This window comes from Muntiacus reevesi, chromosome 1 (assembly GCF_963930625.1).
Source record: "Muntiacus reevesi chromosome 1, mMunRee1.1, whole genome shotgun sequence".
In the NCBI taxonomy this organism is placed as follows: Eukaryota; Metazoa; Chordata; class Mammalia; order Artiodactyla; family Cervidae; genus Muntiacus; species Muntiacus reevesi.
In genome coordinates this window covers 95,769,941-95,840,625 of record NC_089249.1, presented here as the reverse complement: position 1 = coordinate 95,840,625, position 70,685 = coordinate 95,769,941, and the positions used below count along the sequence as shown (strand labels likewise).

Here is a 70,685-nt window from a genome sequence, read left to right as displayed (position 1 = left end):
TCCCAGGTACCCCCAGCCCCTGTGCCCTCCTTGCATCCCTGGACCCTGATGGCTCGGCCACGCTGACCCCTCCTTCCCTCCCACCAGGAGCTGTTCAGCCGCTCCCTGGCTGAGAGTGAGCTCCGCAGCGCCCCTTACGAGTTCCCCGAGGAGAGCCCCATCGAGCAGCTGGAGGAGCGGAGGCAGCGCCTGGAGCGGCAGATCAGCCAGGATGTCAAGTAAGTCCCCAGCTGCAGAGCCAGGCGGCCACGGGGTGGGGGCTCGGCCAGGCCGCTGCAGGTGCGGGGGCACAGCCAGGCGGCAGCTAAAGGGTAGTGGGGAGTAGCAGTCTGCCCAGCATCCCTCTGTTTCCATCTGGACGCTTTCAGAGCCCCATCGTTGTTCTCTTCCAACCAGTCCTCCCTCTGGGCCACCCCCAGAGGTGGCGCAGAGTAGTGGTGTACCGAAGCCTAGGCTTTGGCGTCAGGCTGCTGGGCTCTGTCTGGTTCAGCCTTCTGCCCGCCAGCGTGTCCTGGAACATGTGGCTTAACTTCTGGGTGTGTTTTCTCATCTCTGATGTGGGGCGAGAGCAGCCCGTGTGGCCCAGGGTTCCTCAGCCCTGTGAGGGCCACACGTGACAACATGCGCACGGCACCTCGGACAGTGCAGGGGCCTGGCTAGGAGCACGGGCCTCATCGTGTGCCTGCCCTCTCCTCTCGCCTCCAGGCTGGAGCCGGACATCCTGCTTCGGGCCAAGCAAGATTTCCTGAAGACTGACAGTGACTCGGACTTCCAGTGAGGAGGGCGGAGGGACACGGGGGCTGCGGGGCTGGGGCCTGTCCCTCTGCTGCTTCCAGCCCCTCCCTTGTCCTCCCCACTCGCAGGCTCTACAAGGAGCAGGGTGAGGGGCAGGGTGACCGGGGCCTGTGGGAGCGCGACGTGGTGCTGGAGCGGGAGTTTCAGCGGGTGACCATCTCCGGCGAGGAGAAGTGTGGGGTGAGTGTCCCTGTCCTTGCAACCTGCTGGGCTCCCCCAGTCTGGGGCTATGGGGATAGAGGCTAGAGGGGCTGTTTCTCTTTCTGATAGCTGGAGAGGCAGAGGCTCTGATTGGGAGCTTGTCATCTTGTTGAGCATAGAATGGTCGAGTGTTTCTGGGGTGCAGGCCTCAGGAAGGAGGTGAGAGCGGGCTGGGTCTGGGACCGAGGAGAGCGAGTCCACATCTCTGTCTCTAGGTGCCCTTCACAGACCTGCTGGATGCGGCCAAGAGTGTGGTGCGGGCGCTGTTCATCCGGGAGAAGTACATGGCCCTGTCGCTGCAGAGCTTCTGCCCCACCACCCGCCGGTACCTGCAGCAGCTGGCCGAGAAGCCCCTGGAGACACGCACCTACGAGCAGGGCCCCGACACCCCCGTGTCCGCTGGTGGGACCCCCCATCCCTGTCCTGCTCCGTGTACCCTGGCATCCCACCACCCTGAGCTGGATGCCCAGGAACCTCAGCCTGCCTCCTTCTTCCCAGCCTCCTGGCGTGCAGGGCAGGGAGGCAGGGGCAGGAGCTGTCCTGCTGGGGCCTCTGGGCTGGGCAGCAGGTGTCCTGGAAGAGCCCTGGCCCTGACTCCATCCTCCTCACCCTTGCAGATGCCCCGGTGCACCCACCAGTGCTGGAGCAGCACCCCTATGAGCACTGTGAGCCGAGCACCATGCCAGGGGACCTGGGCTTGGGTCTGCGCATGGTGCGGGGCGTGGTTCACGTGTACACCCACAGGGAACCTGATGATCAGTAAGAGGGGGGTAGGGTGTGCTGGGGGCCGTGGAGGGGCAGAAACTAAGGGGGCTGGCTGTCATTGGCTCAGGAGGGCCCGCAGGGCCTCCAGGCTTGCTCTCCTCACTCAAGCTCCCCTCACACACCAGCTGCTCAGAGGTGGAGCTGCCGTATCCCGACCTGCAGGAATTTGTGGCAGACGTCAATGTGCTGATGGCTCTGATCATCAACGGCCCCATGTGAGTCCGCACCTGACCCAGACACTCGGCTCCTCTCCCAGCTCGGATTTTTCCAGTCTGGCCCCAGACACCTGTCACCCAGTCTCACCCTTTCACAGTCCCTGAGTCCTGGACTTCCCCCGTCTTCGGCTGCTGTCCCCTTGGCAACCCCATTCCCGCACCTCCGGCTCCCTCCCTTGGCTCTGCCGCCTAGGCCCTCCAGGGTGCCTCCCCGCATGCCTGAGCCCCTGCCTGGTTCTCCTTCTGCCCAGAAAGTCATTCTGTTACCGTCGGCTCCAGTATCTGAGCTCCAAGTTCCAGATGCACGTGCTGCTCAACGAAATGAAGGAGCTGGCCGCGCAGAAGAAGGTGCCACACCGAGATTTCTACAACATCCGCAAGGTGGGCCTTCCCCACGCAACTGACCCAGCACCCCTGCCCAACCTCCCCCTCCACGGCCTGCCCGCCTCCCCAGCATCCAGTTTGGAGAGTCCTCTCCCGTCCCACTGCCCTGGTCCCAGCAGTGCCCGTTCCACCACAGGTGGACACGCACATCCATGCCTCATCCTGCATGAACCAGAAGCATCTGCTGCGCTTCATCAAACGGGCGATGAAGCGGCACCTGGAGGAGATCGTGCACGTGGAGCAGGGTCGTGAGCAGACGCTACGGGAGGTCTTCGAGAGCATGAACCTCACGGCCTACGACCTGAGTGTGGACACGCTCGACGTGCACGCAGTCAGTCACGGTGTGGGGGCTGAGGGGCTGGGCTGGTGTGCGGGCTGGGGTTCAGCGGTGACCTGGGCTGGCCTTTCTCTCCCAGGACAGAAACACCTTCCATCGCTTTGACAAGTTCAATGCCAAATACAACCCTATTGGGGAGTCTGTCCTCCGAGAGATCTTCATCAAGACAGACAACAGGGTTTCTGGGAAGTACTTTGCTCACATCATCAAGGTGAGGAGGAGGGCAGCCCTCCCTGACTGAGTGAGAGACTGGGTGGCTGGGGGCTTGCGGGGTGGGTGAGAGGCATGAAGAGGTCTGATGGAGCGTGCCTCGTGTGCACGGGGACAGGGATGGGGAAGAAGCCTGAGGGTGACAGTTGCCCACTCATGCTGCTCAGGAGGTGATGTCTGACCTGGAGGAGAGCAAATACCAGAACGCAGAGCTGCGGCTTTCCATCTACGGGCGCTCAAGGGACGAGTGGGACAAGCTAGCGCGCTGGGCCGTCATGCACCGTGTACACTCCCCCAACGTGCGCTGGCTTGTGCAGGTGCCCCGCCTCTTGTGAGTGTCCCTGGGCGTGGGAGGGAACGTGGCGGGCAGAGGTCATGGGGCCGGGGCTGGCCTCCTGCCCTCTGGGGTGGCTGACCCTCCTCCATCCCAGCCGAGCCCTCGGAACAGGAGGGAGCCCTGGCTCCACTCACGGTCTCTCCAGCCCCTCTCACTCAGTATGGCTCAGAAGTGCTTCTGTGGTTCTGCCCTGACCCGCGCGCGCCCGTGTACCTACATCTCGCCCGCAGCGATGTGTACCGTACCAAGGGCCAGCTGGCCAACTTCCAGGAGATGCTGGAGAACATTTTCCTGCCCTTGTTCGAGGCCACCATCCACCCTGCCAGCCACCCGGAGCTGCATCTCTTCCTGGAGCATGTGAGGGGTGGCCCGGGTCTGGGTGTGGGGAGGGCACTGCCTCAGGCCCCGCTGTAGCCCTGGGCCTGACCCAGCGTCCTGGGCCAGGTGGACGGCTTTGACAGTGTGGATGATGAGTCCAAGCCCGAGAACCACGTCTTCAACCTGGAGAGCCCGCTCCCTGAGGCTTGGGTGGAGGAGGACAACCCGCCCTACGCCTACTACCTGTACTACACCTTCGCCAACATGGCCATGCTGAACCACCTCCGCAGGTGCCTGCCCTGGGCTCCGCAGGGGCCGCGTCTCTACCCGCCTGGCTGGCTCTCAGTCAGCAGGCCTTGCTCCGGGCCTGCCCTGGGGCCTGCTGGGGCCACCTGACCCACCTCTTACCCCCAGTCTTGGATCTGACGGTTGTTTCTCTGCCTCCGGGGCTCTGTAGTTCAACCCTCACAGCCAAGAACCTACCCCTGACCCCTGGTCCTCAGCCCACAGAGTCACTGGGTGGGGCTCAGGAGCCTGGGCGCACCAGGCTTGGGACCCAACGCTGTCTTCTGGCCCCCCAGACAGAGGGGCTTCCATACGTTCGTGCTGAGGCCACACTGCGGGGAGGCGGGGCCCATCCACCACCTGGTGTCGGCCTTCATGCTGGCTGAGAACATCTCACACGGGCTGCTTCTGCGCAAGGTCAGGCTCTGCTCTCCTGCCTCCCCCATCCCAGAGGCTCCCCTCCTCCCTGCCCGTCAGGCCTCTTCAGCAGCTGCTCCTCCTCCTCACGCACCCCCAGCTGGGACCCCAGCCTCCACACCGAGGCCCCAATTCAGAACCTGGCTGTAACCGACCCTCCGCAACTCCTGCCCAGCCTGGACTGCCCCCCAAGCTGCACTGTGGCCTGTACCCCCAGAACCAGGTGTCCTCCCCAACCTGACAGGCCCACTCTCCCTGTCGCCCACCCAGGCCCCGGTCCTGCAGTACCTGTATTACCTGGCCCAGGTTGGCATCGCCATGTCCCCGCTCAGCAACAACAGCCTCTTCCTCAGCTACCACCGGAACCCGCTGCCTGAGTACCTGTCCCGTGGCCTCATGGTCTCGCTGTCCACGGACGATCCCCTGCAGTTCCATTTCACCAAGGTCAGCGCCGGCAGGCAGCCAGGCAGGCGGGTGTCCTGGGGCACAAAGGCCCCCTGGGCTGCGGGGCCTCGGTGCTGGTGCTGGCCTCTGCTGGTGGAGTGCAGCGTGCCTTGTGGTCAGCCCCCAGGAGGGGGTGGGCAGCAGGCCCCGTGCACCTGCCTGAGGGAACCTGGCCCCTGCAGGAGCCGCTGATGGAGGAGTATAGCATCGCCACCCAGGTGTGGAAGCTCAGCTCCTGTGACATGTGCGAGCTGGCACGCAACAGCGTGCTCATGAGTGGCTTCTCCCACAAGGTACTGCGCCCCCTCCCCATTCCCTCTCCTCCCCTGCTCTGCATTTGGGAAGGCCCCGGGGGTGCCGGGCTTCCCCAGTGGCTCGGAGGTGGAGAATCTGCCTGTAATGTAGGAGACTCGGGTTCACTCCCTGGGTTGGGAAGATTACCTGGAGGAGCAAATGGCAACCCACTCCAGTATTCTTGCTTGGGAAATCCCATGGACAGAAGAGCCTGGTGAGCTCCAGTCCATGGGGTCACAAAGTCGGACATGTGACTAACACACACAGACACACAGGGCGGCTGGCCCCTGAGAGCGGGCCGCAGCCCTGCACCTTGCCCCTCCAGGTGAAGAGCCACTGGCTGGGACCCAACTATACGAAGGAGGGCCCCGAGGGCAACGACATCCGCCGTACCAACGTGCCGGACATCCGCGTGGGCTACCGCCACGAGACCCTGTGCCAGGAGCTGGCGCTCATCACGCAGGCCGTGCAGAGCGAGACGCTGGAGACCATCCCAGAGGAGGCGGGCATCACCATGAGCCCCGGGCCTCAGTGAGCCCGGCACCTTGCCCGAGTCCTGTCTGCTCACCCCTCCCGGCCTGTTACGGTCTCTGCATGTGTTGTTCCTTGTTCTGTCCTGCATGTTTCTACCTGTGTCTGTTCGTGCGCCGCCCCGGGGCGAGTGGGGCCGGTTTGCCCTCATCTTGGCTCACGTGGCATCTGAGGGCCCAGGCTCGAGGTCTGCCCCACCGGAAGCCCTGTCCCAGGATCCTCTGAAGCCTGACTGGTCCTTCAGACATCTGAGAGCTCGGGATGGTTGTGGGGGGCTGGCCCCTCTAGCCCTTGGGGTCCTGCTTGGGTAAATTCAAGCTTTGACTGGGGCTTGAATTTAGTGGCCGGGGAGGCAGTCAGGTGTGGCCTGTACACGTATGTTGTTGTGGGCATGGGCTGCCTGGGATCTGTGAGCTCCAGCGGCTCTGCGGCAGGTAGGGTCGGCTGAGTCCCAGCCTTGGCTGCCTGGACTCGGGCCCTGGAGGTGCTGGACCACCGCCTCTGCCAAGTCACTGCCCAGCAGTTTCCTCCGTCCTTTCTCTGGTCCGTGTGTTTCTCTGGTGTCAGCTTCCTGTGCTTCTGTGGGAGGGGGCAGCCGCCCTGTGCCGTGTCTGGGGCCCTTGTAGCGGGAGGGTCCTGGATCTGCCACCAGCCCTGAGGGTAGTAACCCCACTGTGGTCCCCAGAGTTTTGACCACACCTGGATCTCCCCTGGTCCCCTGTGTTGTGATCTGGACTGAGGCTTTTGCTGTGAAATGCAGTGTTTCATACAATCCCATCTTTCCTAGTGCATGAGAAATAAAGATTATTTAAGTAATGAGGCAGGTGGAGTCTCTGTTGGGAGAGGGAGAGCCTTGGTGGACGGTGGCTGAGGTCGGATCCAGGAGCATTGTGGATGGAGGGACAGCAAGTTCTGAGGGGAACGAATGGACTTGACTGTTTATGCATGTGGAAACTGACAGAGGAAGCGGGGTGGGAGGAGAGGCCCGCCAGGGACCCGACTGCTGCCCCTAGGCCCTCCCCCTCTAAAGTGGACACTTGGCTCCAGGTCTGGGGCACATCCATATCACATCATTTTGGGGAGTAGCATCCCCTTTCCACTTTCTCCATCCTCCTCCCTCCCAGCCTCCTGTAGATGTGGGGATATGCGCTTGCATGCAACCCTGAGGCCAGTGGTTCTGCAATCCCAGGAGCATCATGCTCTTCTGGGGAGCTTGTTTAAAATGCCATTTCCAGGTCCCGCCCTCAGAGACTCTGAGTCAGTAGGTGGGAGGCATAGTGCAGAAACCTGCATGTTCCCAGCAGATTCTCTTGCAAAGGATTGGAGCAAGCCTGTGCTTTTTGAATGCAGACTTAAGCAACTTGGCTTCAGTCCCATGGTTAACGCATGGTTTTTGGGAGCACCTCCTTGGGCACAGAGGTTGCTGGAATCTGTTGCTCATGTAAGGAGGAGAGTGGAATGTGCCCTGTGCTGTGCAGGTCTTGGATTGGTGATAGAGAAGCTGTTTCCTGCTGTTGCTGCTGAGTGGGGAGAAAGACGCGCTGTTCATTCTGTTCTGACTCAATTAGCCTTGGAACAGCATGAGCCTGTGTGACTGAGGGCCTGGTGAGGGAGCAGGAGGCTGGCTTCCTCTCCATCAGCCTGCCCTTCTCCAGCCCCAGCTCTCTTCCTGCGTCTGCACCTCTGGTCAGAGGCTCCCTGATGCCGCTGCCTCCTGAGGGCTATGGGCTCGCTCCTGGCCAAGACCCAGGGTTCTGTCTTCAGAAGGCATCTCTAGCCAATTCGTTCTAGCCGTTTATATAGTGGAGAGCAGTGTGTTAGAGCTGGATGATAAGCAAGAGATTGTAAAAGTCTGGCTGATTTCTGTTGGGGATGGAGTGGGCTCAGGAGATGGAATGGGCCAGTGGCCAAGTCTGGGTTGGCCCTGGCCCATGCTGGGCCTGAATCTGCCCACAGGAGGATCTTCAACAGGCTGATGGGACTTACTTTTCAAGTAAGTGACTGTATTTAATAACATGCTGTGTCTTCATTTGTAAGATGAAGGATTTCTAGAAGCGTTCCTTAAAGGCAAGAGCTGCCTTAGGACAGCAAAGACTCCTTATTTACTCATTGTAATGAGTAATGAGTAAATGAACTTGTCATAGAATCCTTCATTGTTTTTTCGTCTCTTGTACACTTTTCTCAGTGTTCTGAGGCCTTGCTGTAAGCATATTACCAGTTTAAAAAGTTTCTTAGCAACTCCCCCCCCCCACTATTTTTTTTAAAAACAACTTACTTGTGGAGTTTTTGTTTCTCAGAAATTTCTCTCTTAAATACTTGCTGAGAGCAAATAATTTTAAACCAGCCCTTAATACTTTTTCCTAACTGAAAACAATAATTTTCATGAAAGAAATTTGGAAAATATAGAAGTAAGAAGAAGAAAAAAGTCCACTCGCAATCCTCCAGTTTCACAGATATTTGGTCAACTATTGAGGTACATTTATATGTTTAAAATATATTTTATATATTTTATATTACATACTTTTTAGCTCTTTTTAAAAAGACATTTAAAATTGTTTATTTTTTTTTAATTGGAGGATAATTGCTTTACAATACTGTGTTGGCTTCTGCCCTACATCAATGTGAGATCATACGTACATTATTTTGTATTTTAAAAATATTTTAAATGTCTTTCCACATTTCATTAATATTTTCATATTCTTTATAAATTTTAATTACACTGTCCCATGGTGAGCCTCACCATAATTGACCGTAAGGGCTCTTTGTTAGGAATCACTGTGGCCTAATGTCATGGCCACCACTGTCTGCCATGGTGCCAGACCACAGGGGTTTGAACTTTGGCTCCACTGCTTCCTGGCTATGTGACCTTGGACAAGTTACTTCTCTCTGTGCCTCCATGTCTTCACTGATTTCATAGGAATAATAGCAATAATAATAGCAACCAATAATAATAATCCTCACAGGTTGACTCTGGATTTCATTGAGTCTCTGGATATAAAGCACTAAGTGCTCAGTAAGTGTTAGATATTATTATCTCTGCATATAAGGCTTTGGGCTTCCCAGGTGGCTCTTGTAAAAAACCCGCCTGCCAATCCCAGAGATGCAGGATACCCAGGTTTGATCCCTGGGTCAAGAAGATCCCCTGAACAAGGACGTGGCAACCCACTCCAGTATCCTTGCCTGAAAAGTCCTATGGACAGAGGAGCCTGGTGGGCTACAGCCCATAGGTGGGAAAGAGTTGGCCATGACTGAAGCGACTTAGCATGCAAATAAGGCTTTACAGAATATTCCGAATCTCAATGCCCATGAGACCAGGTCCAAGGTATCTATCGTCTACCTGTCTTACTGCTTCTTGATAGAATGAATCAAAGCGTGTAAACCGCAGTTAAAATTCTTTCCCGCCCTCTACCTCGCCCTCGCCTCCTGTGCAGTCCTGCTTCCTTCCCTTTCATGGGATCATGTTGAGCCCCTCCCCATGACCTGCTGGGGAGGCATGCATGGAAAGCTTTGTGAAGAGGCTGCATCTTCCCTCCTTAGGGCTTCTGCCTCTTGCATGGAGAAGGGAGTGGAGTGATGGTGGATGGCAGAAGGAATTAAAAAATCTAGTCTGCTCTGAAAGGCCCCAGACACAATAAAATAGGCAAGTCAGCTTGCCTTGGCCAGTCTACCTTGAATGGGGCCAGCCCTGAATAAAGTCTGCGCCAGGGGACTGTCCCTTGTCAGTCACAAAACACTGTGGTTAGGTGGATTGTGCCAGGACACATCAGACCCTGGCCTGCCCTGCTTTACCTTCCCGTGCCCTATCCTGCGGGACTTGAGGGGACGAGGGGGGCCACTGGCTGAGCCCCTAGATGGGAGGGGCTGGTAAGACTTGGTTAGGATGACAGTGATCCTAATTTCCAAACCTTTTATAAGAACGTTCACTCCATCAAAGCATTGGCTTATTCGTAAATGTATTTATATGGAATTCCAATAAAGATTTAAACATTAAATCACATTTAACCCAACATTTGGCAAATCATTCTGCTTTCAAAATGAGAATAATCTATGAAGAAAGTGTTACTCAGTTGTGTCTGACTCTTTGTGACCCTGTGGACTGTAGCCTGCCAGGCTCCTCTGTCCATGGAATTCTCCAGGCAAGAATACTGGAGTGAGTAGCCATTCCCTTCTCCAGAAGATCTTCCCAACCCAGGGATCGAACTCAGGTTTCCTGCATTGCAGGCAGATTCTTTACCGTCTGAGCCACCAGGGAAGCCCAAGTTGCCCAAATTAGGATGCCCTGGACCATTTTGGGTGGGTGATCTTGCAGTTGGACCTGCTGGGGCAGCCTGTGTGTCTGGAGATGGGGAGGAGCCAAGTGTCCTGGCTTTATGAGCAACCCTAGGGCTTCCCAGGTGGTGCTAGTGGTAAAGAGCCTGCCTGCCAATGCAGGAGACGAAACATGGGTTTCACCCCTTGGTCGGAAAGATCCCCTGGAGGAGGGGCACGACTACCCACTCCAGTATTCTTGCCTGGAGAATCCTGTGGACAGAGGAGCCTGGCAGGTTACAGTCCATAGGGTCACAAAGAGTCGGACATGACTGAAGTGACTTAGCATGCACCCTCCTCTTTAGGGGCCAGGGTGGACTTCTAAAGGCCCAGGAATGTTGGAGATTTGAAAGAAAATCTTTGGGGGCTGCAAACTATGAAAAAGACAATGTCAAAATTGCTGAATGTTTAGCAACATGCCTTGAGAAAGTAACATCAACTTTAATATTTAAGTTTGGTATCCATACACATGTCAGTATGTTTAGAAACAATTTGTAAGTTGGATTTTTGGCAACAGTTCCAGACTGTGCGGGATGATTGAAGAGAAATCATAGCCAATAGTAAATTGATTGGGTTACTCGGAGGCAAGTCATTTCAAAAGGAAATCCATGAAAATCCTCTCACATTTCAAGCAAAGAGGGTTCTATTTAATGAAGGATGTGTGTGCAATTTTAATATTTGTTTCAATGAGGGCGGGGCCTCCAAGAATCAGATGCAGCATCTGGAAGGGACTGAAAGTGCCCGCCCCTCCCTGAGCGTTTCACCTGGATCAATCTATATACCGTCAGGGAGGTAGTTAACTTTGTGACCCCTGCTTAAATTCACTGTTTCGTGGTATACAGCTCTTTCACTTTATTGCTGAGATCTTAGGCAAATTGTATGAACTCTGAGCTTCAGTTCTCTTACCTGTAAGATGAAAATACCAAGGTCTCCTGCACTGGTTACCCTGGACATTAAATAAAACTCTCAGCTGGGTGATCAGCACACACAAAAGCCAGAGTGTTCGTGTGAAATTTATGAAACCTTAATGCTTCCTGTCTCTCTCTCTCTACCCACCTGTCCTTCTCCCCAGCAGACTGTAGAGTCCGATTCCTGCTGATGCTTTTTGCTCACATCCCAGAGTCAGCAAAGACATTTGCTGGGCGAGAGGCATGTACTGGGGCAGAGGTGGCGGAGAGGGGAGCAAGAGGGAGGGAGTGCTTGCTGGAGGCCTCGGTGGGTGAACATCTTGGCAGAGGTCAAGATGGAGACGGTAGTGTGGTAGTCAAAAGGCTGCTGGAGGAGGTGACCCTGCAGGCCAGATCCTCGATCTGTCACGATGTCTGGAGATGACTGTAGCACAGAAACCGACTCCCCCTGACCCAGCTCACGGGAGGCCTGCCGCAGACCAGGCAAACTGCTCACCAACTTATCACGGGAATCAAAACACCAGCAGAGGGTTTTCTCAAAAGTCCACCTGCAATGGCTTGCTGAGTAGTGAGGTGGAGCCAGGATTTTGAACAGCCTCCGTTGGCCCTGGACCCCCCTCTCCTCTGCAGCCGTGTGTCCCCGGTCAGAGCCGTGCTAGCTCATGGAGTGCCTTTGTGTAATTAGAAAAAGATGCTCCTTCTTTGACGAGACAGGCCTCATGCTGGGGAGCACAGCTTGGTGAGCAGACAGTAGGCTGGCTTTTGGTCCCTGATCACCCAGGAACTCTTGTCAGTGGATACCCTGTTGGATGGAGGGGGTAGACTGACGCTGGCCCCTGGGCACCTGCAAACTGAGGGTGTGTGTGCAGCCACATTGCACGGATGCCGCTGGCTCTTGCATCTGCCCTTGGAAGATGTCACCCAGCCAGATCTGGGAGTTCCTGGCAGCATCCTACTTGAGCTTATAAGTCAGATGAGGCTGCAGTCACCTCTGATCCATCCCTGTCTTGTAGTTGAACAAAACTCAGTGCCCACAGCACCGCTTGGGTGCCTCGGTGCGGCTGTGGGGATACAGAGACTCATGTCACAGTGCCCTTAGGGCAGGCTGCCTTGGGTGCTGGAGCCCCTGCTGTGAAGAATCGGGTGACTCTCTTCCTGCCCCTCTGCCACATACTGTCGCTGTGTGGCAGAGGCCTTGCTGGGCTGCTTGAACACTGGGTCACACACAAACCCAGGGCTGATGTTCACCCACGTGTCACCTTTGTGGGAGATAGGAAAACATGGGCCCTTTGGGCAAGTGTCACCCTGATAGCGTTGTGGGCTAGAGAAGAGTTTTTGCCCCACTCCCGCCTCTCCTCGGCCCGCTCGCCGGCCCAGGCAGCCGTACCAGGGCACGTTCCTTGGTGAGCAGAGTGTAGACTGAATTTCAGCTTCCACTTGCCCCACTATCTGGTAGCCCTATGCAGTTTCAAACAGGTCCACATGGTGGCGGTAGTGAGATCCTTGCGAGATGTGCAAGGGCTTCAGCTCCTGGCTCTGAGGCTGGGCTGGGCCACCCTCTCCGGGCACCCATATCACTGTCTCATGAAGCTGGCACCTATGGGGCCCCATCCCACTAGCCCAGTGGGCAGGCTGGCTCACATATGAATCCTCCCATTGAGATGTGGCTTAGGCTAAGCCAGGACTCCCCCAGGAGGAAAGCTGCCTGGGGTGAGCTGGTGTGGACGCTGTCTCCCGTACGAGGATTTGAATCCTTTTGCTCTGCTGCTCCAGACCCCGTTCCACCCCTCTTCCTTCGTCACGACATTTTTCTTTCAGGTTTATGGGCCAGATGCAGTCAGGCCCCCTGTCCTGTTACATTCAGCAGATCCTGACTGGCTTTCCCGGCTGCCCAGGCTCCTCACCTGGAACACCTCTTAGTTTTAAGATGATTTCTACAGGAGTTCAGGCTTCCCAGTGGCTCACCTGCAATGCAGGAGACGTAGGAAATGTGGGTTTGATTCCTGGGTCAGAAAGATCCCCTAAAGGAGGAAATGGCTGCCCACTCCAGTATTCTTCCTTGGGAAATCCTCGGGACAGAGGAGCCTGGCGGGTTCACAAAGAGGCAGACTGACCACTGAGCACTGCAGGACTTCATTTCATTTCATCTCCTCTGAGTGGATTTTCCTGTCATCTTCAGAGCTTGAGGAAGGCTTATGTGCCTGAGACAAAGCTCTTGCTAGGAGTGCTGGCAGAGGCGGGTGTGGGCTGTGGTGGTCAGCAAGGAGGAAGCTCTGGGCTCCAAGGAGGAGGTGGGCTTTGACTGGGCTCTGCAAGGATGGGGAAAACCTGTATGGAGGAGGGAGAGGGAGGAAGGCATCCTGGGGCTGGCTGGGGGGCATCTCCCCTTCATCCTCTGGTGTGGGGGCAGTGTCCTGAAGGCCACACGGGCAATGCCTCCCTGGGGTGGGGCCTGGAGGGGTCTCCTTGGCTCTTGGAGACAGGGGCTGAGTCAGCTGGAATGGGAGGCATTCTCAATGGGTGCTTGTTCTCAATGGGTGCTTCCCATGGGTGCTCAGCATATAGCTCTGGCAGGGAGTTTGGGGTCCTGAATTCAGTTGTCCAGGATAATGATAACAATGGCTAACATTTACTGAACACTTTCCATATGTCGCTGTTTTAGGAATTTTATATGCATGATTTCATTTATCTTCAAACTGGCCCTGTGAAGTAGGCATTATTATTATTGCCATTTACAGAGGGAAAAAGCACAGAGTAGTTAAGTAACTTTCCCAAGGTCACACAGCTAGGAAGTGGTGGGCCCAGGATGCCAACCCAGGATATCTGGCTCTATCTGTTGTGTCTGCTACCTTCTTCCTTTGGCTTCTGTGGATGAGGTGGCCGAGGAGCCCATTATGGCTAAGGTGGGGGCAGGTCCCTTAGACTGTAAGAGCAGGGTGGCCATGACAGGCCCCCAGAATGAATTTTCAATATAGGATGTGGTTGCCTCCCTGGACCTGAGCAAAAACCTCTGCCCTCTGAGATGGCAATTTTGGGGTTGCCCTGTCTCTGTAACCCAAAGTTAGAGTCAACTGTTTATCCCCATTTTCTGTCACATACCTACCAAGCCAAAGCTCCATCCCCTGGACTCCCTGTGAATGTTCCACCTATGTACTTCTTCTGGTCCCTAGGGTCTTTGATTTCCTTACTGCCTCCTGGCTCCTGGGGAGAATTTTTTTTCTCTTAGGGACTACTTACCATTTGTATGGCTATGACAGATACAGTCCTAAGTCAACCCTTATCCAAAACCTGGAGAAAACAAAATGCCTTCCTCTTGCTCCTGTGAATCAAAGAGAAACCACTGTTATTACTTACTTGAAAACTGGAGGTCAGGAAAGGATGGCTTTTTCAATAATTGGATATGCATAAAGAAACAAGGCCAACTCCACCCTCACGCTATGTACAGAAGTCAATTCTACATGTCTTGAAGATCTGCTTTTATATGAAAATATAGAGGAACATCTTGATGACTCCAGAGTGCAAAGATGCCTTAAACAGGAGACTAAAAGCACTAATCATGAAGGAAAAAATGATAAATGAAATTTATATTAAGAAATTCTATTTATCAAAAGCCACAGGATGAGAACAGAAATAAAGGGCTTGTATCTAGAAAAAAGAACTCCTAAAAAGCAATAATAAAAAGGTAACAATAGAAAATAAACAGAGGTCTTAGGCATTTCACAGAAGAGAACATCTAAATGACCAATAAACACATGAAGTGTTCATCTTCATTTGCCATCAGGGAAATCTAAACTAAGACCTCAGATTGCTACTACTGGACACCTTCCAAGTTGGCCCCAAAGGAAAAAGCTTGGTGGCGTGCCAAGTGTTGGTGAGGGTGTGGAGCCGTTGGAACTGTCCTGTGTTATTGGGGGGAGTGTCAATGGGTGTGGATACAGAAAGCTGTTTGGCGGTATCTGGCAAAGCAGGACAGGCACGCCCCGTGACCAGGAACCCCACCCCTTGGCAGACTGTCACAGCAGCACCATCCATGGAGCTCAGCAAGGAGTCCGCTCAGTGCGGGTCAACTGCAGAAGAAAGAAATGGATGTGGCTGAGTCACACAAAGGGATGCCAGACGGTAAGGGAAACGAGCGAACCACAGCCACACACAAACACAGAGGAACACCATGCAGGCAGTGCTGCTGAAGAAACCAGGCACGCATGCTAAGTGGCTCCGTTTATGAAAACCTCAAACCGGGCCAGACCACTCTATGGTCTTAAAGATCAGGCTAGTGGTAACCCTTGGAGGGGTCAGTCAGTCAGTTCAGTCACTCAGTCGTGTCCGACTCTTTGCGACCCCATGAACTGCAGCACGCCAGGCCTCCCTGTCCATCACCAACTCCTAGAGTTCACCCAAACCCATGTCCATTGTGTCAGTGATGCCATCCAACCATCTCATCCTCTGTCGTCCCCTTCTCCTCCTGCCCTCAATCTTTCCCAGCATCAGGGTTTTTTCAAATGAGTCAGCTCTTAACATCAGGTGGCCCATGTATTGGAGTTTCAGCTTCAACATCAGTCCTTCCAGTGAACACCCAGGACTGATCTCCTTTAGGATGGACTGGTTGGACCTCCTTGCAGTCCAAGGGACTCTCAAGAGTCTTCTTCTACACCACAGATCAAAAGCATCAATTCTTTGGCCCTCAGCTTTCTTTATAGTCCAACTCTCACATCCATACATGACTACTGGAAAAACCATAGCCTTGACTAGATGGACCTTTGTTGGCAAAGTAATGTCTCTGCTTTTTAATATGCTGTCTAGGTTGGTCATAACTTCCCTTCCAAGGAGCAAGCATCTTGTAATTTCATGGTTGCAATTACCACAGTGATTTTGGAGCCCAGAAAAATAAAGTCAGCCACTGTTTTCCACTGTTTCCCCATCTATTTGCCATGAAGTGATGGGACTGGATGCCATGATCTTAGTTTTCTGAATGTTGAGCTTTAAGCCAACTTTTTCACTCTCCTCTTTCACTTTCATCAAGAGGCTCTTTAGTTCTTCTTCACTTTCTGCCATAAGGCTGGTGTCATCTGCATATCTGAGGTTATTGATATTTCTCCCGGCAATCTTGATTCCAGCTTGTGCTTCTTCCAGTCCAGTGTTTCTCATGATGTACTCTGCATATAAGTTAAATAAGCAGGGTGACAATATACAGCCTTGACGTACTCCTTTTCCTATTTGGAACCAGTCTGTTGTTCCATGTCCAGTTCTAACTGTTGCTTCCTGATCTGCATACAGGTAGTACAGACTTTTAGGGCTGTTTGGGGGTGTAAGTGATGTCCTATTTTTTTCTCGATGCTGTTATCCAGAGTCTGGATTTTGTGAAAATACATCGAACTGTATACTTGTGTACTTTTCCTACACATATTTAATACATATAGGAAATAAGAATAAGAAGTTAAAAACCAAAATCATGGGGAAGGGTGGGACTAACCCACAGACTTGCCCTGGGAAGCCCTGTGATCCGAGTCAGGGCGTTCTCATGCACAGGACCAGGTAGAGCCTGCAAAGAAGACTTGGTCTCTGTGGTCAGGTCCCTGGTATTAAGGTGGGAGACACAGTGATGGCCCTTCTACCCAGAGGAGATTTACCTCAACCTGGGGCTGACCTCGATGCAGGGACAGAGGGGATTCGGAGGCTTCTTGCAGAGTCAGGGTGGGGTTTGGCTTTGGGGGTGCTACAGGGGAGGCAGTGTGAGCCAGTGGAATTACAAACCGGCTAAAAATCTGTTTCCTGCCTCCAGGCTGCAGGCTTTGTGTTTGCCAGCCTCACCTACCCTGTCCACAAACAGCCAGGCTATTCTTTTCTTAAAATTGATTTAAAATTAAGTCACGTAAAAAACCCAAAAACGATCTCAGGACTTCACTAGCATTCCAGTGGTTAAGAGTCTGCGCTTCCCATGCAGGGGCACAGCTTTGATCCCTGCTTGGGGAATCCCATATGCTATGCAGGAGGGAAGAAGTTAACATTGTATTTGATGAAAATAAAAAAATAATAATAATTAAAAAAATCAGTCTCAGCAGTAACTTCACAACCACAAGGATAGCTATAATTAGAAGGAAGAAATAGAAGACAAGTGGAGAGGTTGAAACCCTCATACATTGCTGGTGGGAATATAAAATGGTGCAGCCGCTGTGGAAAACAATTTGGTGGTTTCCCAAAAAGTGAGTCATAGGATTACCATCAGACCCAGCAATTGCAGTCCTACATACATATTCGAAAGAATTGAAAAGTGGCATTTAAATAAATACATGAACATTTATGTTCATAGCAGCACTGGTCATGATAACCTAAAAGTAAAAATAGCCCAACGGTCCATCAACAGAAGAAGGGATAAACAACAGTGGTATATCCATGCAATGGAATATTATCCAGCCATAAAAATAAGTACCCATCCTCCAAAATAAAATAATAAAGACATTTAAAAAAGAAATGGGGTACTGAACCATGTGACAACATGGATGACCCTTGAAAACACTGCGCTAAGTGAGAGAAGAGAGATACAACAGGTCACATACTGCATGACTCCATTTATATGAAATAGCCAGAACAGGTGAATCCATAGAGACAGAAAGCATACTGGTTGTTGCCTGGGGCTGAGGAAGAGGGACATTAGGAAGCAGCTGCATAAGAGGTAAGGGGCTTGCTTTTAGGGTGATAAAAACCTTGGAACTAGATAGCGGTGGCAGTTTCACAATATTTTAAATGTACTAATTGCCATTGAGCTGCTCACCTTAAAACGTTACATTTTATGTTAGGTGAATTTCACCTCCATATAAAACAAATGTGAGAAGAAATAACCAGCCGCAGTTTTCTTACTGGCAAAAAGAGGCTAAAATACTACTTACTTCTTGGGAGGTGGTAAGGAATAAAGCAGTGCGTACAAAGCGGCTCCTGTTCAACTCTTCAATAAAAGGTGCCTGTTGTTCTCCGAATGCCACTTCCTAAGTAAGGTTGCATGGGAGCTGTGGCTTACCTCCCTGGGCAAAAATCCCGAAGAGCTCTGGCCGTGAGATGGCGCCTAAAGGGCTACTGTTCTCATGTGGATGAAGATATGCCCCTTGCAAGAGTAGTGGAGCTACTGGGGAGCAAGCGAGTGTTCTGTGGGACGTCTGGAGGGGCTGAAGCTGGGCATTCCCAGGGCAAGAAGTGAGGCGTGGCTTTTCCCCTGCCCGGGACCTGCGAATCTGACCACCAGGAGATGGACCAAATATCAATGTATATATCCATATACCTGGGCTTCCCTGATGGCTCAGTGGTGCAAGAATCCACCTGCAATTCAGGAGATGTGGGTTCGATCCCTGGGGCAGGAAGTTCCCCTGGAGGAGGGCACGACAACCCACTCCAGTGTTCTTGCCTGGAGAATCCCCACGGACAGATGATCCTGGTGGGCTACAGTCCATGGGGTCGCAAAAAAAGTCAGACAAGACTGTGGTGACTGAGCACTCTCGTGTCCATATACCTAATCTTGCCTTGCTGTCTTTGAAATTCTTCATACTTATGTGGATTGCCTATGTGCACATAATAAACTTGGTTTTCTCCTGTTGATTTGCCTTATGCCTGCTGGAAGAACTGAGAGGGGAAAGAGGGGAAAACCCTCCTCCCCCATGGTCAGGCAATCCCTCTAGGCACCTCTCCTCTCCTGCATACACCCTGAATAGAATAGAGGTTGCTGTCTGTTTGGCAGGGAGGGAGGTGGGTTTGGAGTGGAGGTCAGGCCCTGCCCAGGCCCACCCCTCCATCCACCCCATCCAGCTACTGCACTTTTGGCCTTGCCCCTGACTCCAGGGCCTGGCCAGTGCTGAGGCAGGACCAGTGTGGGAAATCTCAGAACCAGGAACTGGTGGGTTGGAGTTGGTCTCATTGCTGGAGGTTCAGGGATCTGGGGATTCGAGGGATGTCTGACCCCCCTGTGTCCTGAAGCCGCAGCTTTTCCTTCTCTCCCAGCCACTTCTGCATGAGTCTGCGTCACCTCTGGTTCATGTTTAATTGGTTAGTTCTCAGCCAGGCTGGAGTTGACCTGTCCCAGATTGCCCACTGAGACCACAGCTCTCACCGCCTCTCCTCTGGGGCTATCCCCAACTCCTCATGCTCTATCAAGGGCAGAACTCCCCGAACAAGACCACCACCACTCTCACATCATCAGTTGAGATTCCTGCTTCTCCCACCTCAGCCCAGGCCTTCTGAATGCACACGAGGCCCAGTTCCAGTCTGCTGGAGAAGCCTACAACCTGGTTTGTGCTCCTGCCAGACCAACTCATTGCCACCATTGACTGAAAGAAAAATGCATAAGGCTAGAGTTGTGAATGTAAGTTTTATTTAGCATCTGACTGAAGACTATGGCTCAGGAGACCTTTGCTCAGTAAATGAGTACTCAGCTCTGAGTAAACTGCCAGTTTTTTTGTGATTTTTAGCTAGAGATTATGTGCAGTCAGGCGTACATCTGGGTGAAAGATTAACGCTAGTCACAAAGGACACATATTTCAAGTTAAGGATTGCAGTGTTTTCCTATGCATGAAAGGGTACAAGAATCTGGAGTCATTAGAATTCTTCTGAGATGTGCACCTAACCATGGGCCTGCTTGTCCACCGTGTGGAACATCCTGTTATTGTCTTCGTTTCCTCTGTCTGAAGCACAAAGTGCCCTGCTGGTCAGCGCAGTGGGTTAATCCTTGTAGAGATGGGTGATGAGCAATGCTCTCTGTTTGCTTATAGTTTTTCCCCTTTTGGTCATAAATTCTACCAAGGTTTGAGAGACATTTCCTGACCAATTTGTCCCATGGTGCTAGAAAGGCTCATTCCTAGGTCAAATGAGGATTTTGTTGGCAGGCCACTTGATGTGTTATGGTTGGACTGGGCCCTTCTAATGGTAGCCATAAAAGCCTTTGGACCATTTGTCTCACTGTTATGATCTAGGACATGATTCTGCCTTGCTGCTTCTTCCCATACCAAGAGTTACAGTGCTAGAATAATTTTAATCTTGTATAGAACTATATATTTGATTGATGATTTCAAGTAGCTTAGTAATCATTGTTTTTGTCAGATGCTCACTTACACATTGGGAAATACAAGAAACTATAATCTTGGGTTTTCCTGGTGGCTCAGTGATAAAGAATCCATCTGCCAGTGCAGGGGGCACAGGTTCAATTCCTGGTCTGGGAAGATCCCACATGCTGTGGGACAACTAAACCTGTGTACCACAACTACTGAGCCAGGGCTCTAGAGCCTGTGAGCTGCAACTACTGAAGCCTGCATGCCCTGGGGCCTGTGCTCCACAACAAGAGAAACTACTGCAGTGAGAAGCCTGCAAACCACAGCTAGAAAGTAGCCTGCACAGCAGTGAAGACCCATCACAGCCATAAATAAATAAATCTTAAAAAAAAAAGAACATCTTTTTAAATGGTTTAATTGGTTAGTAATTAAACATCTTGTAAAATAGAATACAAGTCTTATAACATTAATAAGATCATAAGTGAAAATTTAAGTCAAGAACCTCCATTAGGTGCAATCTAGTATATCCATGGTTACCTGACCTAGTCTGTTCTATACCAATTACTATCTTTAAGGCTAATTATATATTGATATGGTTCATAAGGTGGGGCTTCCAAGGTAGCTCACTGGGGAAAGAATCAGCCTGCAATGCAGGAGACCCCGGTTCAATTCCTGGTTGGGAAGTTCCTATCCCTGGAGAAGGGATAGGCTACCCACTCCAGTATTCTTGGGTTTCCCTGGTGGCTCAGACAGAAAGGAATCTGCCTGCAATGCCAGAGACCTGAGTTCAATCCCTGGGTTGGGAAGATCCCCTAGAGAAGGGCATGGCAACTCACTCTAGACTTCCTCCCTGGAGAATCCCCATGGACAGAGGAGCCTGGCAGGACCCAGGACCCAGGAACCTGGTGGGAGCCTCCTCCATGGGGGTCGCAAAGAGTTGGACATGACTGAGTGACTAAGCACATTGTTCATAAGGTGCCCAGTCAATTTCCTACTATTATTAAGTGGATGTATGTATTAAACTTAGCATGATTTAAGGAAACCTTCAGCCCTATGTAACTAATTCTTGTTGATATTAGCCTTCTGTTAACAGTTTTAGGAAACCATCAGGTTCTCCACTGGAGTTCAGTAATTTCCAACCCCGTTCAATGTTTGATCTAAAAGTTATCAGAAACCTCTACTTGTCAAGAAGTTCTTTCTATGAATTGTCTTGAAGACAAAGCATTTTGTAAAAGCATCAAAGTAAAACAGTAACTATTTATAAATGTCAAAACAAAATGGCATGGTTAAAGATTGGATTACAATGTGATTGACAAAGAAATTTGGTTATTTCTATGACATGTGACATTTTAAGATAATAACTAAAACTGTGATTGATAACATTATGCCAGAGCATATGCAAATTTCATGTAATTCCTAGAGCATTTATATTAATAACATTTATCCATAAAATATAAATTCAGGTTTATTATCACTCATTTGACAGTGCTTTCCATGTAATTTAATATATCAAATAAACCTTGTTTAATACCTTTCTTTGAGATATTTCAGAGTCCTGCTAAAATGTTTCAAAGTTAGTTAGAGATCGAAAGGACTTCATTTAGAATTTGATTTGGGAAAGTTTGTCAAAGATATCAAAAGATTTTAAAACACTTGGCCAAATAGGATTATGGCTCACTGTGAAAAAATGCTTATTCACTTAACCAAAGTGACAGTAAAGATTTCAAAGGCAAATACAGAAAGTTGCAACAGGTTACTTAAAAGATGAAGAAACTGTACAATCTGTTATCAAAAGCAGATTGATATTCCAAGAAACCTTTGTCCTCCTAACAGAGAGAAAGCCAGTTTCTAGTTTTGTACTATCTTACTTTTAATGTAAAAAAGTCATTCATTCAGTTAAATTTATTCTCACCTTAGCCATTCCTGACCATGCACCAAACTCTTTTCTCAGGAAAAGAACTTTCCTGAGAACTTTTTACAACTTTTTTCCTTCAGATTTTGTCCTATGTTTTCCTTTTCTCTCTCTTACTCTTTTTAACCTTTCTTTAGGATAAAATTACTTTTTTTCCCTTAACAAACACATTTTCATTCCTTGCTTACCAAGATGTTTTTCCTTACTAGTTTTAATCACACATATTGACTAGAATTCTTAGCCTTTAAAAATCTTAATTTCTAGTGAAAACTAAGAAGTAAGCAATTGTAAATTTACTTTCACATTTGTTGTTAGTGCTGAAGTTGTGTCTTGACTCCTTTGCAACTCCATAGACTGTAGCCTAACAGGTTTCTCTGTCCATGGGATTTCCCAGAGAAGAATACTGGAGTGGGTTGCCATTTCTTTCTCCAGGGGATCTTCTCAGCCCAGGGATCTAAGCCCTGTCTTTTGCATCTCCTGCATTGGCCGGCAGATTCTTTACCTCTGAGCCACTGGGGAAGCTCTTACTCATTTTCACATTAGCAGTGTGAGATTGGCAAGCTTGTGAACACATTCCACAGCCTCTAGAAACACACATGTCCTCCCAGTATAATTTATTTCCACATTGTGGTATGAGATGTGTGTCTGATAAACTGAAACATCTTTCTTTTTTTTTCTCTACTAAGAAGATAAAAATAGGTAAACTTAGACTTGTTGAGCAATTAATGCCTAAGCATTTTGTCTTATTTTGGAAATAATCTAGGCATTCAATGAATTCCCATAATTTAATTTAATGTAGCAAAACTCCAAAGTTTCAAGTTACCATGAAGATTTGGAGAAACTTTTTTTTAAATTCAAGATCTTTCTTTCCTTTTTTTTTGGCCATTCTGCATGGCTCTCAGGATTTTAGTTCCCTGACCAGGGATTGAACCCGAGCCTGTGGCAGTGAAAACATCGACCAGGGAATTCCCTGGTGAAACTATTTTTAAGTAGATGTACCATGAGACATAGCTATTCTCAAAAGTGAAAGAAAGAAATTGCTCAGTCGTATCCAACTCTTTGCAACCCCATGGACTTTAGCTTACCAGACTCCTCTGTCCATGGGATTTTCCAGGCAAGAATACTGGAATGGGTTGCCATTTCCTTCTTCAGGAGATCTTCCCGACCCAGGGATTGAACCTGGGTCTCCGGCATTGTAGGCAGACGCTTTATCATCTGAGCCACCAGGGAAGTTATTATTCTCAAAAGTTTATATCAAACTCTTATCTCACATTTAATTTACTTATGAAAATACCATCATACCAAGTTATTTTTCTTGCTGACAAATTTTGTTAGACAGAACATGAACTTATTTCACTTTTGGTAAACCTAGGTAGAATAAAGGTTTTAATACTGATAACTCTGTAGACAAGATAGGCCTATGTGAATTAAGCCAAGCAACAAACTTGTTTTTATTTACTAAGTATTAATCTTAGATCGCGCGTGTGGGCTGGCTCAGTCGCTTCAGTCGTGTCTGACTCTTTTGTGACCTCGTGGACTGTAGCCCACCAGGCTTCTCCATCCATGATTCTCCAGGCAAGAATACTGGAGTGGGGTTGCCATTCCTTCCTCCAGGCGGTCTTCCCGACCCAGGGATTAAAAACTGCATCTTTCATGTCTCCTACATTGGCAGGCGGGTGCTTCCCACTAGGGCCACCTGGGATGTCCCAGTCCTAGATCACATAATCTTAACAATAATGTGTTGGTTTCTATTACATTTAGAAATAGTTAATTCATAAGCATTTACTTTTAAGCCAATTAAAGAGAGCTGCTTTACAAATTAAGAACGGCAATACTGTCAGGAGTTAGAAACATAACTTATCTATAAAATATATAAGACATAACAGATAGACACAACCAGAGATCACATAGCTTTCATTGTAAGGCTTTAGTTATGAATCAGGTATAAAACAAAACTCACTAGTTTATAAATAATTTTTGATTTAGAGCTGTGCTGGGTCTTTGTTGCTGTGGGGGCTTTTCTCTAGTTTCGGAGAACAGGGCCACTCCGGTTGCAGCGCACAGGCTTTTTACTGCAGTGACTTCTCTTGCTGCCGGCCACCGGCTCTCGGGTCCGCACGTTTCGGTAGTTGCAGTGCTGGGGCTTAGTAGTCGCGGCTCCCGGGCTCTAGAGCACGGCCTCAGTAGTTGCGGGGCACAGGCTGAGTTGCTCTGAGGCACGTGGGATCTTCCTGGACCAGGAATCGAACTCGTGTCTCCTGCATTGGAAGGTCGATCCTTTACCACTGAGCCACCAGGGAAGCCCCCTTCCTGTTAGTTTATAAATAACAGCTGGAACAAATTAAGTCTCTCGCCTGAGTTTAAAAAGGCTGTTTTCCCTCTCAGTCTCAGGAATTGGAGATGGTCTAGATAAGAGCATCCTGAGAAGACTTGGACAAACATCCACATCTCACAGGCACAGGAAGATAAACGTAATTTCCTCCCAGAAGGACTTTTGCTCCCCTAGGGTCAGAACTTGGAAAAGATGTTTCTCAAGCTGGCTTTTTCTAGTTGTGTACACAAAAAACCCATTTGGAGCCTCATTTGACCATTTCAAGCCCAGATCGTCTTTAGTTCCCATTTAACTAAGTACTTCTAAGTATATTCTCTGTACATACATAAACCCGGCTAGGGTGGTCAGGGTTTGACCATCTACCTGTCACCCTACCTTCGTTCAAGCTGAAGCCTCTGCCTCGCATTTCAAGGTGGTTCGTCAGGACAGAATTACTACAGAAAACTATGCGGGGCTGGTGTGCTGTTTTGAGCTGAACTCCTCTAGGTGTCACTCAAGAGTCGTTTCTTCTCCCTCCAGCAGTCTAAAACCAGCATGGGCTCTCAGAGCCAATCTCAACATGGGTTCTCACGTGGCCGATCTTAATGTGTGTGTCCCTCAGACAAGCAGTTTTTAAACTAGTGAGTGGTTTTCCCTGAGGGACCACTGCACAGATATAGGACTCACCTCCACCACTTCTGTAAATTTCTCAGTTGCCTGAAAAATCTGTACCTGGCCAGGAGGAACTCTGTTCCTTATTTTCGAAGCTGAAAGCTCTCATGTGATATCTTCATTTTTATTCAAACAAACTCTGTTAAAGTAGCTAATTAACAAAGAACACGAGGTCATTTTTATCCAGGTCAGCCCCCTGCCTAAAAACCTTCTCAGTGTCTTTCCAATGAGTGACCTTCCTTCCCAGTGTCATTCAACTGAAAGTCGAGGTACCTCTTTCTGAACTGATTTAAATTCAGACAAACTTTCTCCTCATAGTGAGGAGTTTACCAATCATGGAATAAAACTCAGGATCATCAGCCAAGATGTGAGATCTGAGGCCAGGAGAGACATACAGTTATTGGGACTTACTGAGGAGGTGAAGGGCACAAGGAGACTTTACTAGTACCAACGCTCTGGATCCTTGTAGATTCAGGTAAAGAAGAAAAATTTGCTCTGGGTCCCTTTGTGGTCACTAAAACTGTTAACCATAAGAAAGACCCCTAACGTAAGAGTTGTGAGTTTTTGTTTTATTCAGTATCTTACTGAGGACCACAGTCCAGCAGATAGTCGTTCAGTAGCTCAGAGTAAATGAATCCAAAGAGGTACACAGAGAAGCCAGTTTATGTGTAATTTTTAGCTAGAGGCTATGTGCAGTCAGTCACTGAGGAAGGCTTTCTTAGCTCTCCTTGCTATTCTTTGGAACTCTGCATTCAAATGGGAATATCTTTCCCTTTCTCCTTTGCTTTTTGCTTCTTTTCTTTTCACAGCTATTTGTAAGGCCTTCTCAGACAGACATTTTGCTTTTTTGTATTTCTTTTTCTTGTGGATGGTCTTGATCCCTGTCTATTGTACAATGTCACAAATCTCTATCCATAGTTCATCAGGCTCTCTGTCTATCAAATCTAGTCCCTTAAATCTATTTCTCACTTCCATTGTTAGGGATTTGATTTAGGTCATACCTGAATGGTCTAGTGGTCTCCTCTAGTTTCTTCAATTTAAGTCTGAATTTGGCAATAAGGAGTTCATGATCTGATCCACAGTCAGCTTCCAGTCTTGTTTTGGCTGAATGTAGAGAGCATCTCCATCCTTGGCTGCAAAGAATATAATCCATCTGATTTCGGTGTTGACCATCTGGTGAAGTCCATGTGTAGAGTGTTCTCTTGTGTTGTTGGAAGAGGGTGTTTGCTATGACCAGTTCGTTCTCTTGGCAAAACTCTATTAGATTTGCTCCTGCTTCATTCTGTACTCCAAGGCCAAATTTGCCTGTTGCTCCAGGTGTTTCTTGACTTCCTACTTTTGCATTCCAGTCTCCTATAATGAAAAGAACATCTTTTTTGGGTGTTAGTTTTAGAAGGTTTTGTAGGTCTTCATAGAACCATTCAACTTCAGCTTCTTCAGCATTACTGGTCAGGGCATAGACTTGGATTACCGTGATACTGAATGATTTGCCTTTGAAACGAACAGAGATCATTCTGTCATTTTTGAGATTGCATCCAAGTACTGCATTTCGGACTCTTGTTGACTATGATGGCTACTCCATTTCTTCTAAGGGATTCTTGCCCACAGTAGTAGATATAAGGGTGATCTGAGTTAAATTCATCCATTTCAGTCCATATTATTTAACTGATTCCTAAAATGTCAATGTTCACTCTTGCCATCTCCTGTTTCATGCAAAAATGGGCTCAATAAAGGACGGAAATGGTATGGACCTAACAGAAGCAGAAGATATTAAAAAGAGGTGGCAAGAATACACAGAAGAACTATACAAAAAAGATCTTCACGACCCAGATAATCACAATGGTGTGATCACTCATACTCACCTAGAACCAGACATCCTGGAATGTAAAGTTAAGTGGGCCTTAGGAAGCATCACTATGAACAAAGCTAGTGGAGGTGATGGAATTCCAGTTGAACTATTTCAAACCTTAAAAGATGATGCTGTGAGAGTGCTGCACTCAATATGCCAGCAAATTTGAAAAACTCAGCAGTGATCACAGGACTGATAAAGGTCAGTTTTCATTCCAATCCCTAAGAAAGGCAATGCCAAAGAATGCTCAAGCTATCACACAATTGCACTCATCTCACATGCTAGCAAAGTAATGCTCAAAATTCTCTAAGCCAGGCTTCAGCAATATGTGAACCGTGAACTTCCAGATGTTCAAACTGGTTTTAGAAAAAGCAGAGGAATCAGTGATCAAATTGCCCACATCCACTGGATCATCGAAAAAGCAAGAGAGTTCCAGAAAAGCATCTATTTCTGCTTTATTGACTATGCCAAAGCCTTTGACTGTGTGGATCACAATAAACTGTGGAAAATTCTGAAAGAGATGGGAATCCCAGACCACCTGACCTGCCTCTTGAGAAACCTATATGCAGGTCAAGAAGCAACAGTTAGAACTGGACATGGAACAACAGACTGGTTCCAAATAGGAAAAGGAGTATGTCAAGGCTGTATATTGTCACCCTGCTTATTTAACTTACATGCAGAGTACAGCATGAGAAACGCTGAGCTGGATGAAGCACAAGCTGGAGTCAAGATTTCCAGGAGAGATACCAATAACCTCAGATATGCAGACAACACCACCTTTATGGCAGAAAGCAAAGAAGAACTAAAGAGCCTCTTGATGAAAGTGAAAGAGGAGAGTGAAAAAGTTGGCTTAAAGCTCAACATTCAGAAAACTAAGATCATGGCATCTGGTCCCATCACTTCATGGCAAATAGATGGGGAAACAGTGGAAACAGTGTCAGACTTTATTTTGGGGGGCTCCAAAATCACTGCAGATGGTGAGTGCAGCCATGAAATGAAAAGACGCTTGCTCCTTGGGAGAAAAGTTATGACCAACCTAGACAACATATTAAAAAGCAGAGATGTTACTTTACCAACAAAGGTCCATCTAGTCAAAGCTATGGTTTTTCCAGTAGTCATGTATGGATGTGAGACTTGGACTATAAAGAAAGCTGAGCATTGAAAAATTGATGCTTTTGAACTGTGGTGTTGGAGAAGACTCTTGAGAGTCCCTTGGACTGCAAGGAGATCCAACCAGTTCATCCTAAAGGAAATGAGTCCTGAATATTCATAGGAGGGACTGATATTGAAGCTGAAGCTCCAATACTTTGGTCACCTGATGGGAAGAGCTGACTCACTGGAAAAGACCCTGATGCTGGGAAAGATTGAAGGCGGGAGGAGAAGGGAATGACAGAGGATGAGATGACTGGATAGCATCACTGACTCATTGCACATGAGTTTGAGTAAACTCCAGGAGTTGGTGATGGACAGGGAGGCCTGGTGTTCTGCAGTCCATGGGGTTGCAAAGAGTCGGACTTGACTGAGTGACTGAAGTGAACTGACTGATGTGCCGTCAGACATGCATCTTGGCAAAACATTACTGCTAGTCACGAAAAATAGATACCTCAAGTTACTGCTTTAAGTGCTTTTCTATGTGTGGGAAGGTAAAAGAATCTGGGGTCATTAAAATTCTTCCTGAGATTAATTAATTAATAAATTAATATAATACATCTAAGAGGCCTGCTTGTCCGACACACGGGGCATCCTGTTATCATAGTCATTTCTTCTGTCTGGAGCGCAGAGTGCTATCAGTCAGTAACTGCAGTGGGTTAATCCTTGCAGAACTGGGTGATGAGCAAGGCTATCTGTTTTTTGTTTCCACCTTACCCAGTCACACCCTTTCTCTGACATTTTCTTTGTATTTATTTATTTTTAATATTTAGTTATTTGTTTGGCTGTGCTGAGTATTAGTTGTGGTATGCAGGATCTTCAATCCTTGCGGGCACATGTAAGTGATATTTAGTTGTGGTATAAGAACTCTTAGTTGTGGCATGTGGGATCTGGTTCCTTGATCAGGGATTGAACCCAGGCGCCTCTGCACTGGGGGCATGGAGTCTTAGCCACTGGACCACCACGGAAGTCCCTTGTTCGTCTTTATAAGTTCACTAATCTTATCATTGTGTGCAAAAGCCCAAAGATTAGATACAATGAGTCTTCTGCAGCCCAATGAGGTTTTTGTGCCCTGGTGCACTGTTTTGAATCTTTCTAGCACATTCTTTCTGGTTTATTATGGCCTCCCTTGGGTGTATCAGTTTCCTTGTTCACACCACTCCAAGTGTTTTTAAGATCTACTAACTTTCACATATTCTGGCCTTGTGAAGTTGCATTTCTTGCCGATAAGGAATACAAAGGACATAAAGCATTCTAAGAAACACCCACGATGTTTGGCATGTGAGGGCCCTTTGCTTACTGCCAAGTTTGTCTAGTATCAGCTCCCACGGTGTTTGGAAATAGTCTTGAGTTGTTGTTGGATCTTCTGGTCCTGTGGTTTCAGTTTACAGCCTTTGTGGGCAGGGTGGTGTCTCGGGTAGAAGTTGGCCTTGGGGTGGTTTGCTACTGCTGCTGCTGCTGCTAAGTCGCTTCAGTCGTGTCCGACTCTGTGCGACCCCATAGACGGCAGCCCACCAGGCTCCCCTGTCCCTGGGATTTTCCAGGCAAGAGTACTGGAGTGGGGTGCCATTGCCTTCTCCGTGGGGTGGTCTGGACTGAGCCAAATATACTTCAGTGACTTACTAGCTATGTGTCCTCGGGTAAGTTATTTAATTTCTCTGACACTTAGTTTCCTCATCCATAGAATGGGAGAAGAAATATGTAAGTTAAAGAGATGTTTGATGGTTATCCATTTTAAATATAGCAGTGTGTACATGTCTATTCCAAACTTCTTTAAAATGGATAGCACAGGACCTCTATATAGCACAGGAAGCTCTGCTCAATGCCATGTGGCAGCCTGGATGGGAGGTGAGTTTGGGGGAGAATGGATACCTGTCCATGTATGGTTGAGTCTCTTTCCTGTTCATGTGAAACTACACAGCACTGGTAATCAGCTACTATTGCTGTTCAGTCACTAAGTTGTGTCCGACTTGTGGCAATCCCATGACCTGCATCATGCTAGGCTCCCCTGTCCTTCACTATCTCCTGAAGTTTGCTCAAACTCATGTCCACTGGGTCAGTGATGCCATCCACTGATGCCATGCACTATCACCCCCTTCTCCTCCTGCCCTCAGTCTTTCCCAGCACCAGGCTCTTTTCCAATGAATTGGCTCTTTGCATCAGGTGGTGAAACTATTGGAGTTTCAACTTCAGCATTAGTCCTTCCAATGAATACTCAGGATTGATCTCCCTTAAGATTGGTTTGATCTCCTTGCTTTCCAAGGGACTCTTAAGAGTCTTCTCCAGCCCCACAATTCGAAAGCATCAATTCTTCAGTGCTCAGCCTTCCTTATGGTCCATCTCTCACAACCATGCATGACTACTAGCAAAACCATAGGTTTGACTACATGCACCCTTGTCAGCAAAGTGATATCGCTGCTTTTTAACACACTGTCTAGGTTTGTCATAGCTTTTCTTCCAGGGAGAATGTGTCTTTTAATTTTGTGGCTGCAGTCACACTCTGCAGTTATTTTGGATCCCAAGAAAATAAACTCTGTCACTATTTTCACTTTTTCCCCCATTTATTTGCCATGAAGTGATGAGACTGGATACCACGATCTTAGTTTTTTGAACGATGAGTTTTAAGCCAGCTTTTTAACTCTTCTCTTTCACCCTCAGCAAGAAACTCTTTATTTCCGCTTCACTTTCTGCCGTTAGAAGGATATCATCTGCATATCTGAAGTTGTTGATATTCTTCCCCAAAGTCTTTATTCCAGCTTGTGAGTCATCTAGCCCAGCATTTTGCATGATGTACTCTACATATAGTTTAAATAAGTAGGGTGACAATGTACAGCCTTGACATACTCCTTTTCCAATTTTGAACCAGTCCATTGCTCCATGTCCAGTTTTAACTGTTACTTCTTGTGTTGCATATAGGCTTCTCAGGAGACAGGTAAGGTGGTCTGATAGTCCCATCTCTTTGAGAATTTTCCACAGTTTGTTGTGGTCCACACAGTCAAAGGCTTTAGCATAGTCCCAATGAACCAGAAGTAGATTTTTTTTTTTAATTCCCTTAAAAAAAAAGGGAATTCCTTTAAAAAAAAAAAAAGGCAATGCCAAAGAAGGTTCAAACTACCACACAGTTGCACTCATCTTACACACTAGCAAAGTAATGCTCAAAATTCTCTAAGCCAAGCTTCAACAGTACATGAACTGTGAAGTTCCAGATGTTCAAGCTGGATTTAGAAAAGGCAGAGGAACCACAGATCAAATTGCTAACATCCACTGGATCATTGAAAAAGCAAGAGAGTTCCAGAAATACATCTACTTTTGCTTTATTGACTACACCAAAGCCTTTGACTGTGTGGAGCACAACAAAGTGTGAAAAATTCCTCAAGAAATGGGAATACCAGACCATCTTACCTGCTTCCTGAGAAATCTGTATACAAGTCAAGAAGCTACAGTTAGAACTGGACATGGAACAATAGACTGGATCCAAATCGGGAAAGGAGTGCATCAAGGTTGTATATTGAAATTCTGCTTATTTAACTTACATGCAGAGTACATCATGCAAAATGCCAGGCTGGATGAAGCACAAGCTGGAATCAAGATTGCTGGAAGAAATATCAACAACCTCAGATATGCAGATGACACCACCCTCATGGCAGAAAGCAAAGAAGAACTGAAGAGCCTCTTGATGAAAGTGAAAGAGAGTGAAAAAGTTGGCTTAAAGCTCAACATTCAGAAAACAAAGATCATGGCATCTGGTGCTATCACGTCATGGCAAGTAGATGGAGAAACAGTGGAAACAGCCCCAGACTTTATCTTTTTGGGCTCCAAAATCACTGCAGATGGTGATTGCAGCCATGAAATTAAAAGACTCTTGCTCCTTGAAAGAAAAGCTATGACCAACCTAGACAGCATATTAAAAAGCAGAGACATTACTTTTCCAACAAAGCTCCATCTAGTGAAGGCTATGGTTTTTCCAGTAGTCATGTATGGATATGAGACTTGGACTATAAAGAAAGCTGAACACCAAAGAATTGATGCTTTTGAACTGTGGTGTAGGAGAAGACTCTTGAGAGTCCCTCGGACTGCAAGGAGATCCAACCAGTCCATCCTAAAGGAAATCAGTCCTGAATATTCATTGGAAGGACTGATGCTGAAGCTGAAGCTCCAATACACTGGCCACCTGATGCAAAGAACTGAGTCATTGGAAAAGACCCTGATGCTGGAAAAGATTGAAGGCAGGAGGAGAAGGGGATGACAGAGGATGAGATGGTTGTGCGGCATCACTGACTCAATGGACATGAGTTTGAGCAAGCTCTGGGAGTTGGTGATGGATAAGAAAGCCTGGAATGCTGCAGTCCACGGGGTCACAAAGAGTTGGACTTGACTGAGCGCCTGAAGTGAACTGAACTGCTTTTCCTATGATCCAATTGGTTATACTAAATTGGTGATACCCTAATACAAAATTTAAAAACTTTTTTTCAAAGAAATGTTTTGAGAATTCAGTGAGAAAGTATATGTAGTAGATGTGATTGGCACTCAGAAAAATATTGGTTAGGGTTACTAGTCAATTAGTAATTAGTTCCAGGATTATAGGCTCCTCCTTTAAAAATGAACATAGCTCTTCACTAAACACTTTGCCAAGAAGTTGTTGTTTCCCCAGACATCCAGGAGCAGAGGCCAGGGAAAGGGTTATTTCAGGGAGCAGAGGAAAGGGGCTGCCCTGTGGTGCTAGGGATCTGTAGCCTCAGACAAAAAGCTGGAGAAGCGCCATTTCCAGCTTCTGCAGTTTGAGGAGCTGAGCCCTCCACCTGGGTCAGGTGAGGCAGAGGCAAGTTGTTCTGGGGAATTATGTAAAAGGACTGAAGCCGAAGGTGGAATCCAATCTCAGAGAACAGCAGAGCTTCCAGGAGCCTCGGGTGAGAACTCAGGCCCCAGCCTTAGCAGGGCGGTTGAGGCTCCACAGGCAGTGAGCCAGGCCTGGCCTGACGATCACACACACACACACACACACACACACACACACACACACACTCTCTCTCATGGAACTGGTGCCACGTGCCAAGCGCTGTTCAAGGTGCTCTTCACATGTGAGCAGATTCGATGCCCCAGACCACCCCCCATGAATGCATTTTGCGATGTCTATTTTGTTCACTGCGGAATTTCTCAAGAGTTCCTGCCACACAGTAGATACTTGATGCACATTTGGTGAAGGAACAAACCCTGTGAGGTTTGTCAGAAGCGCTGGAATCAGGAGGAAATTCGAGTATGAAGGGTTTAAGTAACTTGTCCAAGATTCCCCAGCTGGTAAAGGGCCAACTCGGGACTGGAACCCAGGCCACAGGGAGAAGCTGCCTGCAAGCCTCCAGATCCCCAGTCTCCCCTCTGCCTGTTTTCATAGAGGGCCTGACCATCTTCTTTTCTTTCTTGTGATCTGCTTACCTGGAGCTTTTCCTACCTTGCCTGTCTGTAGATGTTTGTAAGTTCAGACAAATTACCTTCGGGGCACTTATTTTCACCCACACTTGAGTTCCCATTTTCACAGCATATGTCCCTTATACTTCAGTAAAAGAGTCTGGTTTACATGTTTGCAAACTCTAGTTTTTCCTGATGATGAAAGTGTTCAGAGAATTAGATCTCCAGGGTTGAAGGCCGGTGATTTGCACCAAATCAGAAAGACTTCTGGACTGTCCAGGCGTGTTCTGCACATTCAGTGAAGATGTGAGAAATGGGAGTGATGGTGTCTGAACCTGCCCTTCTTCCAGGCCAGCCTGGAAAGAAATCAAGAACAAGCTGGAAGGAAAGCAGCCATCTTTGAGGTGTCTGGGTCTCGGCCTCAGTTCAGCAGCTCTTCTGCTCCTTGCCTTTCCCACCCTTCCATCCTCTTTTCACCATTTCCCCTCCTGCCTCAGCTCCTGAACTGCTCTTACTCTGGTTCTGAAGCTGGAGGGCTTCAGGCCTTGTCTTGCCCAGCCTGAGGATGTCCTCTCTGGTCTGGGGCTCTCGACCCTTGCTGCCCATCAGCAGCACTTCTGGGTCTGGAATAAACACATGCAAGTGCCCTGTACCACCACCCTCCCCAGACTCAAATTCAACACATCTGGTGGAGGGTGACTGGAGAAGGAAATGGCAACCTACTCCAGTGTTGGTATCTGGAGAATCCCAGGGCCTGGTGGGCTGCCGTCTATGGGGTCGCACAGAGTCGGACACGACTGAAACGATTTAGCAGCAGCAGCAGCAGCAGGTGGAGGGTGGAGGGGTCTGTATTCACAGACTCTGCCCACCGATGATTCTCATCAGGCTTTGAGTGACACATTGCCCTTTGATGTTGCCAGGTTTCCTTAACTTGGGGTGATATGAAAAAGAAATGAAAGGATATATTTGAGTTACTGTGCTGTTTCTGTGAAAAGAACTATTGTGCTCAGATGTACTTGGAATATCCCCCCAACTTTATTAAAATAGATGTAACTGACATTAACCACCTTACTTGTCTCCTGAGAAATCTGTATGCAAGTCAAGAAGCTACAGTTAGAACTGGACATGGAACAACAGACTGGTTCCAAATCTGAAAAGGAGTATGTCGAGGCTGTATGTTGTCACCCTCCTTATTTAACTCAGTGCAGAGTACATCATGTAAAATGCTGGGCTGGATGAAGCACAAGCTGGAATTAAGATTGCTGGGAGAAATATCAATATCCTCAGATATGCAGATGACACCACCCTCATGGCAGAAAGCAAAGAAGAACTAAAGAGCCTCTTGATGAAAGTGAAAGAGGAGAGTGAAAAAGTTGGCTTAAAGCTCAACATTCAGAAAACTAAGATCATGGCATCTGGTCCCATCACTTCATGGTAAATAGATGGGGAAAGAGTGGAAACAGCCACAAACTTTATTTCTTTGGGCTCCAAAATCACTGCAGATGGTGACTGCAGCCATGAAATTAAAAGACGCTTGCTCCTTGGAAGAAAAGCTATGACCAACCTAGAGAGCATATTAAAAAGCAAAGATATTACTCTGCCAACAAAGGTCTGTCTAGTCAAAGCTATGGTTTTTCCAGTAGTCATGTATGGATGTGAGACTTGGACTATAAATAAAGCTGAGCATTGAAAAATTGATGCTTTTGAACTGTGGTGTAGAAGCTCTTGAGAGTCCCTTGGGCTGCAAGGAGATACAACCAGTCCATCCTAAAGGAAATGAGTCCTGAATATTCATTGGAAGAACTGATGGTGAAGCTGAAGCTCCAATGCTTTGACCACCTGATGGGAAGAACTGACTCATTTGAAAAGACCCTGATGCTGGAAAGATTGAAGGCGGGAGGAGAAGGGGACGAGAGAGGATGAGGTGGTTGGATGGCATCACCAACTCGATGGACTTGTGTTTGAGCAAGCTCTAGGAGTTGGTGATGGACTGGGAAGCCTGGCGTGCTGCAGTCCATGGGATTGCAAAGAGTTGGACATGACTGAGTGACTAAACTAAACTGACATAAACCATTGGATAGGTCAGACAGTGTGATGAATTGATATGTGTATATATTGTGAAATGATTACCACAACAAGGTTAGTTAACACATCCATCACCTCACATAGTTACTGCTTTCATGCAGTGTGTGTTGAGAACATCCAAGATTGACTCTGTTAGCAACTTTCGAGTGTACAATGCAGTATTATTTACTGTGGCCACGATGCTGTGCGTTGGGTCCCCAGAACCTGTTCCTCTAACACCTGAAAGTTTGTACCTTTCAACCAACAACTCCTCACCTCCTCTACCTCCTGGCTCCTGGCAACCACCAACCTGTTCTCTTTCTATGAACCTGGCATTTTGAGATTGCACATATCAGTGTGATCATACAGTATTTGTCTGTCTTGGTTACTGTAAGTAAAGCTGCAATCAACATGGGTGCACCGGTATCTCTTTGAAATAGCGATCTCATTTCCTTCGGATAAATACCCAGAAGTGGGATTGCTGAATCATATGCTAGTTCTATTTTTAACTTGTTGAAGAGCTATCATATTGTTTTCCATAGCAGCCATGCCAATTTACATTCCCACCAACAATATATGAGGGTTCCCTTTTCTCTATATCCTCACCAGTAATTGCTGTATCTCTTTGATGATAGCCATTTTAACAGGCGTGAGGTGATATCTCATTGTGGTTTTGATTTGCATTTCCCTGATGATTAGTGATGTTGAGCATCTTTTCATGTACCTGTTAGTTATTTGTATACCGTCTTGGAAAATAAAACTGTGGACTCCCTAATGATTCAGATGATAAAGAATTTGCCTGCAATGCAGGAGACCCAGGTTCAATCCCTGGGTCAGGAAGATCCCCTGGAGAAGGAAATGGCAACCCACTCCAGTATTCTTGCCTGGTGAATTCCTTGGACAGAGGAATCTGGTGGGTTAAAAAGTCCATGGGGTTGCAAAGAGTCATACATGACTGAGCGACTCACACTTTCCCTTCAGTTTTGGAAAATATGTCTATTCAGGCCCTTTGCCCATTTATTTATTTATTTAAAAGTTTTTATTTTGTACTGGGGCATAGCTGATAAACAAATAATGTTGTGGTAGTTTCAGGTGAACACTTTTGCCCATTTTAAATTTTTTTTTTTTTTTGCTATTGAGCTGTTTGAGTTCACTATGTTTTGGATGTTAACTTCTTATCAGATATATGACTTGAAAATGCTTTCTCCCATTCTGTGGGCTGCATTTTCATTTTGTTGATTGCTTCTTTTGCTGTGCAGAACTACTTGGGTTATTGTAACTTGTATGTTCTCATTCTGATTACAGTGAGGTAACGCTTCATTTTCACACTGATTGGTGAATAGCAGGAGCCTCTTTGACCCAAGTGCCAGATCACATATACTCTCTCTCTGCTAGCTGCCTGTAGCACTGCTTCCCCTGCTCTGACCCCATGTGATGGCCTTGAGCCAGGCATAGCTGCTAACATCCTTGATAGCCCTGTGTTTCCACCTCAGAGCCTAGAACTAAAAGCAGGTGGAAAGCAGTTAACCAGACTTTCCTCCAGGTGTAAGGAATATGGAAGGAATTACCATCATCATCATCACCATTGTCATCTTCACAGCTAACACTGTGTGCCAGGCACCTCCAACTGCTTCACTACATTTCATCCTCCCAGCAACCCTCTGGGGTAGGTACTGTTGTTAACCCCATTGAACAGATGAGGAAACTAATCTCTCAACATTGGGCAGCTAAGTAAAGCTAGTGTGTCTCTAGAGGGGCTTACTTGCAGCATCCCACAGGCATGATCAGTATTGAGAGTCCCATGCAACTCCCAGAAAACTTTAAATCAGAGACAAATTCAGTCTGCAAATTCAGACTCTGTCAACATGGCCCCACAAGTCTGGGATTCCAGGTTAAATTGCCTACCTCCCCACTTCATCCTTGTCCCATTCTTCCCTTCTGATCTAATACAACCCTCTCTGACCATTAGTGAGAACAAATATCCCCTTTGGGGAAATTCTCTCCAAATGCAGGAGACATGGGCTCGATCCCTGGGTCAGGAAGGTCCCCTGGAGAAGGAAATGACAACCTACTCCAGTATTTTTGCCTGAAAAATCCTATGGACAGAGGAGCCTGGTGGGCTATAGTCCATGGGGTCACAAAGTGTTTGACATGACTGAATATGCACATACATATTGTTCACCATTACTTTTCTCAAGATTTGAGCTGGGAATTTAAGTAGACACCAAAGAGGGATATCCCAGGCTAGCTCTGAGGCCCTCACCTTCTCTGGGACACAAAACTAGCCATAAGATTAAAGTACAAGCACCCACTAACCCCAAAGTATGCAAATGAAGGAGGGCATGCATTCCACGTTAAACAAATAATCTTTTTAGACAAAGAGGACAAACAATTTCTCATGGGAGTTCTTTTGTTTCTGGTCTTCAAAGTCTCTTTAAAATGCTTAACCAAAAGTTCATGCAGTGGAGTGATTTGCCAATTTTGGTTTACATTTTGACATTAAACCATCAATAAAAATGTGGAAAGGGAATTAGAATAATTTCAAGAGCTAATTCTGATTAAAGTCTTAAGGGGATAGTTAGGGAGATAGTTTCTCGCATTTTGTAATTGCTTTAGCTAAAGGATATTTTGGAGAGGCAATTTTTGAGTCTGAATTATGTTTAGAAGCTAGCTTCCTATTACCAATGAAAGAAAGCCGACTTGTCTATGGTTGGGGCTTTTGTTTGTATTATTTGAAGGTGCCTCTCAAATGAACAATTTGTCCATCTTAAAGTTCCCCCAAGCGGCCAATGTAATTTCAAATTATCACTGATGAAACTGTCAGTTAGAAAGATACATGGGAGGGAGCATTATAATTAGAAAGAATGAAGGGGGCAGGTGTCTGACTTGGAAGGGGGCACAGCTTCAGATGGAAAAGCCCCCATGAGAACTGTGGTGTGACCATCCATAAGAACGTTCAGTGTGACCTGAATCTCTGGGCCTTAGTTAAAGACTAAGAATCACCCAGCTGGGGTCAGACAAGAGCTCCTGATACCAGAGAGATGGAAATAAGGTGGTTTCTAAGCAGATCGGGAAGATACAAAACATTGGTTACTAAACATAATTTTAATTTGTCTTTATTTCTTAAAATACCAGACAATAACAGAATATGGATAATAAGGCATACGCAATAAAATATAATGTATATTTCCTTTGACCTTCTCAAAGCATTTACATGCTTTGAGATAAATGCTCACTAAAAAACAGCTGGATGGTTTCTAAACTTTCCTTCCTCTTAGTGTCTCTTTTGTCTTAAAAAAAGAGAAAATATTGATTACTCTAATTAAAGATACTAATTAGTGTAGATGGTTAATTGTCCTGGTTATTGTAATTGCAGAGAGATGTAGGTATACATACAGAAAAACTGGAAATACTAGAGATCTCTTCAAGAAAATTAGAGATACCAAAGGAACATTTCATGCAAAGATGGGTTCGTTAAAGGACAGAAATGGTATGGGCCTAACAGAAGCAGAAGATATTAAAAAGAGGTGGCAAGAATACACAGAAGAACTGTACAAAAAAGATCTTCACGACCCAGATAATCACAATGGTGTGATCACTCACCTAGAGCCAGACATCCTGGCATGTGAAGTCAAGTGGGCCTTAGAAAGCATCACTATGAACAAAGCTAGTGGAGGTGATGGAATTCCAGTTGAACTATTTCAAACCCTAAAGGATGATGCTGTGAAAGTGCTGCACTCAATATGCCAGCAAATTTGAAAAACTCAGTAGTGGTCACAGGACTGGAAAAGGTCCATTTTCATTCCAATCCCTAAGAAAGGCAATCCCAAAGAATGCTCGAACTACTGCACAATTGCTGTCATCTCACACGCTAGTAAAGTAATGCTCAAAATTCTCCAAGCCAGGCTTCAGCAATATGTGAACCAAGAACTTCCAGATGCTCAAGCTTGTTTTAGAAAAGGCAGAGCAACCAGAGATCAAATTGCCAACATCTGCTGGATCATCGTAAAAGCAAGAGAGTTCCAGAAAAACATCTATTTCTGCTTTATTGACTATGCCAAAGCCTTTGACTGTGTGGATCACAATAAACTGTGGAAAATTCTGAAAGAGATGGGAATACCAGACCACCTGACCTGCCTCTTGAGAAACCTGTATGCAGGTCAGGAAGCAACAGTTAGAACTGGACATGGAACAACAGACTGGTTCCAAATAGGAAAAGGAGTATGCCAAGGCTGTATATTGTCACCCTGCTTATTTAACTTATATGCAGAGTACATCATGAGAAACGCTGGGCTGGAAGACACACAAGCTGGAATCAAGATTGCCGGGAGAAATATCAATAACCTCAGATATGCAGATGACATCACCCTTATGGCAGAAAGTGAAGAGGAACTAAAAAGCCTCTTGATGAAAGTGAAAGAGGAGAGTGAAAAAGTTGGCTTAAAGCTCAACATTCAGAAAACTAAGATCATAGCATCTGGTCCCATCACTTCATGGGAAATAGATGGGGAAACAGTGGAAACAGTGTCAGACTTTATTTTGGGGGGCTCCAAAATCACTGCAGATGGTGAGTGCAGCTATGAAATGAAAAGACGCTTGCTCCTTGGGAGAAAAGTTATGACCAACCTAGACAGCATATTTAAAAGCAGAGACATTACTTTGCCAACAAAAGTTTGTCTGGTCAAGGCTATGGTTTTTCCAGTGGTCATGTATGGATGTGAGAGTTGGACTGTGAAGAAAGCTGAGCGCTGAAAAATTGATGCTTTTGAACTGTGGTGTTGGAGAAGACTCTTGAGAGTTCCTTGGACTGCAAGGAGATCCAACCAGTTCATCCTAAAGGAGATCAGTCCTGGGTGTTCATTGGAAGGACTGATGCTGAAGCTGAAACTCCAATACTTTGGCCACCTCATGTGAAGAGCTGACTCATTGGAAAAGACCCTGATGCTGGGAGGGATTGGGGGCAGGAGGAGAAGGGGACGACAGAGGATGAGATGGCTGGATGGCATCATCGACTCAGTGGACATGGGTTTGAGTAAACTCCAGGAGTTGGTGATGGACAGGGAGACCTGGTGTGCTGGGATTCATGGGGTTGCAAAGAGTTGGACACGACTGAGCGACTGAACTGAACTGAACAGAAAAAGAGGTGATTTTCTGCTTAATTAGAAAAATTCTTACAATTTATTCAAATGATAAATTTACTATGACACATTGCTTAATTTAATATACTGAGAAGTTAATTATATTTTAAAGCTATAGTTAAAAACTTTAAACTATCATCTTTCATAGTTATATATCTACATTTGCCTAAATACATACGAATAAAGGAACGTTAACAGATCACTTACTATAATCTGTTACAAAAATAACGTACCAAAGCAGTAAAATTAGAATTGGATATTTCATGTAAAATGATTAAATTGTTTTATGCCCAGAATAGCAAAGTTTCCTTTTTTTTTTTTAAAACAAAATCACTCTCATAACTTTCAGTGTTTTTCTCATACTTTGAAATAATATTGTTAAAAATTCTCTTGGTTAGCCCTTACATAATTTTGTTTGTTTGTATTTTAAAATGCTATCACAGACCGAAATTCACCCTTAAAATATAGACAAGCCCAGCAATTAAATCAGTTCCAAAGACTAAAATAATTGCCCTCGTCTGAGTCTGCCAGCTGGTAAAATGTAAAAGAACAAGCATGCATGCTAATAGTAGGTGTGCTTTGGGAGTAGTCTGTAAATTTGGAATTCCTTAGAAATGAAGAGTTTTCTAATTTTGAAAAACATAGAAAACATATAAAAACATAGCATCACCAACTTAATGGACATGAACTTGAGCAAACTCCGGGGAGATGGTAGAGGTCAGGGAAGCCTGGTGTGCTGCAGTCCATGGGATCACAAAGCGCCAAACATGGCTTAGTGACTGAACAACAGCAACATAAAAGTTGGACAAGTTAAAAAAAACTTTTAGCTGATTTGCTCTTACCTAAAGAAATAGCTATAATAAAAGTAGAACCGTTCAAAGCACCAAGACCCACAATCTCCTGGTAATGCTTTAGCTGACCATTCTTCTACATGAGCAGTGGTAACCAAGACAATGGCTCCTGTAATTGTATAGAAGAGAGAGATCCTGGAGGAATTCAAAGAGGCTATTCTTTTTTTTTTTTTTAACATTTATTTATTTGACTGCGCCAGGTCTTAAGCTGTGGGATCTTTAGTTGCGGCATGTGAATTCTTAATTGTGGCATGTGGGATCTAGCTCCCTGACCAGGGGTTGAACCAGGGTCCCCTTAATTGGGAGTTCAGAGTTTTAGCCATTGGATCATAAGGGAAGTCCCTAAGAGGCTATTCTTAACTGTCAGAGACAAATCCTTAACTTGGAGAAGTGGAAATTGGAAAAATTGAGATGTGGGGAAAGTTACATAAAGATAACTTTTGGTGCTCTCAGAATGACTGACTGATAACACCAAACACTTTAAAATGGAGCTGGGCAAAAATGCTTCCTGATATTACTTACAGTAGCATATACACTGCCAACAGTACTAAACGTACAATTGGTGGGGTAACTTTAAAGATATTGACAAGGACCGAAGTCTGATTCTCCAAATGGACTTTGTACAAATGTCTCTCGTAGTGGATTATAAATACCATGTTCTGGTTATTTTCTGGTTTCTTCTTCGAGTAGGTTAAAGCTTTCCCTTATCAGAGAGCTGTGGCTCTAATTGTTGTAAAAAAAAAAATCTGTTTTTGTTTGATTTTGTTTTCTGGCCTGGAGAATTTCTACCCATCTCTCTAGTAATGATACTCTTATTTTACTGGTACCATTGTTAAGGGATGCTAGAATGTTTGCCTTTTACCCCCCAAATCTTACTGTTTTTTATCATCCACTGTCTTTAAGGAAAATAGAGAGCTAATGGGATTCTAAGTACTAAAATTAACAAGCTCCTTTGAATGTCCATGGCCTAAAATATTGCCACTGACTTTAAGGTGTATGAGATCAATCCCCTCTGGGACTCACAGTTTATCTCCTTATGAATTATTTAAAGTCTAGTGCATGCCTTTGAAAATTTCATGCTCAGTCTAAGTTCTATTCTATAGCAATGATATATGATCAAGCACTAGGAAGAATGCATACAATACCTCCAGCTTTATCATCAGCAATTACAAGCTACATTTCCAAACCACTCACTTGTCATTTAGGACTTCCCTGGTGGTTCAGTTGGTAAAGCATCTGCCTGCAATTTGAGAGACCTGCGTTCGATCCCTGGGTTGGGAAGATCCTCTGGAGAAGGAAATGGCAACCCACTCTAGTTCTCCTGCCTGGAAAATTCCATGGACAGAGGAGCCTGGTAGGCTACAGTCCATGGGGTCGCAAAGAGTCAGACACGACTGAGCAACTTGGCTTTCTTTTATCTGTCATTTACAACAGGAGATTAAGTGTTCTGGAAAAGATACCTGAGATAAACTGCCTTGATCTTTGGAAAAAAAGGACCTATTAAGGTATTGTTAACAACTGACTCACTAACGAAACTCCAAAGTATTGATCCTTAGGTTAATATTTCCCAGTTCAAAAGTAAACACTTCCTTCTGACTATTCTACCAGAAATCTTAAACTGAGATTATGAGGAGAGGCTGACTTCAGGAGGGGACAATTTCTGCTCAAGACTTCAGATCAAGATTATCATTCTGATACCTGGACTTCCCTAGTGGTCCAGTAGTTAAGATTCCGTGCTTCCACTGCAGGGGTGTGGGTTTGATACCTGGTTGGGGAACTAAGATCCCTCATAATGTGCAGTCAAAAAAAATTTAATATTTTGATATCATCAACTTATATCATTTAAAAATAGCTCAGTGGTAAAGAATCCACCTGCAGTGCAGTAGGTGCAGGAGACTCAGGTTCAATCCCTGGGTCAGGAAGATTCCCCTGGAAGAGGAATCGGCAACCTACTCCAGTGTTTTTGCCTGGAGAATCCCATGGACAGAGGAGCCTGGTGGGCTACAGTCCATGAGATCCTGAAAGAGTCGGACATGACTGAGTGTGTATATATATATATATATATACACACACACACACATATATATATATATGAACATAACTTAGAAAATTCAAAAGCTAATAGCATCAATTCTATTTAAGAGGATAGTTTAATTCCTTTGTTTTCCTGAAAAGGGAAGTAGCCCTTTACCTTTCCGTTTGGAGAGGTATTACAAGGACCGAAAGTCATTTAGTTTCTGACAACTGCCTATTTGACAGTGGGCTGATGTTCATGCACTGAGTCTTAAATGTGACTGCACAGCCATTGTCACATGATGTAGTTCAGTCATTCATCCTGCAACAGGAGAGGAAAAGAGTAACTTCAGTTTAATCAGACTGCTCTCAATGTACACTATTCTTCTCTTAGAAAAATCTTGACCCTGGAGGAACTCTGGGATCCCTAGATAAACATCCTGTGGTCTGACTTTGTCTGCCTTTGGTCCAAAGATGGGGACGGGGAAGGCAGAGGGGTGGTGCTGAGAAAGAAAGGAAGCAGTCCCTGGTGTCTGGCACTGACCTGACATTCAGAGCAAGGCCTCAATGTTATTGCAAGCTGCTTCTGATGCTCACAGCAGGGCCCTGTTCTCCTCTTGGACAAGTAACCCCACAGATTAACAATCGCATGGTTACGCTGAGATCGTGATAAAATGAAACAAAACAAGACCACCTTATAATTTTACCTAATCACAGACAAAAACAAGATCACTGTGTAACCCACAAAATACCCAATCACAGAATCCGCTCCCCCCCTTTCTGACAGTGTTAAATCTAGAGGTAGCCCCTGCTTCCTTGGATCTCTCCCAAATTAGCCAACTAGAACCCAAATTCTGTGATAGAGTCTTTCTAAGCCTCTTCCTGAGACACTCTGAATTCCCAAGGGTCTTCCTTGGCTGTGAATTCCCTTGGTCTTCCTTGGTCAGTAAACCTGTCTCACCATCCTGGCTGTGTTCCTGATTGTCTCTGGTTGCAGTGCAGGGAAGGGACAGTGTCCAGCAATTAAAATTCTTGGCCCATCTTTCAAAACATTTCTGTGTCTGGGGATGTACGTCGTCCAGTGCTGCTTTCTTTCCTAACACTTCTCAGGTGCCCATGTCTCTCTCTCCCACTCTGGTCTCTTCTTGTTTCCAAGAGGCATTTTCAAGAGACATAAAAAGACATATGGAATTTTAAAAAGTGAGGTAATTGGGGCGAAAGTACAACAAATGGAAAAGAAATACTGCTGAGTCAGAGGCCAGATTAATACAGAATGAACGATGTGAGACCTTGCGTTCTTTCCAGATGACAAAATTTGGCTGTAAATTTCCAAAAAGTAAAGGCAAAGAGTGAAGTACAATTTGTTTTCCAATTCTGGGTCTAGAACATTTTTTAAAAATGAACAAGCAGCTTGGGGAAAGTGCCCTTGTTTTGGTAATGACCCCTTAGAGGAACATTTCCTGGAGGACCCTGTTAGAGTGAATGCTCTCCACATTACTCACAAGGGAAAATGCAGTGACGGGTTTCAGGAGGCTATTTCTTCCAACACCCTTCTAAAGAACTGGTTTAGCATCCACCAAGATGAGGACTGCCTCTCCCTCCTGGCCAGGCTGTCCTGGGCCTCTCATGAGCACAATGCCCAGGGCATCACAGGGCTCCCACCACGAGGACCAGCGCCCACCCTGCGCTCTCCCAGGAGCTGCAGTTCTTCCATCGTCTGGATGATCCAGGCCTGACTGCATCCACTGGACTTCGTGGAGTGACTGGTCCCCATCGTGTCCAGGCCTCCGCAGGATGCCCTGGGCAGCTCCCAGAGGATGGAGGACTGTTGGTTTCCTCAGCAAGCATCGTGGGCAGCAGGTGACAGCCAGCCACACGTCCCTCACTTCTTCCTGGGCTCTGAGCTACAGTGTTCACCCTCTTCTCGGAAGTAAACACATGAAAAGAGTGGGACTGAAAACACTGTAGTTTACTGCTTTGTCAGAAGTCTATAATAAGCAATCTGGGAAGGGACACACAATTCTCTGAGCACCTTTTGTAAGAACAATAACTCACAGCCACAGGCTGTGCATCCCTTCTGCTTCCCACAGCAGAAGCCCCTGTCTTGTGGTGATGTCAGAGGGTCTCCAGTTCCTAGAGGGGACTTTTTCCAAGTTCTCCTGTAATGGCAGGCAGATGACAAATGCCAAAGCTCTGCTGGGTTAAAGCAGTTTTAATGCGAGAGTAGTGTGGTTGAGGCTAAGATGGTGAATTTTATATTAGGTGTATTTTACCTCAATTTTTAAAAAACATATGGTCTAAAGACTCATTTTCTGAAAGTCTGTTTTAATCTAGCATTATCAGTATCTAAAGGAATGAATAAAGTACAGAAATAATCTAAAGAACATTATTTCTTGCAGTGGAGCATTTGCTAATTATCAAGAGGGTTTAGACTGACATCTGGTGAAATCCTGGAGTACAGATACCCCATGTTTCTGATGAGGATGGATACTCTGTGAAGCAACTATTTAATCCTGGCTCACGAGAGAATCACCCGGAGAGCTTTTAAACCTACAGATGCCACCACATTCGGAGATTCCTACTTCACTGGCCTGTAATGTTGGACCCAGTATTGTTTTAAAAGTTCTTTAGGTAATTCTTGTGCAGACAGATTGAGAATTACTGCCTTTAAAAGTCAGAGAGATTGAGGAAAGGCTGATACATTTAAAAAAATTAATTAAGCAAAGAACTTCCCTGGTGGTCTAATGGTTAAGAATCCGCCTTCCAATACAAGGGATGCAGGTTCAATTCCTGGTCAGGAAACTAAGATCCCACGTGTTGTAGGGCAACTAAAGCCCCTGTGTGTGCTGCAACTACTGAGATCTCAAGTCCTAACTAGGAAGAAGTCCATGCATTGTAACAACTAAGATCTGACATAGCCAAAAATCGTAAATTAATAATTTTTTTAAAAAGTTAAGCAGTACACACAGGGCATGTGCCTGGATTAGAGGATCAAGGACTGCCTGTGTCTCTCTGATACAGTTTCTATCTTTTAATCTTAGTCGAATCTACTTAAATGACAACTTCCTTTGCTTATACCATAATTGGGTACAACCCTTCAGAGTTTGCAGATCACTGTCACTTGATTCACATAGCCACCTTGTGAGACATGATGGGTTTATCATCCTTATTTTCCAGGTGAAGGGAATCTTTATTCAGCTTGAAGGCACCAATTAACCAACTAGCCACCAGGTGTGTGTGAGAGGTGAGATAGGGACATCCCACTGATGGCCCGTGTCCTAAAATCTCGTGACACGGCCCATTGTCACTAGCTTGGGTGAGTGATCCCCACACCACTGTGGCCCTTGGCCATTTGGCCCACTAAAGGAACCTGTGCAGTTCTGTGTCTGCGCTGAAGTGTTCTTAAGGCTCTACACACACTCTGCATAACAAAATACTAATGGAATACACAAATCTGCTCTGAGCAGCAGACTGTGACCAAAGATGTCACATTGGAAGAAAAAGGCACACAGATTCTATTTCCTCAGTTGTGAGATGCACTGTTACTTTATGGACAAATAAGAAGTTTTAGAAACTCTATGGCAACCCACTCCAGTGTTCTTGCCTGAGAATCTCATGGACCGACAAGCCTGGCGGGCTATATAAACCATGGGGTCGCAGCGAGTTGGACATGACTTAGTGACTAAACAACAACAATGATGTAAATAACAAAGTGTTGCTGATTGTAAGACATTTTGATTTTAGAGATGTTAGAATGTAGAAAAAATGAGTGCATTTAAAATATGTTGTTTATTAATATTTTTGGCTGTACTAGGTTTTAATTGCAGCATGCAGAATCTGGGATCTTCAATCTTTGGTGTTGCTTGTGGAATCCTTAGCTGCGGCGTGTGGGATCTAGTTCCCTGAATCAGGTAAAAACCTAGGCCTCCTGCATTGAGTCTTAGCCGCTGGACCACCAGGGAAGTCCCAATGAGTGAATTTTAGAATCAATAAAATGGGCACTTCTGTTTTTATGCTCTGTAAAGAATGTGATCCATATTCCCAGGGCCCAGAATAAAAACAGGGTTGCAGGGACTCCAAGTACCTGCATTTTATGAGTCTGGTTCTCTCCGGACTCATAAAATGCAGGAATTCCGACCGTCATTCCTGGGGTCTCCACAGCATCTCTGCCTCCCCACTCGGCCCTGTGGCAGCCGCTTCTGTGAGGCTGCTGACAGTTCTGAGTGATGCTCTCCCTAGGTAGCCTCTGAAAGCACTTTCGCTCAGCTTGCCCTGGAAGTCTGACTCAGCTTGCCCTGGAACTTGCCCTGGAAATCCCTGGAAGACACAACTCAGTGGACACAGTGTTCATTTCAAACGCTACACCTGAGAAGTGGGATTCATCCCCGCACCCACCGCCCCGACCCCGTGAACAACTAAGAAAGTACATTGTCTTCTCATCTTGGTGACTGAGGCAAGGTTTTGGATTTTCTTTATCTCAAACCAAGATCCCTGCACTTCCTTTAGACATAGGGTGTAGCTCACATCATCAAGTGTCTGTTGAAATGTACAGACGGGCTCCAGGACCCATAGTCTCTCTCAGTTTGGGAGCCCGAGGAAAGCAGCACAAGCACGCTCTCAGATCGAGGGGAGCCTAAGTGTGGGGCAGAGGGGCAGCCCCCCACCCCAGCATCTGCCATTGCCTTTGCTTTCCTCAACTGCCTCCTTGATTACGGGCTGCCAGTGCGGGGTGAACTGTAGAGCCCTGCCTCCCCTCCGGCCATCACGCCCATCCCCCTGCAGTTCCTGAAAGTGCCTCTTGCGTTCTGCTTGTGCCCTTCTTACCACTGCTCAGAATAAGTGTACCTTCCAAGGTCCCACTCATACTTGGCTCTTCAGACTTTCCTGACTATTCTCTCCTGGTCCTCCAGACACTGCCACACCATTTGGCCCTTCTTCTTGGATTCCCTCAAGCTCTCTACCAGCACCATCCTGAGCAAATGCAGACAGCCCCCCATTTATGCTGTTTCGACTTTACGATGGTGGGAAAGCCATAAGGGTCCAGTGGAAGTGGCCCCCCCCCTTTTTTAAAGATTTATTTATTTTCGGCTGCACTAGGTCTCCATTGCTTTCTCTAGTTGTGGTGAGCAGAGGCTGCTCTTCGTTGTGGCATGTAGGGCTACTACTCATCGTGGTGGCTTTTCTTGTTGTAGAGTGCAGGCTGTATTGCGTGGGCTTCAGTATTTGCTGGGCACACGGGCTTAGCTGCTCTGAGGCATGTGGGATCTTCCCAGACCAGAGGTCAAACTTGAGTCCCCTGCATTGGCAGGTGGATTCTTAACCACTAGACCACCAGGAAAGCCCAGAGATGGTGCTTTGAATTTTGTATTTTGCTCTCTTCTCTGGCTAGTGATGCGAGGTATGACACCCTCTTGTGATGCTGGGCAGTGACTGATCAGCAGCTCCCAGCCAGACATGTGCATAAACAACCTGATGCACTTGCCACCATTTGGTAGCAGACAACCATTCTGTTTTTCACTTTCAGTATGATAGTCCATAAATTACATAAGATAGTCAATACTTCATTACGTAATAGGCTTTGTGTTATTGATTTTGTCCAACAGCAGGCTAATGTAAGTGCTCTGAGAACTTTTAAGGTAGGCTAGGTGTATTAAATGCATTTTCAACTTACAGTGGTTTTATGGGGACATAATCTCTCCTAAATCAAGGAATATTCACATGATGCTAACCACCTGTCTAATGTTAAGTGTTCTAGTAGCCTCATTAAAAAGTTTATAAAATTAACTTTAACAATATATTTTATTTACCCCCAAATCCAAAATATCATAATTCCAACATGTAAATCAAATTAAAATGATTAATAAGATATTTTACAAGCTCTTTTTGTCCCTACCAAGTCTTTGAAATCTGAAGTATATTTTATATTTAGAGCATGTCTCAATTCAGATCTTAAACTTTCACTGGAAATACTTAACCTGTATCTAGATTTATAAACATTTACAGTTGAAAAAAATCGAGTCACATACCCAGATCATCCCAAATATACCTAAAAGATTTCAATGACTAAACTGAGTATCAGCTTAAAAAATGAAGTTAATTAAAATTAAATAAAATGAAGATCTGAGTCCCTCAGTGGCACTGGCCACACTTCAAGCTCTCAGTGGCCACAAGTGGCTGGTGGATCCCCAATGATTCAGCACAATTCTCAACCATAGGCTTCCTGGGGGTAGGAATTGTTCCTTTGCATTTGCAGAGTCATACTCCCAGCCTCACACAGGGGTACTGAAATGTTTGTTGAATGAGTCACTAACAGAGCTGGGACTTTTAAGAAAGGGAAAAGCAAGGGGAAAACACCATGTTTACAGATCAAAGGCTGCTGGGGTCAGTGCAGCTCACCAGGGCGTTTCTCTGGAATGCACTTACTGCTCTTAAATCCAAATTTTAGGTTTTGGAGAACCTTCTCCCCAGCACCAACCCAGCTCTTGTTTCCACCCTCTCATTTGGCTTCTAAGGCCTTTCAGAGTTTGGCTTTCAGATCCCTAGGGTTGAGAGGTAGACACAGACTTTCTTTCTTTCCCGGATGTTTCCATAGTAGAGGCTCTGTCTTTCTCAGGTCTCAGAGCCCTGGCAGACCAAGGGGGCAGGAGTGAGTGGAGCCACCCTCGCAGCCCCTCAAAGGACCATCCAGAAAGAGCTCTGTGCTCCAGCCACAGCTAAGGCCAGTGGGCACTTCCATCCCATCACTGATGGCACCTCAGGGACAAGAGAGCAGAGGGACTGGGGTGGGAGGCATGTCCTCCAGGTCAGTCTCTGCAGAGGGGAGCCTAGTGTATTTTTTAGGTCCTTTCTTTCAAGCCAGAATGTTCTTCTTGGGAGGTGGGTGGAGGACAGCCAAAGATAGGAGGCTTCTTAACTCCATCAGGGTCAGTGTGGGAGGAAGTGATGTGAAGGTTTTAGCATTAGAAGATGAGGTCATGTTAATCTCTCCAGGTTCTGAGGGAGTTGTTAATCTTCAGACCCCTCAGTCATGTTACATACTTGAGGGCCATTCTGCCTCAGTGATCAGGAGAAAAAGCTACAGGGGCAAGTTAGGAAATCTGAAACAGTTCCTGAACCAGGCTAAGGAGTTTCATTTTTTCCTCAAGGGGAATAATTAGAACCTGATCTGGCACCTCCTGCTCATCCAACTTTACCCAGTTTTGCTGTGTCATTCAGCCTCTCTTGCAAGTTGCATAGGCATGTTCTTGCAAGTTTGTTCTTCTAGGGTACCTCTTATGCTTGCAGCTCTTAAGGAACTACGAGCCTCTTTCTGAAGCAGAAGAATATTGTAGGGATGGAGTGAGTCTAGGGCAGCCTGAAGGACAGAAGGCGGTTAGGGGGCAGTGAGGAGAGTGCAGTGGAAAGAGCACAGACCTTGAGGACAACCCAGTCCTGTGGTTGCCTCTGCCCTGAAGAGCTCAACTGGACTTTTCATCTGCTATATTTATTCCTGAGGTTGCTCTCCACTGTCCTTCCAGGAAAGTACCAGCCTGTGTGGAGACCTCCTGGCCAGCTGGGTCTTTCACTACTCTCAGTTGCAGCAGCTAGCCTGGTCCCTGTCCCTGACATGTCTGATCACCAGGTAAAGACTGGCTAATACCTGCTGTGTCCTGTGTTTTTCCCTCCTGGATACCTGGACTCATCAACCAGCCTTGCTGCTTCTAGGAGATTTAAAGGGCCAGTGCCATATTTCCCCATTCTTTATTTTTCACTTTTAATCCTTTGGAGGCCAGACATTTAAGGTCTAGGATATTCAAAAGCAAGCATATATATAGGGGGATTTAGAGAGGTACCACACAGACTTTAAAGGTACATCTCAGACTGATCCTCGGTATATAGACACCATATAACACAAACACACACACACTGCAGCAAATTCTAAAGCAGCGGCAGAATCTGATTTCCACAGTTACCACATTTTAAGATTCAAATATCCATCTAAATAAGTCACAAAGCATACTAGAAACAGGAAAGTATGGCCCACTCCAAAGGGGAGGAGGTAAATCAATGGAAAAGCAATGGAAACTATTTCTGAGAAAGATCAGATTGTGGGCTTACTAGACAGACTTTAAGCCAATAGTCTTAAAGATGCTCAAAGAGCTAAAAGAAGATGCGGACAAAGTTAAGAAAACAATGAATGAACAAAATGGAAAGATCCAAAAAGATATAAAAAACATAAGAAGGAACCAAAAGTAAATTTTAGAGCTGAAAATTACAGTAACTGAAATGAAAAATTCACTGGAAGAATTTGAAGGAAGATTCAAGAAGGAAGAAGAAAGAGTCAGGGAAATTGAGGACAATATAAGTGAAATAACTGACTTTGAGGAACAGAAAGAAAAAAGAAGACAACTGGATGGAAAGTAAGGGACCTGTGGAACACCTATACATTGTGGGAGTCCTACAGGGAGATGAGAGAGAAGAGACTGAAGATTTTTGAAGAAATAATGTCTGAAAGCTTACCAAATTTGATGAAATGCATAAATATAAACATTCAAGAAGCGCAAGAAACTCCTAGTAGGATGAATTCAAAGAGGTGCACACCAAGACACTGCAAATTATTAAAAGACAAGCTCCTAAAAGCAGCAAGAAGGAAACAACACATACAAGAGATTTTCAAAAAGACCGTTATCAGATTTCTCTTATAAGCCTTGGAAGCCAGAAACAGTGAGTTGATATATTCAAAGTGATAAAGGAAAGCTTTTCCTGTCAACCAAGAATCCAATATCTGGCAAAACTGTTCTTCATTTACTAGGTGAAATTAAGACATTCTCAGATAAGTGAAAGCTGAGTTTGTCACCAGTAGACCTGTCCTGGAAAAAATGCTAAAAGTAGTCCTTCAGGTTGTAGTGAAAGGACAACTAGAGAGTTATGGGAAACCATGTTGAAGAAACAAAGAATCCTGGAAAAGGTAAATATATGTATAATGATAAAAGCTAGTACTACTATTATAACTTTGTTTTATAACTCTTTTTGTTTTCTATATAATTTAAGAGACTCAGTTTAGTTCAGTCGCTCAGTTGTATCCAACTCTTTGCAACCCCATGGACTGCAGCATGCCAGGCCTTCATGTCCATCACCAACTCCTGGAGTTTACTCAAACTCATGTCCATTGAGTCGGTGATGCCATCCAACCATCTCATCCTCTGTCATTCCCTTCTCCTTCTGCCTTCAATCTTTCCCAGCATCAGGGTCTTTTCAAATGAGTCAGTTGTTCCCATCAGGTGGCCAAAGTATTGGAGCTTCAGCATCAACATCAGTCTTTCCAATGAATATTCAGGATTGATTTCCTTTAGGATGAACTGGTTGGATCTCCTTGCAGTCCAAGGGACTCTCAAGAGTCTTCTCTAACACCACAGTTCAAAAGCATCAATTCTTCGGCACGCAGCTTTCTTTATAGTCCAAGTCTCATATCCATACATGACTACTGGAAAAACCATAGCCTTGACTAGATGGACCTTTGTTGGCAAAGTAATGTCTCTGCTTTTTAATATGCTCTCTAGGTTGGTCATAGCTTTTCTTCAAAAGAGTAAGTATCTTTTAATTTCATGGCTGCAGTCACCATCTGCAGTGATTTTGGAGCCCCCAAAAATAAAGTCTGACACTGTTTCCACTGTTTCCCCATCTATTTCCCATGAAGTGATGGGACCAGATGCCATGATCTTAGTTTTCTGAATGTTGAGCTTTAAGCCAACTTTTTCACTCTCCTTTTTTCACTTTCATCAAGAGGCTCTTTAGTTCTTCACTTTCTGCCATAAGGGTGGTGTCATCTGCATATCTGAGGTTATTGATATTTCCCCCAGTAATCTTGATTCCAGCTTGTGCTTCATCCAGCCCAACGTTTCTCATGGTGTACTCTGTACAAGTTAAATAAGCAGGGTGACAATATACAGCCTTGACATACTCCTTTCCTGATTTGGAACCAGTCTGTTGTTCCATGTCCAGTTCTAACTGTTGCTTCCTGACCTGCACAAGATTCCTCAAGAGGCAGGTCAGGTGGTCTGGGATTCCCATCTCTTTCAGAATTTTCCACAGTTTATTGTGATCCACACAGTCAAAGGCTTTGGCATAGTCAATAAAGCAGAAATAGATGTTTTTCTGAAACTCTCTTGCTTTTTTGATCATCCAGCGGGTGTTGGCAATTTGATCTTTGGTTCCTCTGCATTTTCTGAAACCAGCTTGAACATCTGGAAGTTCATGGTTCATGTATTGTTGAAGTCTGGCTTGGAGAATTTTGGGCATTACTTTACTAGCATGTGAGGTGAGTGCAATTGTGTGATAGTTTAAGCATTGTTTGGCATTGCCTTTCTTTGGGGTTGGAATGAAGATTGACCTTTTCCAGTCCTGTGGCCCCTGCTGAGTTTTCCAAATTTGCTGGCATATTGAGTGCAACACTTTCACAGCATCATTTTTAAGGGTTTGAAATAGCTCAACTCATCACCTCCACTAGCTTTGTTCATAGTGATGCTTCCTAAGGCCCACTTGACTTTGTATTCCAGTATGTTTGGCTCTAGGTGAGTGGTCACGCCATCATGATTATCTGCATCTGAAGATCTTTTTTGTACAGTTCTTCTGTGTATTCTTGCCACCTCTTTTTAATCTCTTCTGCTTCTGTTAGGTCCATACCATTTCTATCCTTTATTGGGCCCATTTTGCATGAAATATTCCCTTGGTATCTCTGATTTTCTTCAAGAGATCTCTAGTCTTTCCCATTCTATTGTTTTCCTCTATTTCTTTGCACTGATCACTGAGGAAGGCTTTCTTATCTCTCCTTGCTATTCTTTGGAACTCTGCATTCAGATGGGTATATCTTTCCTTTTCTCCTTTGCTTTTCGCTTCTCTTCTTTTCACAGCTATTGTAAGGCCTCCTCAGACAGACATTTTGCTCTTTTGCATTTCTTTTTATGCGATGATATTGATCCCTGTCTCCTCTACAATGTCACAAACCTCTGTCCATACATAGTTCATCAGGCACTCTGTCTATCCGATCTAGTCCCTTAAATCTATTTCTCACTTCCACTGTACAATCATTAAGGATGTGATTTAGGTCATACCTGAATGGTCTAGTGGTTTTCCCTAGTTTCTTCAATTTAAGTCTGAATTTGGCAATAAGGGGTTCATGATCTGAGCCACAGTCAGCTTCCAGTCTTGTTTTTGCTGACTGTATAGAGCTTCTCCATTTTTGGCTGCAAAGAATATAATCAATCTGATTTCGGTGTTGACCATCTGGTGATGTCTATGTGTAGAGTGTTCTCTTGTGTTGTTGGAAGAGTGTGTTTGCTTGGCAAACACCAGTGCATTCTCTTGGCAAAACTCTATTAACCTTTTCCCTGCTTCATTCTGTACTCCAAGGCCAAATTTGCCTGTTGCTCCAGGTGTTTCTTGATTTCCTACCTTTGCATTCCAGTCTCCTATAATGAAAAGAACATCTTTTTTGGGTGTTAGTTCTAGAAGGTTTTGTAGGTCTTCATAGAACTGTTCAACTTCAGCTTCTTTAGCATTACTGGTCAAGGCATAGATTTGGATTACTGTGATAATCCAGACTGAAAACCACAATCACAGAAAACTAACCAATCTGATCACATGGACCACAGTCTCTTGTCTAACTCAATGAAACTATGAGCCATACCATGTAGGGCCACCCAAGACGGATGGGTCATGGTGGAGAGTTCTGAGAAAACGTGGTCCACTGGAGAAGGGAATGGTAAATCACTTCAGTATTCTTGCCTTGAGAACCCCATCAACAGTATGAAAAGGCAAAAAGATAGGACTCTGAAAGATGAACTCCCCAGGTTGGTAGGGGCCCAATATGCTGCTGGAGATCAGTGGAGAAATAACTCCAGAAAGAATGAAGAGACAGAGCCAAAGCAAAAACAACACCCAGTTGTGGATGTGACTGGTGATGGAAGGAAGGTCTGATGCTGTAAAGAGCAACATTGCATAGGAACCTGGAATGTTAGGTTCATGAATCAAGGCAAATTGAAAGTGGTCAAACAGGAGATGGCAAGAGTGTATGTCAACATTTTAGGAATCAGCAAGGTAAAATGGACTGGGATGGGTGAATTTAACTCAGATGACCATTAAATCTACTACATGGGCAAGAATCCTTTAGAAGAAATGGAGTAGCCATCATAGTCAACAAAACAGTCCAAAATGCAGTACTTGGATGCAATCTCAAAAACGACATAATGATCTCTGTTTGTTTCCAAGGCAAACCATTTAATATCATGGTAATTAAACAGACTAGCCCATTAAAGAAGAATTATTAGTCTATGCTTTTGGACACACGTGCATAAAAATGTAATTTGTGACACCAATAATCAAAGAGAAACGACAGAAATATATAAGAGCAAAGTATTTAAGAGCTATTTGAATTAAGCTGGTATAAATTCAAGCTGAAAAAACTAAGATTATGGCACATGGTCCCATCATTTCAAGGCCAATAGTAGGGGAAAAAGTGGAAGCAGAGACAGATTTTCTTTACTTGGGCTTCAAAATCACTGTGGACAGTGACTACAGCCATGAGACTAGAAGATGCTTGCTCCTTGGAAGGAAAGCTATGACAAACCTAGACAGCGTATTAAAAAGCAGAGACATCACTTTGCCAACAGAGGTCCCTATAGTCAAAGCTATGGTTTTTCCAGTAGTCATGTACCAATGTGAGAGTTGGACCCTAAAGAAGGCTTTCGAATTGTGTAGACTCTGAGTCTGTGATTTAACATGGATTAGAGAAAGTCTGTCTTCTTCAGACCCCCATTCCACACTTTATATTGGCGGTCTGAAACCTTTATTGAATACTGGGACCTTTCTATCCTTAAAAAGTGTTAGCTAATTTTAAACTGACTTTCCTGTAGAGTTCCAAGCTTGCCTTTTAACTTGTGAAATCAATTTGTTTTTAAAATGTCTTGTCATCTCTTTTTGTGTATCCATTACTCTGTAGTGTACTTTAAACGAGGGAAAAGGAAATACAGGCCAACCTTGTCCTATTCTCCTAATTTTGAAATAGCCTTCAATCTTCAAAGAGGAAAGTTGGCAGGTAGAACATTGTTTTTGAGGAGGTTGTATCACAGTGACATCAAAGGCCACCTGAGCCACCCTCTCCTACACAAAACTACACCTGGGTCAAGATCAGGGCAGGAATCTGTGGACTGGGACAGCCAAGCTGTGCTGGGCCCACCCTGACTGCAGTCCTGTGGGGTGTCCTCCAGGCTCCTTGCTGGCCACCCCTACTGGTCCCCCTTGCAGCAGGAGAGGCTCCTAGCTGCTCAAAGAACAGCTCTCCCCCCTTCATTCAGAGCCCTCTGTGACTACCATGGTGCAGGTCATTGACCCAGTCAAAATGAAGGACATCTAGCTGCTTGTCGGGTTATTTCTCGAGTTGCACCTGGATATCTTCTTTGCTGGGCCTGCTTCTGTATTTGGATTCATTATTTAGGCCACAAATCTACTTGACTAATTTACATTTGATGATTATCACTCTTAGCTACACGACTGAAGGGATGAGTCCCCTCTAGTCCCTGAAAGGAAAGCACTGATGAACTTCTTCCTGTACCTTCTGGGTGTTTCTTGTATCCCATTAATAGTCTGTTCTAGAAGATATGCTGCCGTCAGGGATTCTAAAGAGTCGGGGGAGCATGAGGATTACTTGGAGTACTGATCTTTCTGCGCCAGCGGCTCATTTAGAGTTTCGACTTGAGGGGCACCCACTTAGTCTTAACTTGGCAGTTAAGAGCGTCCCAGAGCCCAAGGGAACTCCGTAACTCAGGAGCAAGTCTGAGTGATCGTCGGAGGGCAAGGGGGGTGGAAGATTCGCGCTGTCGTTAGGATTCAGGCTTGTTCCCCGAGCGCACTACCAACTCCCCCGATTTAGCTGAGATCGGACTGGCGACGGCAACCAGGCTGCCCTCAGCGTCCTGGTGTCCAGAGCGCTGCTCCCGAGTTTTGAGGCTGGAGGGGGAAATTGACTATTTCGACAGCCCTGGGCGCAGATGCCTCGTTGAAGAGTCGCGGGTGCCCCGAGTCCCAGAAAGTTTCCGAGGTTGGGCAACAGTTGGGGGCGGGGCGGAGAGAGGCGATGGGGCGTGGCCTCACTCAGGCCACACCCAGACTTGACCCAGGCACCGGATAAACTTCCAGATCAACGGTGCGGAGCTGGAAACCCGATCCGCAGACGCTGACTATGGCTATGACCCTGGGTTACTGGGACATCCGCGGGGTGAGCGGGGGTCCGCTAGGGCGGGTGGGATGGAGGCGGGCGGGGATATGCTGCGCAGTTGGGGACCGGTAAGCCAGAAATGTTTTCTGCTCGCTGCATCCTAGCCCCTTCGCACCGCCGCCTCCTTCCCAGGTGTGTGTGTGTGTGTGTGCGCGCGCGCGCGCGCTCCGAAGTGGGTGGATGGGGGAGAGGGTTGGGAGTATGGGAGTGACTGGAACGTTGAAAGTTTTGCAGTCAAGACCTGACGCCTGCCCTGTGTCCTGGCATCTCTCTCAGCTGGCCCATGCCATCCGCCTGCTCCTGGAGTACACAGAATCAAACTATGAGGAAAAGAAGTACACGATGGGGGACGGTAATGGCATCCTTGTCATGTCCTGACTTCTGCCCAACTCATGCTGATTTGGTGCCAAGCACCCCATGTCCTGACCCCTGTTGTTCACGTCTGTCGCCCTCCATCAGCTGGAGCAGGGCCCTGCCCCTTCCCTAACCCTTTAGGGTGCAGCTGACCTCCAAGGAAGGATATGAGAGTCCACAGCTGGGTCCTGTATCAGCCATTGGCACAGGCTCCCCTTAGTGGTTACCTAAATCCTTTGTAAGGATTACTCATGAAGTTTCAGGAAATTTCTGTTTGTTTTTCATCTCAAAGCTCCATGTGAGATTAGTGGTTCAGATTCCAGATCCACCAGTTCAGGCGGGTCTTGCCCCTGACTCCTTTGTAGGTCCCCTGGAAAGGAGGGTTGGATTCCTGGGAGGTTGTTTCACTGCATCTTCTTTTTCTCAGCTCCCGACTATGACAGAAGCCAGTGGCTGAATGAAAAATTCAAGCTGGGCCTGGACTTCCCCAATGTAGGTGCAGGGGCTGGGGTGCTGGGAGGGGAAGTGGACAGTGTCTCCATCCATCTCCTTTCCTGGCTTAGAGGTTTCAGGAACAGGTGCTTTCTGCTCTGCCTCTCAGCTTCCTGGTTCTCTGACCTGCCCTTCCATGATGCTCTGTGTCCCAGCTCATCCCTCCATTTTACAGCATATTATTTAGTACTTACCATGGGACAGGCTCTGTGAGGGCCAGGTTTCCTCTCTGCCCTTGCTCAAGGGAGCAGATGCAGGGGAGCCTGGTGGCTTACCTGACCTGGCCTTGTGGTTCTTCCAGCTGCCCTACTTAATTGATGGAGCTCACAAGCTCACCCAGAGCAAGGCCATCCTTCGCTACATTGCTCGCAAGCACAATATGTGTGAGTGGGGCTGGGGTTGGGGGCAGGGATACAGGTGGCCGTGCCCTGGGCTGGGCTGGGAGGGGATACTGAGGGTGAGTCTCTGTTGTGTGGCTACAGGTGGGGAGACAGAGGAGGAGAAGATTCGCATGGATGTTTTGGAGAACCAGGCTATGGACTCTGCTAATGAGTTGGCTATACTCTGCTACAACCCTGAATTTGTGAGTCTCCTCCCGCTGATCTGGGCTGGATGTGCTTTAAAAGGAGACTAGATTAGTTTATCCCTTATACACAGATCATTTTGTAATTTGATCTCCTTGGAGCTACTGCGCTGGATTATATGGAGTCCCCTGAGTGATTCTCATAACTCTAATTCAGGATATAGAAGCTCTGACTCAGTTCTCCCCAATCTAAGGATAGAATCCAGACTCCCCAAGGTGGAAATTCAGTTACTAGACAGGGTATTTACCTTGTTAGCCCAATGCCTCCTCTTCAGCATTTCAGGCATAAACCCATTTTGCCCGGTGGGCAGGGCTGGGTCTACATCTGCACAGTCAGGATCTGTTAAAGTCCTGACTTTGTGAGTCCACTCCTGCTGAGTTGGACAGGGTCCCATCTACATGGGTCCTTTTGCCATTTAAACTCCTTAGAACTACTGATTCACCAAACTAGTCCCTACAGAGTTCCGAGAGTGACCCTTAGAACTTCGAGTGCATGAAATGCAACCTTGGACTCAGTTCCCATCAATCTTAGGGTAGAGTCCAGCCTCCCAGGGTAGAAATTCAGATCCTAGATAGGTGTTTATGAGTTCAACCAGTGCCTCCTCCTTGGCATCTCAGGGATCAGGACATGTGTCCAGTGGGCAGCCCAGAGTCAGACTTTATTCCTTTCCCTCCTTCCTTTCAGCTTCCAGTTCTTTCCAACTGCCCAGAAATTGTCCAGGCAACCACACCATTCTGTCTCCCACACTGGAACAAAGGACTTCTTTCCTAGTTATTTTAGTGTTGATCAGCCTAAGGTCTGAGGCCTGAGCTTTGCCAAGTCTCAGAGCACTGCTGGTCTGACCCCGGACAGGTGTCTGGAGCTGACCGGTGACAGGGTCAGGGACAGTGTGGTTTTGCCTTTTGTCTTCCCATCGCCTCTCACAGATGGGAGGTGGTCCCCATAGGAGTCTGATGAACACAGGTGGGTTGAATGGCAGCTGGGCACCAACCCAGGTTCAGTCGGGGGACATGGCTGCTCATCTGGCAGCTGGGATCAGACACATCCCCAGGAGGCCTGCTCTGCCATGGAGTCTGTGTCTGAGGGCAGTGACAGCTGTTTTGTGTCTCAGGAGAAACTAAAGTCTCAATACTTGAAGGAGATCCCTGGAAAGATGAAGCTCTACTCAGAGTTTCTGGGGAGGAGGCCTTGGTTTGCAGGGGACAAGGTAAGTGGGATGGCTTTAGGGGAGGGAGAGCTGTCATTTTCGTGAGGTTCAGAGTTTGGTGCGCATTCATGCTTTGTCTTTCTGCAGCTCACCTATGTGGATTTCCTGGTTTATGACGTTCTTGACATTCACCGCATATTTGAGCCCAGGAGCCTGGATGAATTCCCAAACCTGAAAGACTTCGTTTCTCGTTTTGAGGTATTCTCCTGATCCTCTTACTATTAGTACATCTCTTTTCTCTACACCCTTCTCCCTGCAGCTTTCCTAATTGAAACGAAAACAAAGTATATCTAGCATTTATTGAGAACTTGGTTTATGCCAGCTTTTCTGCTCAGGACTTTACACACATTGTGTCAGATTTGATCTTTGCCTTATTTCTACAAGGTAAAGAAGTATCACCTCCATCTTAAAGACAAGGAATAAACCAAAAAGATTTGTAATTTCTGATGGTCACAGAACCAGTACAGGCTGTGCTGGGCTCCCAGTCAGAGTGTCTGGATTCTATGGGCAGCAGTCAGTGGCTCTCTGTTTTCCTGTGTGGAAGGGAAAAAAAAGCTCAGGTCCCTTTGTTGTCTGGGCTCAGAGTTCTGGAAAGTGTGGAGGAAGCAGGAATCTCAGGAGTTTGGACATCGCTGGCATTAGCTGAGTTGAGACACAGTAAGAGTGATCTTAGGTGTCAAAGGCAAAATGTTTCTTCCTCATCACCCAAGGGCCCTGCGGCTATTGGCTCCCTCTCTGGGGTTGTACCGAGATTTCCAGGAATGTAATTGGTTCTGGGTTTTTCTTCCATAGATAGGTGCCTTCTTGGGAAGATTTTATCTTGTCTCTGTAGTAGGCAGTTTCCTTCCCTCTCTTTCCTTCTTCCACTCATAATTCTGTCTCAGAGACAGGACAGTCCGCTCATTTTAAGTCACATTCACTGATCTGACCCTGTCTTCTGTTTGAGGCACTGTGTCAGGCACAGGAGGGATACAGAAGTCACAGAATCCTGGAGTCCTAACTCTGGGGCTCAGTGCAGCTAGAGAACTACAGGGACCCCGAAGCTGTGTGGTATGGGTGGAAGCCCCTTGGTTCTGGAGGAGCACAGCCTGACCTCACCTCCCAGCTCATCCTCACCCTCAGTCAACTATTAGTAATTGGAGAGCAACAAAGAGTTGAGATGAGTGCCTGGGGAGGAGGATGGGGACAGATGTCGACTGCAGTGTGTGGCCTGTTGGGCCCTGGGCTGTGGGGTACAGTCAGCCCTAGGTCTTGGACTCCTGGGAACTCTCGGGCACTGTCTGTCTTGAGAAAATGGTGCATAGGTACATCTGAATGTCTCACTGCCTGATTGGCTGTAGCAGGACTGGGGATGAGGTAGGTCGGGGCCCAGTGAGAGTTGGATTCTGTCCTTTAAGTGGAATAATCAGAGCCTGGTCTTGCTGCTTCACACCCTCCTATCACCTTTCCTCTGGGTTTTGCTGAGTCATTGGGTGAGATCTGGTCTCTTCTGCAAGCTGCTCATGTACTTTCTGAGGCTCTTTGTTGTGCTAGGGGTCCCTCTGTGGGCAAAGCCTGGAGTCTCCCTCTGCGAAAGAACCAGGTTTGTGTGCAGGGGGAAAGACAAGCCCTCCTGTGGGGAAGTGGGGGAAGGGAGTGCTTTGCCAAGAGCAGAGAGCCAGGCTGTGTGCCATGCTATCACTTATTAGTGGCTTGAATGTGAGGAAGGTGCTTAACCTCTGTGATCCTGTTTCCCCTCAGATAAGGACACACTAGAACCACTCTTAGGTTGCTTCTGTGGAGGTTCTCAGTCATCACAGATACCTCAGAATCCCTGTAGTTCTCCAGCTGCCCTGAGCCCCAGAGCCTGGGCGCCAGTACTGTGTGACTTCTGCTTCCCCTCCGGGCCTGATACAGTGACTGGTACAGGGGCGAGGGTCAGATCAGTGAACGTGACTTAAGATGAATGTACGATCCTGTCTCTGAGACAGAATCATGAGTAACAGGAAGAAGGAAAGAGAGGGAAGGAAATTGCCCACTATAGAGACTTTAAGATACAACCCTCCCTGCTGTATTGAGGGTTTGGGTCTGGATGCCCACAATACAGTGAAGCAAGTCACATAGCTTTTTTGGTTTCTCAGGACATGTAAAAGTTGTTTATAGTATACTGTAGCCTGTAAAATGTACAATAGCATTATATCTAAATATATATAAATATATATATATATATATTTACCTTAATTTAAATATCCTTTATTGCTGGGCATTAATTCTCTGGCAGTCCAGTAGTTAGGACTCCATGCTTTCACTACCAGGGTCCTGGGTTTGATCCCTGCTCTGGAATCTTAAGATCCCACATGCTCCACAGCTCGGCCATACAAATAAATAAAAAAACCCTGAAACTTTCTTGCCAAAAAATTCTGAGACCATCATCTGAGTCTTAAATGAGTTTGATTTTTTTTGCCACAGTAACATCAAAGATCACTGATCACAGACTGATATAACAAATATAATGAAAAAGTAGAAATATTGGGAAAATCACCAAAGATGACACAGAGACAGAAAGTGAGCAAATGTGGTTGGAAAAATGGCATCAGTTGACTTGCTTAATGATGGTTGACACAAAGCTTCAAGTTGCGAAATACACAAAATGTGCGAATCACAGTAATTTGAAGTGGACTGGAATGAGGGATGGCTGTGTATCCTCATCTCTGGGTATTTACAGCAGCTAACACAGCATGTTCTCCATGTGTGGCGGGTCATAGTAAGAGACCACATTAGTGACAAGAAAATGAAGAGGTAACTTATCACAACTAGGGACCCTAGGAAGATTGTTTTTTGCTGATTGCTTCTCTCTACAAGGAAAGGTTGGATCAGGGTTCCAACTCAGAGTCTGAAGTGGAATTGTGTGAGCCCCAGTGGGGCAGCAGACCTGAGACCTGACCTTCTTTTCCCCACCCTCAGGGCCTGAAGAGGATCTCTGCCTACATGAAGTCCAGCCGCTTCCTCCCACACCCTGTGTATTCGAAGATGGCTGTGTGGGGCAGCAAGTAATGCTCTGGACGGCAGGAGATGGAGCGAGGAGCCAGTGCTGTGTGTGGAGAACAGCTGGAGCTTCCTGCACCCCAGGACCAGATATCTTGTTTTCCCCTTCTTTCTTTCCATTTGTTGCACTTAGGCCTTATTTGACCCCAACTCTTTCCCAACCCCATTCATCCAGGATCTTTAAGCTCTACAGCACCCCACTCTTCTTCACTGAAGTCACCCCCTGACATTATCCTTTCTGCTCTAAAGCCAGCCAGATCATCCTTCCTTTCCATGTGTGCTTTTTTTTTTTTCTGCTATGAGTAGCCTGACCCCTGGCTTGGAGAGGTCAGGCCTGAGCCCCCAGCACTGCCCTGAAGATCAGGACAGGCCTAGTGTGCAGGCCTTGCTCCCCCAGGACAGGCCTAGTGTGCAGGCCTTGCTCTCCCGGCGTGGGCCTGCCCAGCCCTGCTGATCCCAATAAAGCCTTAACCACACCTGCTATGTCTTATCTTTTTTCCTCCTGACCATCTGAACTGTCCAACTGGCCCTGCTGCTTCCTAGGGATGGAGTGGTGATGCTGGGTGTGTCTGGGTGCATAGGGATCCTGTCTGGTAGTAAGAAGCTCTGAGATTTCTTGTTCCCATTTCCGAGGCCCTCAGAGCAGGAGTCCTCAGAGGAGGCCTCTTGCTGAGCCTCCATCGCTCATCCATTCCTCCTCCTTATTAAGGGCTCAGGCGCCCTCTGTTGGCTGCTGTGCAGCTGTTATTCAGGACCTTTCTGGGTTACTTCCTCATTTTCTTAGCTACCCAGGAGGTAAATTTCTTTAGTCCTCGAATATATGAAGATGTGTTGCTAGTGTACACTGAAGTAATGTTTTTGTTGGTTATACAATTCTAGGATAAAGACTTTCAGGCCTCTGATGCAATTAAATACAACTAGAATTAAGCCTTGTTCACGGGAAGGGTGATGCCAGTCTCTCTTGAATACCTGATGGATATATATATATATATATTTTTTTTTAACTTAAGGCACTTGCTTTTCAGTTCTTGCCAATGTGAGGTATCTAAGTCCAGAGTCTATGTAGAGATCTTGGGGCTGTTGTGTTCCTAGTTCACACCCTTCTGTGAGTATACTAAGTTTCCTGGTCTCCTTTTCATCAGGCACCATTCATCACTCTGCTTTGCATCCTCTGGAAGTAATTTCAAATCACTGTCCAGGGTCTGCTTAAGAGAAAGTTTCTAGGACCTCAGGAGTTCCCAGACCATGCTACCATAAATAGTTGTTTATTTGGGGGTCTAGTATTCAGTCAAAGCTCAGTTGGGAGAGAATATTGCAAATCACAAAGGACCTTTATCCAAAAATATTTAGCTGAAAATATAACCAATGAAAAAAAGGCCTAAGCGTTTTGGTTTTTTTTTTCCACATCATGTGGCTTATAGGATCTCAGTTTCCCAACCAGAGGTTGAACCCAGGCCCTGGCATTGAAAGTCCAGAATCCTAAACACTAGGGAACTCTAAGGCCCAAGTCTTGATTGGGCGTTACAAAAGAGAATATCCAAAAGGCCAGTAAGCATATGAAAAGGTGCCCAACAATATTGGATTTGGGGAAGTTACGAACACACTTAATCCAATTATATACCCACACAGGCTAAAATGAAAAGGACCGATAATTGTTCACAAATATGTGCAGTAACTGGAACCATCACTCACTGCTGGTGGAACAACCACTTTGGAATACCAACAGCACTTCCTGGAATTAAACATCTACCCTATGCCCCTGGAATGCCACGCCTTGTTATATACTAATGCGGATGTGTGCTTATGTCTTCAACAGACATGTACCATAGTGTTCAAAGCGGCTTTATATGAAAAAGCCAAAAACTGGCAACTTTCTAATGTCTGGCAATACAAGAATGGACAGATAAGGTGTGATATGTTATATACGTCCAGTATACAAATTCATTATTCATATGATGGAGTATTATACAATGTATATACTTATGATGAAAATATTATGAAGGGCTACTGCTAGACACAATAACATGGATGACTCTCAGAGACACAATGTGGACAAAAGGATGTAGGCACCAAACGCACCTACTACATCCTTCTATTTACATGATCATTAGTAGGGAAAATAAGTCCAGGGTAAGAGGTCAGCTGAATGGTGAGCTTGTCTTTGTTGAAGAGATTGTGCGGGGCTGGAAATGTTCTCCATCTTAATCCAGGTGGTGATTCCATAAAAGATACATATCTAAAAACCCATTAAGTTGTCCACTTAAGATGGTGCACCTTACTGCTTGTGATGGACATAGACATGGTCTCACTGTTACATTACTTATGTTTTTCTTTATCATCAGTCTTCCCCATAGGATGTAAATACCACGAAAGGAGGCATTTCTGTCTCTTCTTGTTCCTGGTCTTACAGGTGTGTTTGTATACAAACAGAACAGCACCTGGAAGATACTGGGTGTTCAATGAAGAGGTATTAAGCTAGTTGTATTTAATATTAGTTGTATTCACTTGATTTTTACTCATGCCTACTTCTTTGGGTACATGTAATTTGTGTGTACATACATTTTTAGGTTCTGCTCTTTTTTTCTCTTAATGTTTCCCTTAAAAATCTGTACCTATTAGCCATACACTTATGCACATGCTACTAAATATTTACTGGATATGTCTCAATGCTTCCACTAGATAAAGTGTAATTTGCCTAGTCAGTCACTCACTACTGGGCAACGTGGGGTTTTCTATTTTTTACTTTTCCTTATGATAGTGTCATCTTAAGCTAATGTTTTCCTCTGGTTTGTGGCCTTTATTTGGTAGATCCCCTAGCAGATACTAGAAGGCAAAGTGTGAGAATGGTTTTAAGCTTTAATAGCAGACTATTTTATTGCTCTGGAGAGAGAGTAATTTACTTGATGGTGCCCCCAGCAAGGCATTCGGGCCTCTTTTTCCTGTACCTTAGGCACTTGGGGTGTCAATTTCATCGTATGCTAATTTTATGGGCTCATTATCATACCCTGCCGTTTCCCACCTTTACATTTTTCTAATTGTTTACTGGCTGTGCATGTTTCCACTTGCTGAATAAATCCCAGTCTATAACTCTCCCCGTGTCCCATGCTCGCCCCATTACTCATTTAATTCTGGATCACAGTTTAAAGGTGAAGTGATGGTAGTCACAACCTTTTTTTAATGGGTAAAGTGGAACTTACTGTGGTTCTACTCTAGCTTATTATCTACAGCAAATGAACACACACATTGAATATGATAATAAATATGTTTTTAAAGCAAAATATAAGAGCTAAAGCAGTCCATTTTTACAAGACTTATGAATTAGAGGGGACTGGCTGAGATGTCTTATAAAAGAACTCTAAGTAGGTTTGGAGAGAAGAGGTCCTCTTTTCCACTGGTCAATCTCCTTGACATTGTCATTATTTCAAGGTCTTTAAAGGGCAAGTCGTGGGCAAACAGTGGTAATTGAGATGCACTGTGGTCCTGTCCATCACCAATATCCTTGTGTGGCAGTCATTAGATGCTTACATATTCAACTTTCAATCACCCTACGAGGATGATAAAAACAGAGGTCTCAGTCTAGACACTGAGTTCATAGTGACTTATTGCAAATTTCTGTACAATCTTCTCAGCCATGTGGGTTTTTTATTATTATTATTTTGTTTTTCAAATTTCTTTTCCTGTTTCTCAGCGCCAGGGAGGTGTCCAGCTGTGATCCTAGAGGTAGGGTCAGCCAACCCAGCCCTTCACCTTTGGTGTAATGGGATTGCTCCACCTCTGTTGCAGGGCCACCCCACCGGCCCAGGGGCTGGAAGATGGCCTGTAGACTGTCACAGGAACTGTGGACCCCAGCGCCTGGCTGTGGGGAGCATGGCTGTCCAGGCTTCTTCTGAGCACGCCACTGCTTTTCAGACAGGGGTGTCCTGATGACTGCCTGACCCAGCTCCCCCAGTCTAAGCGGGGCTGTGCTGTGAGAGCCACACCAAAGACCTCCGCCAAACTTGCCCCTTGGTGGACACGGTTTAACAATCCATTCAGTTCTTCCCGGTATAGACATGTCATCAGCTCCTGGAGAACGAACTGTCTTAGCAGAGGTCAGCGCTGCGATCCTGCAAGCTCGGTGAGCTCCGCTGTCTGACAACCAGAGCGACCCCACACCACCGCACTCTGCACCCGGGAGCCCAGGCTGCTAGCCCAGCACCACGTTCTCTGCCCCGCTCTCCGGCTCTGGTCCTGATCCGCCGCCCAGTGCCTGCGGAGACAGCCCCCAGAGCAGGACAGTTTCCGGTCGTCCCTGCAGACAGCCCTCCCTGCTGTCGGCCTGTGACCAGCCTCGTGGGTGCTCTGGCTCCTCCTGCCAGGGCAGGAGGAGGAAAACCAGCTGCAGGTTTTGACCTGTGGTCGTAGACTAGAATATCTTAACCTCAGCACCAGACAGTTTAGATGGCGTAATTCTAGACTGTGGGGGCTGTCCTATGCATAGTGAGGTTTTTTGCAGCATCCCAACTCCTCACCTATTAGATGCCAATAGCACTTCCCAGTCGTGACAATCACAAGTGTCCATGGACACTGAAAATGTCCCTTGAGGGAAAGAACCACCCCGTGCCCCAAAGGAAGACAAATGATGTAGTGAATGGAGGCTAACATTCAAAGGGAAAGGAAAATCAGACTTCCTGGAGGTGCAGTGAATAAGAATCCACATGCCTATGCAGGGGACATGGGTTCAATCCCTGGTCAGGGAAGATTCTACGTGCTGAGCAGCAGCTAAGCCCGTGTGCCACAACCACTAAAGCGTACAGACTCCAGGGTCTGAGAGCCACAACCACAGAGCCTGCGTACTGCAGCTACTGAGGCCCGAGCTCCTAGAGCCTGTGCTAGGCAACAGGAGAAGCCACCACAGTGAGAAGCTCACCGCAATGAGAAGCTCTGCAACGAGAGAAAGCCCGCGGCAGCAACGAAGACCCAGTGCAGCCAGAAGTAAATAAAATAAAAAATAAATAAATATAGAAGTGTATATATATCGACATAATAAAAATAAATTTTAAAAAAAGAAGAAAGGAAAATCAGACTGCAACACATGTTGATAAGGTCAGTCTTCCTTGATGAAACTTCTATTTTGATTAATAATATATCCATGTATGTCTTAGATCATCTGGTAAATTTTTTTTTAAGCTTTGACATTTCAGACTTCTAGAAAATTTTCAAAAATACAAAGAACTTATGTAGACCCCAATGCTAACTTTTCACACTTGATTTCTCCGCCTTCTCCCCTCCCTCTCTTTCTGTCTTCTCTCTGTTTCTCAAATGCTCCCTATGAGCACAGGGGCCTTTTATACCAAAACACCACCCTCTGTGCTCTAAGTTGTCATTGCTAATGTTTGGGTTTAGGTTCATAAGTGACAGTGATTTATAATTGTCCTCACCTGTGTTGTCCTTTCTAGGGTATTCTATGTGTCCTTTCAGGCCACACTTGTCTACAGTTTGTGACAATTTCTGTATTTCATTTCTGTTTAGAAAGTTTTGAAAAATTACCAAAAAAATTGCCAAGGACCAAGTGTCCTTTTGGGTTATTATTTTTCTTTATAATGCTATTATTCATTCAGAATCTTTGTTTCTTTAGCACATGTTTTGATGTGTGTATGTTTGTTCTATTTGTTTGTAACATTAATTAGCCATTACCTGAGAGAGATTTCCCCCACCTTTAGAAATTGTTTGACTAATTTTTAGGTATCTTCCTCAGTCCTGATTTTTACTATCATGTAAAACTTTTTGTTTTTGTTGTTAGACTACTGTTGTATTGATTTACTAGTGTTTTCAGACAATTAACTAAGGGTTTTATAAACATTTGTTTAAATGTGGAATTTTTGTTCTTAGCATTGTTTCTTATTTTCCATAATTTTCACCTTGAACTTGGTTCCTTTTCTAAATTCCTGAAACCTGAGTTCATCTGTCTTTCGTTATTGAAAAGAATATGAGCAAGTAGTAAAATTTGTCAGACATACAATTTGGTGGTAAATTGTCACTGGGTTTTTTATTTTGTTATTTTCAGGTTAAAAAAATGTTCATTATATCTTGGATATCCTAAGCTTATACACACTATTTCCAAGTCTTAAAAAAATTAACAAGTAGTGCACATTTTAATTCTATTGTTTGTGTGCACTTATACTGTATAATTTAGTATTCTGAGGCTATTTCACATACAGTTTCTGTTAATTCACTAGAGAATTCAAAAGGTCAATAGTAGAGCTGGAGGGAATTATGGAAGGCCATGCAGGAGACCAGAGGCTGGACTTCTTGACTGGATACCGGACACTATATGTTTTGATGTCTTGAACAATGTTCTCTAAAATATTAGAACTTGTCAACATGTTACAGTCAAGCAAGAGCACATGTAAATCCAGAAGACATAGCCACACTGACACTGAATATCAGCGAGACAACCACTGGCTGCATCAGGCCCTTCAGCCCCCTCTCCAGTTTCCCGAGTCCCCACTGCCCCCTGCGGCCTTCCACACCCACTGCCCCCACCAATAGGACCCCTGGGCCTGGTGGCTGAGCCTGAGAGCCTTCTCTGCCAGGCCTCTTCTTCCTCCTGCAAAACTGATGTCTTCCTCCTGACGGGGCCACCTGTGCTTGGGGCCCATCCCAGTCCTCAGTTCCTTGTCCTTGCAGACACTGCCTCTTTCTCCTGCCTTCAACCTCCCTCCCTCTCAGTGCCCCTTGGTGTTTGAACACTGAAAATCTCTTCCATACTTAAAAATTTCTCCCAGCTGACATCCAGCCTTTATTACCCAGGATTGTCTTACTCTCGTGGCTACTATATGACGGGATCACAATGATTGTTTTTTGCAAAAAAGGAATGAAGGACAGATGAATAAATTACATTATATTACAGTATCAGCTTTACCTACTTTAAAAGTTATTATTCTCTTTGTTAATTTGAAACAGCCATTTTCTTTGTGGAATCTAGTCAGGTTTCTGTTCTAAGCTCAAGATGTGTAAAGCCCAGAATGGCAACTCCTTAATGTGTTATGAAACATATAATTATCAAGAGGGCCAGCACTTTTGTGTTTGCATGGCCACCCTCGTCTCCCTGTGGACAAACCAGACCAGGGTATCCACCTGACCTGAGCCACATCCTGAGTCTGCATCAAGAGCTGAGCCCTGAGGACTGGCAGGGTAGGGACTAGAGGAACATACACGGACTGAGCTCTGCTGGTCTCTGCTGACACACTCTCCCTTCTCCGCAACTTAGCAAAGATGTGCACACTCTGTGATTTAATGTGAATTAGATAAAGTCTATCTGTATCCTCAACCCCTTGGTGGTTTGAAACTTTTATTGAATACCTGGTTCACATTAGTTTAATCTGAACAAAGTGTTACCTAGTTTAACTTATTTTTCTAGTGCATCAACCTTGAATTATTTAAAAAAAATATTTATTCATTTATTCGTCTGCGCTGGGTCTTAGTTGTGGCATGGGGGATCTTTGATCTTCCTTGTGGCCTGTGGGATCTTTTTTTTTTTTTTTTTTTTTTAGTTGTGGCATGCAAACTCCTAGTTTTGGCATGCAGGATCTAGTTCTCCAACCAGGGATCGAACCTTGGCCCCTTGCATTGGGAGCATGCAGTCTTAGCCACT

General features: G+C 46.0%; 2 protein-coding genes across 5 annotated transcripts in view; both read left to right on the top strand.

The window, feature by feature from the left end:
* The window catches only part of AMPD2 (adenosine monophosphate deaminase 2), an 11,892-nt gene extending 5,543 nt beyond the window's left edge, over positions 1 to 6,349 (top strand). For all 3 annotated transcript variants that reach the window (XM_065907351.1, XM_065907356.1, XM_065907344.1), the window contains 16 exons: positions 88 to 218; positions 706 to 774; positions 864 to 975; positions 1,212 to 1,398; positions 1,614 to 1,755; positions 1,887 to 1,976; positions 2,228 to 2,357; positions 2,497 to 2,691; positions 2,777 to 2,908; positions 3,075 to 3,238; positions 3,475 to 3,601; positions 3,689 to 3,852; positions 4,144 to 4,264; positions 4,535 to 4,708; positions 4,891 to 5,001; positions 5,328 to 6,349. In XM_065907351.1, the coding sequence (XP_065763423.1) occupies positions 88 to 218; positions 706 to 774; positions 864 to 975; positions 1,212 to 1,398; positions 1,614 to 1,755; positions 1,887 to 1,976; positions 2,228 to 2,357; positions 2,497 to 2,691; positions 2,777 to 2,908; positions 3,075 to 3,238; positions 3,475 to 3,601; positions 3,689 to 3,852; positions 4,144 to 4,264; positions 4,535 to 4,708; positions 4,891 to 5,001; positions 5,328 to 5,537 (2,259 nt within the window). In that variant the 3' untranslated portion in view covers positions 5,538 to 6,349. The remainder of the gene's footprint in view (positions 1 to 87; positions 219 to 705; positions 775 to 863; positions 976 to 1,211; positions 1,399 to 1,613; positions 1,756 to 1,886; positions 1,977 to 2,227; positions 2,358 to 2,496; positions 2,692 to 2,776; positions 2,909 to 3,074; positions 3,239 to 3,474; positions 3,602 to 3,688; positions 3,853 to 4,143; positions 4,265 to 4,534; positions 4,709 to 4,890; positions 5,002 to 5,327) is intronic.
* Positions 6,350 to 57,251: 50,902 nt separating this feature from the next.
* LOC136147914 (glutathione S-transferase Mu 1-like) lies at positions 57,252 to 63,525 on the top strand. Of its 2 annotated transcripts, none has more exons than XM_065907271.1 (8): positions 57,252 to 57,388; positions 57,665 to 57,740; positions 58,170 to 58,234; positions 58,536 to 58,617; positions 58,717 to 58,817; positions 59,930 to 60,025; positions 60,113 to 60,223; positions 62,969 to 63,525. In XM_065907271.1, exons 1-8 carry the CDS (start codon positions 57,353 to 57,355, stop codon positions 63,056 to 63,058), a joined length of 657 nt encoding a protein of 218 aa, XP_065763343.1. In that variant the 5' UTR covers positions 57,252 to 57,352; the 3' UTR covers positions 63,059 to 63,525. The 2 variants fall into 2 exon arrangements, with proteins under 2 accessions (XP_065763343.1, XP_065763337.1); XM_065907265.1 differs by having other exon boundaries at positions 57,276 to 57,388; positions 57,623 to 57,740.
* Positions 63,526 to 70,685: the final 7,160 nt, after the last annotated feature.

What these genes read in the sequence shown, in the direction of transcription:
- LOC136147914 (XM_065907265.1), top strand. Translation starts at nt 57,353, where the DNA reads ATGGCTATGACCCTGGGTTACTGGGACATCCGCGGG. An exon ending in TGGGCCTGGACTTCCCCAAT is followed by an intron (nt 58,235 to 58,535) that starts GTAGGTGCAGGG and finishes TGGTTCTTCCAG; the next exon opens with CTGCCCTACTTAATTGATGG. An exon ending in TGCTCGCAAGCACAATATGT is followed by an intron (nt 58,618 to 58,716) that starts GTGAGTGGGGCT and finishes GTGTGGCTACAG; the next exon opens with GTGGGGAGACAGAGGAGGAG.